General features: G+C 36.4%; 1 protein-coding gene across 1 annotated transcript; it reads right to left on the reverse strand.

The window, feature by feature from the left end:
* Positions 1-15,040: 15,040 nt before the first annotated feature.
* Positions 15,041-17,521, reverse strand: LOC145106642 (protein FAR1-RELATED SEQUENCE 5-like). The gene is made up of 5 exons (XM_079043596.1): positions 17,166-17,521; positions 16,834-17,092; positions 15,977-16,615; positions 15,474-15,662; positions 15,041-15,391 (listed from the first exon to the last, which is right to left on the reverse strand). The coding sequence occupies exons 1-5, from the start codon at positions 17,519-17,521 to the stop codon at positions 15,041-15,043; spliced, it is 1,794 nt and encodes a 597-aa protein (XP_078899722.1).
* Between the last annotated feature and the right edge of the window lie 54,568 nt (positions 17,522-72,089).

Below are 72,089 nucleotides of genomic sequence, written 5' to 3' on the forward strand. Positions count from 1 at the left end.
CGGTTTGGGGGTGTGACAGATTGGTATCAGAGCTCTTGTTTATAATGAACTAAGTATACCGAACCTTACATGGTATACAACTATAAACACTAAGGGGCTGAAGTGCTCTGAACTAAAAGTGTACTTTTAAAATATAAGTATTTTATAAAAAGTATACAAGTATAAATACATAACAGAACCAGAGTCATAGGTAGAACAAAACAAAAGTATTTGGATGTTGGACACTGTGGTTAAACCGGGGCAGTTATGTAATCATGCCTAGGGTCAATATAGCCTGATCAACTATATTTATTCGAGACATGACCAACATGTGCTTGGGAGTGACTCTGGTGTTGCAGCAAACCTAAAACTTACCAAGTATATATACATCAGATACCGGTAGAACAAAACATACAACTTAAAATACTATAGGAGTATTTTAGCCAGAGCCGAATACAGTATAGAGAATTCATTCCAAGTGTTGCTACATATTTCCTCTTAGCGATAGTTACTTTCATTAGTAACCCTTATCTATTTATCGCTTCGTAGAACACTTTATCTATCAGGCTGAGATATATTTTGTATTATATCTCCTGATTCTAAAATTCTAGAGGACTTACCATCCTCTTATTCCTGGTTATTTTAGAACAAGATGCCTCCCCGAAGAAGACCCATCAGAAGGAAAAACGACCCTCCGCCACCATCGCCTCCTCAGTTCGACCCAGCTATGTTTCAGGCAGCAGTTACGGCTGCTGTGGGTACGGCGATGTCGCAGATTAACCAGGGAAGCTCTGGTGGATCTGGAGGTGGGCCCGATACTCAAAGTCATGATGGATGATAGGGACACCAAAAGGAGTGTTCCTATAAAGACTTCATGAATGCCAAACCCAAGTCCTTCGATGGCAATGGTGGAGTCATTTCCTTAACTCGATGGTTCGAGAAGATCGAATCCATCTTCGAAATTTGTTCCTGTTCCGAAGCCACCAAGGTGAAATTCACCGCTTGCACTTTCACCGACAGAGCACTGACCTGGTGGAATGGTCGTGTCAAATCCCTAACCTTGCCAGTTGCAAATGTCATGGGTTGGGAGAGCCTAAAAGAACTCATGCTGGTTGAGTACTGCCCGAGGGGCAAGATACAAAAGTTAGAGCACGAGCTCTGGACCCTGAAGATGAAGGGTTCCGACATTGCTGCCTACACCGCTAGATTCTGTGATCTGGCTCTCCTCTGTCCGTGAATGGTCACCCCGGAAAGCAACAAAATTGAGAGGTACATCTGGTGACTGATGCCCCCAACTCAAGGAAATGTTTTGGCTGCTAAGCCCACTACTTTTGACAGCGCCAAGTGCCTGGCGCAGACTCTGATAGATCACGTGATCGATCTGGATGAGGTGACAGCAGCTCCGGAACCACAAAGGGAGAGTGGTGGGAAGAAGAAGAAATTATGGAACAAACAGGAGCCCTCCAAGAAACAGCAAACAGTGGCAGTCCACGCTGCTACTACTCCTGCTGCTGTTCCAACCACCCAAGCACCTACCAGTGGATATGTTGGTACTCTTCCAAAGTGCAACAAGTGCAACTTTCATCATCACGGGCCCTGCCGTGATTTGCAATGCAACAGCTGTGGAAGGAAGGGGCATACGGCTCGATACTACAAGGCAACAGTCCAACCAACCAACCAGGCTCCTGGGCCGGGCGCTGGTGAAGCCTGTTATGGCTGTGGAGAGGTTGGGCACTTCAAAAGAAATTTCCCCAGGGCAACAACAACTGGCAACACAGGGAGGGTGCTAGCTATGGGCCAGGAGGAAGTAGTCGCTGATCCTACCGTTGTTACGGGTACGTTTCTCCTTGACCACTCTTATGGATGCATTCTTTTCGATTCTGGTGCGGAGAGGAGTTTTGTGAGTCATGCATTCAAACATCTACTCAAATGTAAATCCCAACCCTTAACTGAAACATTCACCGTCGAGATGGCTAACGGAAAGAAAGGGAGTACTAACGACATATTCAAAGGCTGTACCCTTACCCTAGACGGTCATTCCTTCCCTATCGATCTTATGCCAGTGTCCATAAAGAGCTTCGATGTCATAATCGGCATGGATTGGTTGAGCCCCAATCGTGCTGATATCCTTTGTTTCGAGAAAGCTATTCGTTTCAATCTTCCCTCAGGCGAAGCCCTCACAATTTACGGTGATAAACTCAGTTCAAACCTCCGTTTCATTTCATGCATCAAAGCCCAGAAGTATCTGCGGAAGGAGTGCTATGCATTCCTAGCTCATGTTGTTGATGAAAAGCAAAAAGTTAAAGACCTCGAGAGCATCCCCGAAGTCTACAACTTTCCTGATGTCTTCCCCGAAGATCTCCCAGGGATTCCTCCTGAGCGCCAAGTCGAGTTTCGTATCGACTTCATCCCCGGAGCTACTCCTGTAGCTAAATCTCCATATCGTCTAGCGTCGACAGAAATGCAAGAGTTATTTAGCCAGCTCAATGAGCTGATCAGCAAAGGATTCATAAGACCGAGTTCCTCACCCTGGGGAGCCCCGATCTTATTCGTAAAGAAGAAAGATGGATCCTTTCGGATGTGCATTGACTACCGAGAGCTGAACAAGCTTACCATCAAAAACCGTTATCCCTTACCCATAATCGACGACCTCTTCGACCAACTTCAGGGAGTCAGTTATTTCTCGAAGATAGACCTTAGATTAGGGTACCATCAGTTACGAGTTCACGAGAATGACGTTCCGAAAACAGCATTCCGAACTCGTTACGGACACTACGAGTTTGTAGTAATGCCCTTCGGTCTAACCAACGCGCCGACAATATTTATGGACCTGATGAATCGGGTGTGTCGCCCTTTCCTGGACAAGTTCGTGATTGTATTCATTGACGATATACTTGTCTATTCCCGAAGCGAGTAAGATCATAGACAACATTTGAGGCTAGTGTTAGAAACACTAAGGGCGGAGAAACTTTATGCAAAGTTTTCAAAGTGCGAATTTTGGATCAGGAAGGTAACTTTCCTTGGTCACATGGTTAGCAAGGAAGGCATACACGTGGATCCTTCTAAGATAAAAGAGATTGATTCTAATGTTTCATTTTCTTTTAACTGATTTTGCAATAGGAATCGTAATGCTTATAAAAACTGAAATGAATTGATGAAAAATCATCTCATGAACTAATTCTTCTTCTTACATATAGCCATTAAAATAAATCACCTCCAAATAAATAAGACAGGAAGATTGATAATATTAACTAAATTATAATAACAATAAAGTTGTAATGTTTTAACGGTTTAGATGGTCCTTCATACACGCCCATCTTAAAACTAATTTGCTTCCTTTTCATAAAGGTTGAATGGGAGGATAAGGTTTCTGACGTTTAATTCCACTGCTAAAACATTTTTATTGACAACTTGGTTTTTAATTGTTTTAATATTTTATTCACATGGTTATTTTTACGTTTTTTAATTGTCTTAATATTTTATTCACATGTTTAGTTTTAGGTTTTGTAATTGTTTTAATATTTTATTCACATGGTCATTTTTATGTTTTGGAACATATCATAAAGATAAAACACATAAACACACAAGTCTGAATTTTTATTTTCTGTATTTTGAAAACAACAATATAAGACACTACATATTTTTATTATTTTTATGACTTCAAAAACATACTTTTCATCAATATAATCTTAAATTTATAATATTTTTAACACTTGACAAAAATTTACATAAATTCTATAGAAAATTAAAATTAGTATATTAAGTAATTGATAAAAATTGATTTCTTTAAGAAAGGCCATAGAGGAATATGAAAATAGTAGAAATAAGAATGTTTAGATAAGTCTGCGATAAATCTTGTTTGGATATAATTTTGAATTGAACTATAAGAAATTTGTTGAGGGTGGTGAGATAACCAAAAATTTGAGGGAAAGATCGAGGATTGAGGTGATATAGGCATGTCTAAAGAATGCTACAATCACCGATGGTTAGGATGGGTGAATAAGTGATCACTGATGGTAATAGAAGAAGAGGGCATCATAAAAAGAAGTGAGAAAATAATGTTCGCTACACATGGATGAACTTGTTTTTTTTCCTGAGAATATGATCTCAAATAGAAGGGCAATGAGGTTAAGCATTAAGGTTGATGACCTTTTCTTTTATGATCTATTTTGTTCATATATGCTTCCACATTTATATGTTTGTACTCTGTTTTATTGTTTATTTTTAGTTCTTTCACCGATTTACTCCTTATTGTTTTGTTTGCTTCATTTGCAGGTTATGAATCCATACGCTTGTATTGTGTTTTCCATGTTTTTTTTTTTTTTTTTGGTTATTGCTCATTATTACATATTTTTCTCTTGTTTCCCACATTGCAGGGATTGAGTTAACATATCTGGAGGTCATCTATACGTGATAGAATTGTTTTTCCCGCTATGGATGTATTCGACATCTACATCTCCCCTAACCCATTGCAGTGGAATTTTCATGGTCTGCTTTATAATTCCTATAAGAAAAACAAATGTTATAGTTGTAAACCAACTGAACTAACACAAACAAAGTCTTATTCATGCACATTAATTTAAACTTAACCGAAAAAACCAACAAACCTAAATAGGTACGAACGAATTATTTAGACAACTCTTAGATTTGGCATTTTTTTTAGTATTCACTGGATTGACTATCAATTATCTAATTATAAATTTTTTAATATGAATCACATTAACTAATCATATCTTCACGCACACCAATTATAAAATGAATTTTATAGATAATTCTAGTCAAAGTAATGTGAGCCCCATAAACTATGTGTAAAGTCTATACAATGACGATAACAAGCCCTTTACACCAAATACTTAAAGCTACTATAGAATTACCAAATGGACCTACTAGACAAAGTATAAAATCTGCTCTTGGTCTATTCAAACTTCCATTCATCCTCATTCATCACAACAAGCAATAACTCATCTTTCGCCTCAGAAAATGAACACTGCAATTCACATCACATGCAACACCACCATTGAAGGACGATTGTCTAACGTCTCCGAGTGTACATCTTCTTCTTCTTCTTCTTCAGTCTCCGAACAGGAAGACTTCACACAAATAAACAGCACCAGTGGACGCCGGAGCCGGAAATGGAGGAAGTTCATGAAGAAGGTGATTGAAGGAAGCAAGAAAAGCATCTACGGATCTTCCAAACCTTTGATATTTCAGTACGATGCTGTTAGTTACTCGTTAAATTTCGATGAAGGAAATCATTCCGATGAATACTATATGTATGCATCTCGATGCTCTCAAGTTTAATGCTTGAAAGCTTATTAGATCAACGAATAGGATAATCATGTACAGTGGAGTTAACGTGTTGGTAGTTTAAGTGAGTTTTATTTACTTATGTGAATCAATTTAGAGTTTATTGATATGGATCTGTAAACCAATGGACATTAAAGAAACTTACGCTATTGAGAGTTCAACCAAAACCATAGGTGTATAAAAGCATTACAAATTTATCGACATGTGTTTTATAAGTGTATATATGAAATGTAAAGATTATAAGTTCTACTCTGCTATTTATATGTTGTTTGAAATTTGAGATGAAACACCTTAACGTACTGTTTAGCGTTTCTTTCTCTAATGCTCCGTAAATACAAAATTATTAAATGAATTGAAATGATGAAAATAGACTTACGAAAACCTCTCTTTAATCTATAAACGTTTGAAAGATCCTTTTGGACCATGAATTACTTCGATACTAATGTCAATGTAATCCAATAAAAAAAATTCAACCACTTATAGATTCAATAAAAAATGATAAAATTAGATTAATGATCATGAAATATATAAAGATATTTTTGAAGGATGTGGATGAGAAAACATAGTTTCAAAGATAAATGTCGTTGTTTGATAAAATTGAACAATTTGGTGTCAAAGGGTTTAGAGAATGTCCGGTTCTTTAACTATTCATATACTTTTGATATTTTCATACGTGCTCAATAGTGACCGATTCCACTAAGAGTTTATCAAACAGTACTAAATGTATTGATATAAAATTTAATAAAAAATACATAAATGGTCCTTGTGTATTATAAAAATCACATGTCAATACCTAACTTTGTTTCTTGATGACCAAGATGGTCCATGTGGCTTTAACATTGTATGTGCTCGGTCCTTAATTAGAAAACAAAAATAGATAAACCTCACTCCTACCCCACCACAATCCGCAACAAAACCCTACATCCCTTATAACTACAAAACCCTAACTAAGTGGCCTCCGTCCTTTCATCGCATTGTCGTTCATCTTATGGCCACTTTTCTCTGCCATTTTCTTCCTTTTCGACATTGGGACCCCTCCCTTCTCCATCTACATCTCCTATATATGAGATACACAAACATATATATATATATATATATATATATATATATATATATATAGGGAGAGGTTCAATAGAGAACCAATATGAGTGGAGGAACCAAGGAACCTATTAAGATGGTTGGATCAAAAAATTAAAAGTTATTGGATTTGAGATGTAAAAGTATGAAAAACAATAGTGTCCAGCTGATTATAACCAAACAGGTAACTTAAGGGGGCATTTTCGTCAACCTAAAACTTATTAACTCTTACTGTTAATTAACGACGTTAGTTCATCAGTTTCACATATCAGTGAAATCAATTTTACCCTCTCATTGAAAGCGATCTTTTACTTCACCGACGAACATCGATTTCTAACGAATCTCCGACGACGATTCAGTCAATATCCACAGTGAATCTTCCCGAAAAGTTCGTCAAAATGAATCTAAAAGGTATATTTGACTGCTATTCATTTCCGATTATCTCATTTAATGCATTTTCAACATTATATTTTTTCGATTGATAAATTTCAAAACGACAAATCTAAACTATCTGTTACATTATGTATTCGATGAATCTGTGAATACACTATTTTATTAACAAAATCGTTTTAGACTGATTTGAAACCCTTGGATGATGAACTTTTAATAATTTGTATACATAACGAAAACCTAATGATTTAAATTTCTTGAAATCGATACAGAAATCATGAATATCTATATTACAAACTGAAATTTCCTAAAACTTTGTGAATCTAACTCGAATATGAGTTTATTAAGTAAATCGAAACCCTAATTTCATGAATTTTTGAGAATTTGTATAATTACCAAAAACCTAATGATATAAATTTCTTCAAATCGATACAGAAATCATGAATATCTAAATTACAAACTGTAATTTCCTAAAAACTTTGTGAATCTAAGTGGTTTCTGAGTTTATTCATTAAACTGAAAAACTAATTTCACATTTTGAATTCACCGTGTGCTTTGTGATTTACATTTGATTATTTGAAAGGATTCAATGTTTCTGAGTATTACATTATTTGACAATTCACAAAGTGAATCATGATTATATATCAATTTAACATATCATTTATTCAAATTGTGAATTCACAGGGTGATTTATCATTTACATTTGATTTTTTCATCTTGTGAAAATTTATGATGCATCTATGTTTAATTGATATTGTATCTCTTAATGTGTTTCTCATTGTAAATTTATAAAAAGTTGCATTGATAATGTTTTGATTCAAACTGAATTCACAATGTGAATAAATATTATGTTAAATTCATTTGTAATCCTGATTCACATTGTGAAAAATATGAATAAATCATAACTTTCATACCATGAAATTGATGTTTGAACTAATTTGTTAATCAAAAACAGGAAATGAAGAAAAGAACAATGAAAAAAAGGATAATAAGAAAAGAATGAAATTGACAAGAAATCTAAAAGATGTTCTACCTTCAACTACAAGTGAAAAAATTGAAGATATTCAAGATAAAAATAAAGGTTAGAACATTCGCATTCAGATTAAAATAACTAGTTATCTAATCATATACTACACATTTATTAAATTTTTGTTTTTTTTTGCAAGTTGATCAACACTTTTGTTTGTATTCACTATGAACAAAATAGTTGTAAAAAGTCTCAATATGTGTATGTGTACATCACTTGGTGAACCTCAAACTCTTTTGTTGTTAAATGCATAAATTCACAATGTGAATCTTGGATGTATGTCTCACATTCACATAGATTGTGAATCTCTTAATTTTTTTTTTTTGCAAGTTGATCAACACTTTTGTTTGTATTCACTATGAACAAAATAGTTGTAAAAATTCACCATGTGTATGTGTACATCACTTGGTGAACCTCAAACTGTTTTGCTGTTAAATGCATAAATTCACAATGTGAATCTTGGATGTATGTCTCACATTCACATAGATTCACAATGTGAATCTCTTAAAAAAATATATTTTTTTTGCAAGTTGATCAACACTTTTGTTTGTATTCACTATGAACAAAATAGTCGTAAAAACTCACCATGTGTATGTGTACATCACTTTGTGAACCTCAAATTCTTTTGTTGTTAAATGCATAAATTCACAATGTGAATCTTGGATCCATGTCTCACATTCACACAGATTCACAATGTGAATCTCTTTAAATTTCTTTTTTTGCAAGTAGATCAACGCTTTTATTTGTATTCACTATGAACAAAATAGTTGTAAAAATTCTCAATATGTGTATGTGTACATCACTTGGTGAACCTCAAACTCTTTTGCTGTTAAATGCATAAATTCACAATGTGAATCTTGGATGTATGTCTCACATTCACATAGATTCACAATGTGAATCTTTTATTTATTATTTTTTTTTGCAAGTTGATCAACACTTTTGTTTGTATTCACTATGAACAAAATACTTGTAAAAATTCTCAATATGTGTATGTGTACATCACTTGGTGAACCTCAAACTCTTTTGCTGTTAAATGCATAAATTCACAATGTGAAACTTGGATGTATGTCTCACATTCACATAGATTCACAATGTGAATCTCTTAATTTTTTTTTTTTTGCAAGTTGATCAACACTTTTGTTTGTATTCACTATGAACAAAATAGTTGTAAAAATTCTCAATATGTGTATGTGTACATCACTTGGTGAACCTCAAACTCTTTTGTTGTTAAATGCATAAATTCACAATGTGAAACTTGGATGTATGTCTCACATTCAGATAGATTCACAATGTGAATCTCTTAAATTTTTTTTTTTTGCAAGTTGATCAACACTTTTGTTTGTGTTCACCATGAACAAAATAGTTGTAAAAATTCTCAATATGTATGTGTACATCACTTGGTGAACCTCAAACTTGTTTGCAGTTAAATGCATAAATTCACAATATGAATCTTGGATCTATGTCTCACATTCACACAGATTCACAATATGAATCTCTTCATTTTTTTTTTTTTTACAAGTTGATCAACACTTTAGTTTGTATTCACTATGAACAAAATAGTTGTAAAAATTCTCAATATGTGTATGTGTACATCACTTGGTGAACCTCAAACTCTTTTGCTGTTAAATGCATAAATTCACAATGTGAATCTTGGATGTATGTCTCACATTGACACAGATTCACGATGTGAATCTCTTAAAAAAAAAATTTTTTTGCAAGTTGATCAACACTTTTGTTTGTATTCACTATGAACAAAATAGTTGTAAAAATTCACCATGTGTATGTGTACTTCACTTGGTGAACCTCAAACTGTTTTGCTGTTAAATGCATAAATTCACAATGTGAATTTCTAAAAAGTTTTTGCAATTTGATCATCACATGTTCAATTTTATATTGTTTAACATGTATTTCGTAATACTATTTATATTTTTGACATTGATATTAAAAATTTCACATTGTGTAGTTGAAGGTTCAAAAAAATATACCAAAAACACAACAATGAGAACCGTGGTGGAAATAGTTAATAAATTCAGAAAAAATGAAGATGAAAAGACTATTGATGAAAATGTTGAAAAAGAAAAAAGTTTAGAAGGTGATGAGATTCAAAAAAAGCAAACAAAAAAATTGATGAAGCAAGATGAATATGTTTTGAAGACACTTGAAAAGAAAACAACACAAGGTTAGTATTTATAAAATTATAATTTACTTTAATATATAAAATCAGTTATCTTTAATTTTTTTTTAATGAACAAAAATCATACGGAGTCCAAGATTACAAAAAACAAAAAAGAAAAAGTCGATGAAGCAAGACAAATCTGTTTTCAAGACACCTGAAAAGAAAACAACTCAAGGTTAGTATTTATAAAATTATAATTGAATTTGATATTATAAAATTAATTCTTATTAATTTTGTTAAAACATGAATAGAAATCAGACAGAGCCCAAGACTTAAAATGATTGAATACAAAAAATATGTGACTCATATTAAAGTTGATGATAGCCTTGTAAAGAAAGAATCTGATGAAAATGTAACATGTTTGTTTATTACTATTCACATGTTTAATTTACAAAGTTATAAACAAATTCACATGTTTATTTTATGTATTATATTATATTTTGCAAAACAAATTCACATGTGAATTTCTTGTATTATTAGTTATTTTATAGTATATATGTTATATTATGAGAAGCTTATGAAAATTATTGACTAACATGAAAAAGAAAAAGAAAAACAAAGACTTTCGAAGTACTCAAAGAAAAAAAGGAAAAAGTGCCAATAAATCCAAATGACAGAGTATCTTTGAGAACAAGAATGAGCCCAAAGAAGTTTTATGATATTGTTAAATCTTTAAACAAAGAACAGAAAAAAGCTGTTAGAGAAATGGGATTGGAATCTTTGCTGAGAATTGCAACCAATGGAATTTCTGGGAAATTGGCACGTTTTGTTGTGAATTCATTCAATCCATCAGATATGAAAATCCATCTACCTAATGCGAAGATAGACATAACACCAGAACTTGTTCATGATTTGCTTGGAATTCCTCTAGGTGGAAAAGATATATATAACACTGATCAATGTGAAGGAAAAGAATTAATGGATTGGAAGCAACAGTACAATTTCAAGGCTATGAGACCATCAGATGTTGAAGAGAGAATTAAAGAATCATCAGATTCAGGGATTATTTTCAGAACAAACTTTTTATTACTGTTTGTTAATACCATCTGTGAACAGAATAAGCCTGGAACTTGTAAGACAACAGTATTGCCACATTTGTTAGGCAAAACACCTATGAGAGAAATTGACTGGTGTGGTTTTATAACCAATTGCTTGAAAATGTCAAAGATGACGTGGGATGAAACCGATAGAGGAAACTACTATTGTGGGCCACTTCTTGTATTATTGGTAAGGAAAATTCTTATAATTAACACTTTTATTTATATTATTATAAGAAAACTAATTAATCATAATTTTGTTTACATAAACAATTAGCTTATTTGGAGTTTATGAGGAATGATAAGAATGAATAAAGACAAATACATGCACTACATTTTTGGGATTATGAAATGATGGTGAAAAAGGAAAAAGCTAAGTTAAAGAGTGGTAACTTTGGAACTTTGGAATGGAATGATGATGTTATAGAGAATGATGAAGAATCCGACACCGATGAAAATGAAGATATGAAACTCGATGTAAGTTAATAATCTATATATTTAAAAAAAATTGAAGTTATATTACAAATATATGTTATAAAATTGTAGTTAAGATGAAATTCATAAAGTGGTTCACATTGTGAATATAAAAGTGTATTTTATTACTTTCTCTATAATAAATTCACAAAGTGAATATGTAATTTATTAAAATGCATTAAAAATGTGATACCTCATCAATGCATTCATATTCTGGAACTGTAATTTATTATAGAAGAAAGTTAAAAAAATTCATTTTTATTGACATTTTTTATCCCATTTCGCAGGAATTGGTATTCAAAGCGAAAAATAATTACAAAAAACTAGTAAATGATAAACTGAAGTTTGGAAAGTTAATTGAGTTTTCAACAACAAAATTCACAGAAAGCGATGAGTTGAAAGATATGAAGAAAGTCTTTGAACAAGAATTCATTTATAAAACTCAAAATGAATATGAAGAAAAAAGCGATGAGAATTTGAATGAACATGAAATAAAGAATCAACCAATCATGGTAACACCAGGAAATTTATACAATGATCCAATAGTGCATGAGATTGCTGATTCTATTCAATGTATTTTAAATTTTGATGATTATGATGATTTTGAAAATGTAAAAAGTTTTAGAGAACAAAAAAATAAAAAAACAATAATAGATGATAAAAAAATAAAAAAAATAATAGAAAATCATCAATGCCTAGTTTTTCACTTGGACTTGGTCTTGGTCTAACACAAGAGTTTCAGGAAGGAGATGAAAGTAGTGAAGATGAACACATGAAGAAAGAAATAAAAAATGAAAAACTTGATAAAGGAGAAAGTTATGATTCAGAAGAAACAGAATGTGACAATAATATCTTCGGAATTGAAGATGATGAAGACAAAAAAAGAGAAGTAGGAAAAAGATTAAAAAAACCATCATTGAAGCTATCTTCTCCTTATAATAAAAAAGAGGTTTGTGCATCAAAATTTGTAGATCCAGATGAAGTAAAAGTATCAGATAGAATTTTTTCCAGAATTGGTAATAGCAGGTAATAATTCATGTTATCTTTTATTTAAATACAATAGTATATAAATACAAATACAAATTAATTTTCTATTAACTGCTTTTTTGTTTTATTTGATTACAGATTAAGTGAGAAGGTATTTCAGACTAAGAGAGGTTATGTGCTTGGAAGAGGAATGATTGAAACAATGCAGGCAGGATTATGGGTATATGCACATGTCATTGATGCTTGGACTGATATTTTGAACTATGAAGAAAAGCTTAAATCAAATTCTACAGTGAATCAGTATTTCTTTGATACATCAATGGTGGTAAGTTAATGTTGATAATATAATAAATAAAATTTTCAATAGTTCTGAATAAGTAACAAAATAGTTGTAAAAATTCACCATGTGTATGTGTACATCACTTGGTGAACCTCAAACTCTTTTGCTGTTAAATGCATAAATTCACAATGTGAATCTTGGATCCATGTCTCACATTCACACAGATTCACAATGTGAATCTCTTAATTTTTTTTTTTGCAAGTTGATCAACACTTTTGTTTGTATTCACTATGAACAAAATAGTTGTAAAAATTCTCAATATGTGTATGTGTACATCACTTGGTGAACCTCAAACTCTTTTGCTGTTAAATGCATAAATTCACAATATGAATCTTGGATCTATGTCTCACAATCACACAGATTCACAATGTGAATCTCTTAAATTTTTTTTTTTTTGCAAGTTGATCAACACTTTTGTTTGTATTCACTATGAACAAAATAGTTGTAAAAATTCTCAATATGTGTATGTGTACATCACTTGGTGAACCTCAAACTCTTTTGTTGTTAAATGCATAAATTCACAATGTGAATCTTGGATGTATGTCTCACATTCACACAGATTCACAATGTGAATCTCTTAATTTTTTTTATGCAGAAAATAAAATTCACACAGTGAATCCCATTATAATTCACAGTGTGAATAATTTTAAATTTAAAATTTACCTTATTGTGAATTTAACAATTTACTCTTTAAAATTTGATGTATATTTAATTTGTTTTTGCAGAGACAGTTCATATTTGACAAATATATCCCTTTCAATGAAAGATTTGATAAATTTGAGTCAAATATCAAAGATGCAATGAAAAAGGACAAAGAACTTCTGACATTTGAAAAAGTTCACTTGGTAATAAATTGTTCTTTTTGTTGAATATATTACATATTTTAAACAAAGTTTAACATTTTAAATTATTAAACAGGTGTTTTTCCCAGTTCATCAAAAAAATCACTTTTACATAATCTGCATAAACTTAGAGGAACCAGTGGTTGATGTCATTACAATAGGAATTCAGTTGCAAAGTTTCCTAGAGCTTATCGTGATGCACCTAATGAATTGGTAAGAATAATAAATTTACATTATAAATATAAGTATTAATATAGTAATAATCTAAATAAAATAATAATTATAGAAAATGACAATTTCTTTTTTGCAGAAAATACTTTTTAGTAGGTACTTGATGAGGGTCAATCACAAATCAGCTTCAACTTTGGAGGGTGTTGAACCAGAAAGGGTGAACATGAATTGGCGCACGAGGGATAATCATGTTGACTGTGGAGTTTTTTGCATGCGTCATATGGAGATATATATGGGAGATAAAACAGTAAATTGGAGATGTGGTTTGCCAAAAGAATCAAAACAACAACAAAGTGTGTTAAACGAGTTACGCATTAAGTATTTGACAAAGATACTAATGAGTGACACAAACACATACAGGTCAAAAATCATTGCACAAACAGCTAAGTTTGCAAAAAAGACTAATCAAGAAATAAAAGATTTGCTTGACAAGGGATGGGAGAAAAGGGGAGAAAGGATATAGTACTTCATGGATTGGAAAAAGAAGTGTAAAACTTAAAACTTAGTTTTCTATTCATAATTAGTATAAGTTTAGATGCACTTTAATTTCTTTAAGAACATATACATGCTTGTTATGTTACAAATTGATGTTAGTTTCTATATCAAATATAATGAACTTTACTAAATACTCAAAAGATGTTTATATTTTCATGTGAATGTCTACATGTATGTTATACAATTACATGTTTTATTAAAAATATGAAATTTTACATTGTTTATATGTTAACCTTGTGAAAATTTAATATGTCAGATTCACAATGTGAATTACAGTACATATTATAACATGTATATTTTATATGTGAGGTTAACAATTTTAATTATGGTACATATAGATCATTAGAACAATTAATAATTGAGATTCACAATGTGAATTAAATTACATTAAGACAATCTTTAACATGAAAATTTTATATATGAGATTAACAATAATATACATAAATTAAATCATTAGCATGAAATTTTTATTAGAAAATATTCAAAAAACTAACAATAAAAAATATCTTTAACCAAAAACACTAAATTTGAAAAAAATATATTCTATTATTAGAAATAAAGTCTAAAACAATGAATATCAAAATTAACAACAATATTTCAACATTTCTAACCATTGAATGATCATTACAAAAATCAAATCTTATTTTAGTAGTCTTAAAAAGAAAAAATTAGAAACAATCAGCCTTCTGTAACCTCAGATTCTAAATCAGACTTCTTTAACCTCAAAATGCAACTCCTAGCATTGTGATTTGGTTTATGACATAAACTGCACAACCTAGAACCCTTTTTAGATTTCTCAATCACTTTCTCTCTAGTGCTCTTGATTCTTTTACCACTGGCCCATCCCTTGTTTCTGATCCCCTCTGGATTATGAAAGTTGATAACATCAGGTACTGCAGCTCCAATAATTTTTTCAATGTGAACTGATCTATTCGAAGATGCCCTTGATGAGGTACATAAAGGAATACCACTATCAACCTCCTGAGGTTGCTTTATATATTTAGCCAACTCATCCTCATTATTTGCTATCTTGTTAATGGACAAACGAAGAATAGCATACGCATCTTGAATCAAACATTCATTTTTACTGCCTTTATGAGGATATGAGTACTTTTTTTCTCAACAATCCATCAGCTATGATATCTTTTCCCCATCTCCTCAAAATGAATTTTGATGGAATTTCATCATACTCTTTCATATTTAATATGAAAAACATATGACGACATAACAATCCTTCCTGGACAAAAAGCATGCAGCTACAACTGATGCTAATGCTATCACCCCTTCTACTAAATACAACCTACAAAAATTATCATTAATAAACAAATTAATATGTGAATAAGAAATTCTATCTCATACCATTCGATAAAAATTATACAAATTAACATCGATTCACATTATTAATCAACAGGTCATTAGAAATCATAATACTATAATATAAATATGTACTTCAAATCAAATTCACAAAAAAAAATACATATTTCATACTATTCTAAACATTTATAACTCTATAAAAATTCACACTTTGAATTAGCAAAACATCCTACATTCACAGCGTGAATTTTTAAACTACATTTTATATTTAATAAACTGTATTAGGACAAATAGACATACCTTGTAATGAGTATTAGGACAATGAGAAGGAAGACTATTTCGATAAAAATGATCAGAATCTTCATCCTCATTCACATTTTTATCAATCAACTTTTTTTTCTTCTTATCTCTCAAAACATAAACTTCGCTTTCATCTTCAATAACTACAGATTCTTGAACACAATAAAACACAGATTTGTATAACTCTTTCTGAATGTCCAAGAAAATATTATGTGTATAAATTTTCGATGCATGCTTTTCAATAGCCAAAGGAGTCCTTAGCTTGGGGGTAGTAGTTGTGGACTGATAATCTAATAAAGATTGATGATGCCTTTGCTTCTCCATTGCACTATCAAACGACATCATGAACTTCACCAAATTTGATTTATGATGCAAAAAATGTGAGAAAGCATAATTCAGAATCTCTGATCTTGAAGTAGTTCGCATCAAACCAGAAAGTTCAAGATCTCTCATAAAAGCCGGAATCCATAAATCCCTTATTTTAAAAATAGACCTTAACCAATCATTTTCTTTTAGATGAAACTTATCTAACATTGTTGACCACGAACTTTCAAAATCTTGTGGAGAACATTGAAGATTCCATATAATATCAAAAAAAGTCTTCTGGAAGTCCGGATGGTTATAAACATCAATAGGAATCTAAAAAAAAGAAACACATAATAATCATTACATATGTTGAATATTTGATGTAATTCATAGTAACATAACATTTTTTTTAACATTATGAATTCACAGTGTGATTTATGATTTAGATTTGTTCCTTTCATTATATGCAAATTTACATTGTGAATTCACAATGTGCTTTATGATCTATATGGTTATAAACATATATCGGAATCAAGAAACAAAGAATATACATTTTCCTCAAGTTTTTGAGTGATGTGCCACATGCATAGTCTATGGTTCGATTCAGGAAAAACAAAATTAACAGCTTTCTTCATTGATGAATCCTGATCTGTTACAATCATCATGGATGGCTTGACAAATGCTTTACGAAACACTTCAAGCAACCACACATATGCATATGCTGTCTCACGAGCTAGTAAACCAGCAGCAAAAGTAACACAACGCTTGTGGTAGTCAACTCCAGTAAAAAGAACAAATACCATAGAATACCTGAATTTTTTTTGATAAGTATTATTAAAAAGAACAAATACCATAAAAAGAACAAATAAGGATTAGGAATTACTTGTTTGTCTGATAAGTAGCATCAAAAGATACTACATCTCCAAATTCCTTATAGTTACCTTTCGAAGTATCATCAGCCCAAAAAAGTCCAGTAAGATGATCATCAACATCTTTTTGGACCTCAAATGAAAAATTAGAGAAACACAATTTTCTGTTTGTCAATATATCCACAACCATTTGGGAATCTTTGACACCAATTTTAGAATTCAAATATCTATGAAAATTTTTAAAGTCAACTGCAGTACCTCCACTAGAATCAAAGCCACCCTTCATAATACTCACCAAGTTACAAGCTTTTGAAGCACCAATGTTACAAGTACTAACCTTATGTATAAAGGATTCATCAAGAAAATCCATTGTCCTATTAATCCTTAATAAGTGCAACTGATCTTGAGCAACAAGTTCATGGTTGTGATCTTCAACAAACACATAAATGTAGAACATTAAAGAACATCAGAGATTCTTGAACTTTGAAACAGCAGGGCATCCGTTCTTCTTAGAAGAAGTTCTCCTTCCCTTAACATCTGAAAATTTCACATTAATATTTTCATTCTTAAATGACTCCATGAAACCAGATCTACTACATGTCGAATATCTAATACGGATTGTGCCATCATTGTATCTTTTTTGACTTGACATATTCACATCAAAACCAGATTCTTTACCATAAGTCTTGTAAAAGTCAAGACCAATGTCCAACGAATCAAACAACAATCCTTTGAAAGGCTTCTTATGTATCAACTTATCATAAGGAACAAGCTTAAAAGTTTCAGTATTGTAGAGCTCAAAATCAAAACTATAACAAGAATTACTGCTATTTGAATGATCAATATTCATACTTGAAGATGATGGATCATGAACTACAAACCAAACAAAACATCTATTTTATTACATTATATATAAAAAGTGAAATTTATATTAAGAAAAAAAAACTTATGTGATTGTTCATTAATAGTTGAATGCAAATCTGAACAAGAATTCACAGAACTCATAATGAATCGTCGATGACCTGGAGTTTATATACAGATTAGAAATTTAGAATTGATAATTATACAAAAAAAGGAAACAAATAAACAAGATAATCACAAAAATTTTAAATATATGCACAAGATAAGATAAGATTCTCAAAATCACTAACAGTTTGGAAAAAACTTAAATGTCAGAAGATGCATAAGATATAATCGATTATCTAAATGTCGAATATGCATTACAGACGAATGATTACAAAAACGATCGAATGAAAAACAGTATACTCAACATATGACATAAAATTAGCAAATTAACAATAAAAACATAACAATTTGAAAATTAAACGGTAAAGTCAAGAGAATTTTACAATCAGACGATTACAATAACAATGCATCGGAAGAAAAACGGTAAAATCAAAGTCCATAATTGACCTAATAATCATAAACGAAAGATAATACCTGATTATTAGCTGAAATCTGAAGAAAGTATTAGTAAATTGGATGAAAAAGGTTGAGATTTCGAACAACAAGCGAGATTTTGGATCGATCAGTGTAGTGTTAGAAGATGAAGAACAGTAACAGAAGACGCTGAAATCAGAAGACGTAAACGGAGACAAACAGGATGTTAAATGAGACGTTGAACTTACCAAAATCCCCTCCGTGTTTTTTTTGGTTAATTATGGATTAATAGCCAAGATTAAAACAAAATAGATGGTTAAGATGGGTTCCTTGGTTCTTTGATTCATATTGGTTCTCTATTGAACTTTTCTCTCTCTCTCTCTCTCTCTATATATATATATATATATATATATATATATATATATATATATATGTATATATATATATATGTATATATATATATATATATATATATATATATATATATATATATGTATATATATATATATATATATATATATATATATATATATATATATATATATATATTCTTAATAAAAGACTCCATAAACCGCCACATGTCACCCTTGTAATCTACCATCTTGCAACGTGTCACTACCACAACTATGTCATGCCAGCTTTTTCGGCCCATTCCTTGCAGTCAAAACTCGACATCAACTACTACTAATCAGCAAATCAGTTTTAATGCTCCAATATTACCTTGAAAGTCCCAAACCCTTTGCAGATTCTTAGATCAGATACAAAGAAGAAAGAACAATAGAAGAACAAAAGATTATCACAATGATGGTTTTCACTAAGAAAGGTTCTCACAAAGAGAACAGGTGCACAAAGAAAATGGCACAAAGCCTTCACAAAGACCTAATTAGGGTTATACCCTAATACAAGATTATATACTAAACTATTCTAGAGTATCCCTTCAATCAAGGGATTGATTCTAATCTATTCTGATATGTAAACAAATTTGGTATATAAGGAATGGATCAAATTATATCTTCAGAATACTTCTTCACCAAATAGATCTGATCTGCTCCATATTCGGATATCAGCACCAACACTTTAGACGCTAATCATAGCATCAACATCAACGTCAGAGAGATCAGCTTCAGCTTCAGCGTCAGTTGCAGCTTCAGTTGAGTATAACCATCAGTGTGTGTTATCATTGTTTCACCTGATCAGTGTGTCATCTGTGTAAGACCTTCAACGTATGGACATACTAATAAGGTTTTCACTAATAAAGGTTCTCAGAAAGAGAACATGCGCACAAAGCAAATGGCACAAAGCCGTCACAAAGACCTAATTAGGGTTTTACCCTAATACAAGATTATATACTAAACTATTCTAGAGAATCCTTTCAATCAAGGGATTGATTCTAATCTATTATGATATGTAAACTAATTTGATATATAAGGAATGGAACATATTATATATTTATAATACTTCTTCACCAACTAGATATGATCTGCTCCATATTCGGATATCAGCACCAGCACTTCAGACACTGATCATATCATCAACATCAGCGTCGGGAGATCACTTCAGCTTCAGCTTCAGTTGAGTATAACCATCAGTGTGTGCATCAGTGTTTCACCTGATCAGTGTGTGATCAGTGTAATACCTCCAACATATGGACACACTGATAAGGTCTTCATTGAATGCTCTTCGTGTTGATAATACTTCCAGTGCCTCTTGCTCATCAGAGTATGATCTTTAGTCTTCGACGTATGAACTACCCTCAACATATCTTCATATTAAATAACTAAACAAACTCTGAAAAAATAGCTTATCTAAGTGTATTATTTACACTTGCTTAGACAAGAATGACTGTCTACAATGAGAGAATACCAATTTTTCACGGCCAGAAAAGACCGATTTTTTTATGCTTTGTTTAAAAATCAGAGTAACATTTTAAATAAAAGTGTTGCGGAATTTGTTCCCAAAATAAAATATGATAAAGATTTATCAAACTATTTCCGTAGAAATGTATTTCATTAAAAACCTCGGGATGTCATGTTCGATACAGATCAAAAGCATAAACAATACAATATAAGCCTTACTACATTTATTCATATCTACAGGCCTATATCCGTAATCCCTCATCAAAAACATCACATCTATGCTCGAGCGCCACTACCTGTAATACATGAAACTGAGTGGGTCAGGCTTGGGAGCCTGGTGAGCACATAGGGTTTTCAACCCACATTAAATAAGTTATTTAATTTCATCAACCAACAATAACCCGATTACCCGTTCCCGTTATCCTCACTTTACGTCCCTAAACACCTATCATAAGGGACCTAGTCTAAGGATCATCATCGGGATGGACACTACTGCTAAGGGGATTCCTCAGCAATAAATGTCCTTAAGACAACCATGAGGGGGATGGAGTACACCGGTGAACACATCGTTCACAAACACCTACAAGTTGCGAGCCTGCTAGCGTTCCACTGGACTGTCTAGAAGAGTCTGTGGTCGTCATCCATACTCCGCTAGATGACAGAATCAACAAAAACAACATCGAGGCCTCTCATCATTTTATCACACATCTTCTATTATATCTACCCATGTTTTACCCCAACATTTTTGTAGATATAAAATACATATACAGTTTAAATCATTTAAAACATGTATAAAAATCTTTCATCAGCATAGACAACAAGTATTCAGACAATATGCACACATAGCATGTAGTTTATATTAAATACTTCATATCTATGTAAGATGAAAGTGACTATGCACTCACATGAAAGGTGGTGATTCCGAACTCAGACAGCGCTTCGCTTCTTAAAAATAATTTCCTTCGACGAAACCTACTATTATTACCACTAGATTTTCGTCTAATATCTACCGTAACTAATTATTAGTCTTATTATTATTATTATTATATAAACGTTTAAACAATATTTTTCAACCACTATGTACAAACAGGGGCCATCCATAAAACATCGGAGGGCAGGACCATTTTGGCATATAGCACTTCTGAAATCCAACAACCCTATGCGGCCCTTTAAACAAGATTCCCCGTACCGCGAGTAGTTAAAAAGATATTATAACGACACTTATATAACTCATAATAATAGCGCAAATAATTATTATAAGGTCCTAATAACGCTACTATAATTAATTAAAAGCTATATTAAAAATAGCGTAGACGTAGCTCACTTGCAGCGGGTTTTCTCGAAAACCGGGCTTCGCTTGGAGCAGCGTTCCCGAGCTGAAAATCTCTTCTTCTCAGAGCCGTCGAGCACTCCGGGGCTTTCTTCTAGCGCTAGGGGAGTTCCCTAGGGCTTAGGGGGTTTTGGGAGGTTTAGAGAGAGAGTAGAGAGAATAAAGAATGGGAAAGGTGTGAAGAAAATGAGGGTGAGAGAGGTTCTATTTATAGGGTGAAATATGGATGAACTTGGTGCCACATGTCACCATCTTGTGGCAAGACTTGGGGAGAAAGTAATGGCCAAGATTGTGCCACGTCACCCATTTTCGCACAGCACACTTCCGACTTCTAAAATCCGTAACTTTCACATACGAGCTCCGTTTTTGACATTCTTTATATCCACGCGTAGGTAAAAATAAGATCTACAACTTTGATTTTGACTTCATCGGCTAATTCTCAACCGATCTTAAATTTAACAGTACGAGGAGATTATATTGTTAAATGTGCGCGTAAAATTCATAACTTCTACATACAGACTCCGTTTTCGTCTGTCTTTTTACCGTTGAGTTCCTATTAATGAGATCTTCAATTCTCATTTAGGTCGCGTAGGCCAAAAACCGCGCGATCTAAAATTCGAGTTTCGGGCTGTGCACTGTTGAGCCAAATCTTAGAAAATTCATAACTTCCTCATACGAAGTCAGATTTGGGCGTTCTTTTTATGCACGCTCTCGGTTTAACGTATACTACAACTTTTGTTTAGATTACTAAGGCCAAAACCTCCTCTATCATAAATTCACTATTTACGTCATACAGCGTCGTGCTGGTTTTGTCGTGAAACTTCGACAGGTCATAACTTCTTCGTTATAACTCGGATTTCGGCGTTCTTTATATGTCTGAAATCCTTGTCACGACCAATACAACTTTCTTCATCGATATTGGGTTTATCTAACACTTTATTTTTGACGCTTATTTTTATCCTTTATTTATTATATCATTATAAACAAGTAATAAGCACATAAATTCACATAATTCACGTATTACTCAAATAATTCATCTTTATTACTTCAAAATATGTTACAATGGTTGATCTGAATATTACATCACTATACTAATGCTTAGCCCAGAAACACGGGCGTTACAATTCTCTCCCCCTTAGGATGATTCCGTCCCGGAATCATGCATCAGCAAACAGATGCGGAAAGCGACTCATCATGTCACTCTCTGTTTCCCAGGTGAGATTCGGCCCATTCGAATGTTTCCAACGGACTAGCACTAAATCGACCATCTTGCGTCGTAACTTCTTAGTCTTACGGTCAACAATTGCCTCGGGCTCTTCGATTGGCCTCTTATTCTCATCCATCCTTAACTCTAAGATTCGAATTATGTCGGGAACTTCTCCCGTGAACTTTCTCAGATAACACACATGGAAGGTGTTATGAATACCATCTAGTTCTTCGGGTAATTCGAGCTTGTAAGCTTGGTTCCCAATTCTCTAAAGAACTTTGAACGGTCCAATAAACCTTGGACTCAACTTTCCTCGTTTCCCAAATCTTATAAGTCCCTTCCACGGTGAGACTTTAAGCAAAACTGAATCCCCAACTTCGAATGTCATCGGTCGTCTCTTCTTATCATCATAGCTCTTCTGACGATCCTAAGCTGCTAACATCCTCTCCCTGATTACTTTCAACTTTTCAGCAGTCTCATGGACTATCTCGGGGCCCATAAACTGCTTTTCTCCAACCTCAAGTCAACAAGATGGTGTACGAGACTTCTGTCCATACAAAGCTTGATAAGGTGCCATCTTGATGCTCGAGTGGAAACTATTGTTGTAGTAAAATTCTACCAGAGGTAAGTGCTCATCCCAGTTCCCTTGGAACTCCAAGATACATGCTCTCACAATATCTTCTAGTGTTTGAATCGTTCTTTTGCTCTGACCATCAGTCTACGGATGGTAAGCTGTACTCAAACACAACTTCGTACCCAATTCCTCTTGTAGACTTCTCCAAACCTTGACGTGAAATGACTATCACGATCCGATACAATCGTTAGAGGAACATCGTGAAGTCTTACCACTTCCTTCACGTAAACATTTGCGAGCTTATCCATAGACCACCTCTCGTTGGCTGCTATGAAGTGTGTACTCTTGGTGAAACGATCCACGACTACCCAAATCATGTCGTGACCGTTCTTCATCATGGGTAGTTTAGTCATAAAATCCATGGTGATGTCTTCCCATTTACCCATGGGTACCGGTAAAGGCTCTAAACTCCCATATGGTTTCTGATGTTGTGCCTTAACTCTTGCACAAGTTACGTACTCGGCCACATAATTTGCAACATCGAGCTTCATCGTCGGCCACCAGTAGTAGGGTTTTAGATCCCTATACATTTTAGTGCTACCGGGATGAATTGAGTACATGGTCTTGTGCGCTTCTTCCATGAGAAGTTCTCTTATTCCTCCCTTCTTAGGTACCCAAATCCGATCTTGGAATACCTTCAGTCCTTGACTGTTTGTATCGAACACTAACGTTTTGCCCAAACGTTCTTCCTTCCGGTCATTCTTCTCTGAAGCTTCTTCTTGAGCTTTCCTAATACTTTCCACAATCGTCGAGACAACTTCTATTCTCAATGCTCTTGGCCTTCTTCTCTCAAGGTTGACTTTCCGACTGAGAGCATCAGCAACAACATTTGCTTTACGGGGGTGGTAAAGTATCTCACAGTCGTAGTCCTTGAGTAACTCTAGCCAATGTCGTTGTCTCATGTTTAATTCCTTTTGATTAAAGAGATACTGGAGACTCTTATGATCAGTGAAAAGTTTGCACTTCGTGCCATAGAGGTAATGCCTCCATATCTTTAGAGCAAATACTACCGCTGCCAACTCCAGATCATGAGTGGGGTAGTTATTTTCATGCTCCTTCAATTGTCGAGATGCATATGCTATCACCTTCTCTCTTTGGGTCAGGACACAACCCAACCCGACTCCAGATGCGTCACTATAGACCGCGAAGTCTTAAACTCCATCGGGTAGAGAAAGAATCGGTGCTTCACACAATTTCTTCTTTAGCTTCTCGAATGCTTCTTCGTGCTTCTCACTGCATGTATAAGTAGCTCCTTTGTGGGTCAAAGCTGTCAATGGAGCAGCTATCGAAGAAAAGCCTTGGATAAACCTTCGGTAATATCCAGCTAATCCCAGAAAGCTTCGAATCTCCGTAGGACTTTTCGGCCGTTCCCACTTTATCACAACTTCGATCTTTGTTGGGTCAACCATTATCCCTTCTTGGTTAACCACATGACCCAAGAATTGGACTTCTCGGATCCAAAAATCACATTTGGAGAACTTTGCATACAACTTCTCCTTCTTCAATACTTCTAACACTTCCCGCAAGTGTCTGCTATGCTCCTCTTGACTTTTCGAGTAAATTAGAATGTCATCTATGAACACTATCACAGATTTATCGAGGAATGGTTTACAAACACTGTTCATCAAATCCATGAATGTTGCCGGAGCATTGGTCATTCCAAACGACATAACCAAGAACTCGTAGTGTCCATATCTCGTTCTGAATGCAGTCTCCTCGATATCCTGCTCTCTCACCTTCAGCTGATGATATCCGGACCTAAGATCGATCTTTGAGAAATAGCTCGAACCTTGCAGCTGGTCGAATATGTCATCAATCCTCGGCAATGGGTATTTCTTCTTCATCGTTGCCTTGTTCAGCTCTTTATAAGCTATACACATTCTCATGCTTCCGTCTTTCTTCTTCACGAATAACACCGGAGCTCCCCAGGGTGATGAACTAGGTCGAATGAAACCATTGTGCAACAACTCCTGAAGTTGCGTCATAAGCTCCTTCATCTCCGTCGATGCTCATCGGTACGGTGCTTTTGCTATCGGTGTTGTTCCTGGTAACAAGTCTATTCAGAACTCCACTTGTCTATCAGGCGGTAATCCGGGAAGATCTTCGGGAAAGACCTCCAGATAATCACACACCATTGGTATGCTTTGCACCTCCTTCTTCTCCTTCTTAGCATCGATCAGAAATGCCAAGTATGATGTGCATCCTTTGGACAAACACTTTCTGGCTTTCATTAGGGAAATGATTCCAGAGTTCACTCTACGTTTGTCCCAGTACACCATAAATGAGGCCTTCCCAGGTGGGTTTACTCTTACTGTCTTCTTTCTGCATAGTATCTCGGCATCGTTGGCGCTAAGCCAATCCATTCCCAGAACGATGTCAAAACCGTTCAACTCTATGGGTAACAGCTCTTCATCGAATTCGTTTCCATTTAAGTCGATGTCGATGCTCTTAATACGATCACTAACAGGTACGAATTTGCCACTGGCAACTTCCACAATTAGGGCATTTTCAAGTTTTTCTACAGGCAATGCTAGTTCTAATATCGTAGTCGTACGCTTAGAATCCTAAACACATAAGGTTTCCAGATCCGGTCGGCAACAGACCATAGATCCGAACAAATAACAGCATATTATGCATAAAGCATTTAGCACATAAAAGCATATTAGGCATTTTTCCTAAAATAACCTAGTGCTCACATCTCACAATCATCGGTTAGCATTCTAAGTTTATGTCTAGAAATCCTACGAATTCCTAGTTCTCTTAAACTAATGCTCTGATACCAACTGTGACATCCCCATTTTCACGACCAGAAAAGACCGATTTTGTTTATGCTTTGTTTAAAAATCAGAGTAACATTTTAAATAAAAGTGTTGCGGAATTTGTTCCCAAAATAAAATATGATAAAGATTTATCAAAGCATTTCCGTAGAAAGGTATTTCATTAAAAACCTCGGGATGTCATGTTCGATACAGATCAAAAGCATAAACAATACAATATAAGCCTTACTACATTTATTCATATCTACAGGCCTATATCCGTAATCCCTCATCCAAAACATCACATCTATGCTCGAGCGCCACTACCTGTAATACATGAAACTGAGTGGGTCAGGCTTGGGAGCCTCGTGAGCACATAGGGTTTTCAACCCACATTAAATAAGTTATTTAATTTCATCAACCAACAATAACCCGATTACCCGTTCCCGTTATCCTCACTTTACGTCCCTAAACACCTATCATAAGGGACCTAGCCTAAGGATCATCATCGGGATGGACACTACTGCTAAGGGGATTCATTAGCAATAAATGTCCTTAAGGCAACCAAGAGGGGGATGGAGTACACCGGTGAACACATCGTTCACAAACACCTACAAGTTGCGAGCCTGCTAGCGTTCCACTAGACTGTCTAGAAGAGTCTGTGGTCGTCATCCATACTCCGCTAGATGACAGAATCAACAAAAACAACATCGAGGCTTCTCATCATTTTATCACACATCTTCTATTATATCTACCCATGTTTTACCCCAATATTTTTGTAGATATAAAATACATATACAGTTTAAATCATTTAAACATGTATAAAAATCTTTCATCAGCATAGACAACAAGTATTCAGACAATATGCACACATAGCACGTAGTTTATATTAAATACTTCATATCTATGTAAGATGAAAGTGACTACGTACTCACATGAAAGGTGGTGATTCCGAACATAGACAGTGCTTCGCTTCTTAAAAATAATTTCCTTCGACGAAACCTACTATTATTACCACTAGATTTTAATCTAATATCTACCGTGGCTAATTATTAGTCTTATTATTATTATTATATAAGCGTTTAAACAATATTTTCCAACCACTATGTACAAACAGGGGCCAGACATAAAACACTGGAGGGCAAGACCATTTGATCATATAGCACTTCTGAAATCCAACAACCCTATGCGACCCTTTAAACAAGATTCCCCGTACCGCGAGTAGTTAAAAAGATATTATAACAACACTTATATAACTCATAATAACAGCCCAAATAATTATTATAAGGTCCTAATAACGTTACTATAATTAATTAAAAGCTATATTAAAAATAGCGTAGCCGTAGCTCACTTACAGCGGGTTTTCTCGAAAACCGGGCTTCGCTTGGAGCAGCGTTCCCGAGCCGAAAATCTCTTCTTCTCGAAGCCGTCGAGCACTCCGGGGCTTTCTTCTAGCGCTAGGGTAGTTCCCTAGGGCTTAGGGGGGTTTTGGGAGGTTTAGAGAGAGGGTAGAGAGAAGAAAGAATGGGAAAGGTGTGAAGAAAATGAGGGTGGGAGAGGTTCTATTTATAGGGTGAAATATGGATGAACTTGGTGCCACATGTCACCATCTTGTGGCAAGACTTGGGGAGAAATCAATGGCCAAGATTATGCCATCATTGTATCTTTTTTGACTTGACATATTCACATCAAAACCAGATTCTTTACCATAAGTCATGTAAAAGTCAAGACCAATGTCCAACGAATCAAACAACAATCCTTTGAAAGGCTTCTTATGTATCAACTTATCATAAGGAACAAGCTTAAAAGTTTCAGTATTGTAGAGCTCAAAATCAAAACTATAACAAGAATTACTGCTATTTGAATGATCAATATTCATACTTGAAGATGATTGATCATGAACTGCAAAACCAAACAAAACATCTATTTTATTACATTATATATAAAAAAAGAAATTTATATTAAGAAAAAAAAACTTATGTGATTGCTCATTAATAGTGGAATGCAAATCTGAACAAGAATTCACAGAACTCATAATGAATCGTCGATGACTTGGAGTTTATATACAGATTAGAAATTTAGAATTGATAATTATACAAAAAAGGAAACAAATAAACAAGATAATCACAAAAATTTTAAATATATGCACAAGATAAGATAAGATTCTCAAAATCACTAAAAGTTTGGAAAAAACTTAAATGTCAGAAGATGCATAAGATATAATCGATTATCTAAATGTCAAATATGCATTACAGACGAATGATTACAAAAACGATCGAATGAAAAACAGTATACTCAACATACGACATAAAATTAGCAAATTAACAATAAAAACATAACAATTTGAAAATTAAATGGTAAAATCAACAGAATTTTACAATCAGACGATTACAATAACAATGCATCGGAAGAAAACGGTAAAATCAAAGTCCATAATTGACCTAATAATCATAAACGAAAGATAATACCTGATTATTAGCTGAAATCTGAAGAAAGTATTAGTAAATTGGATGAAAAAGGTTGAGATTTCGAACAACAAGCGAGATTTTGGATCGATCAGTGTAGTGTTAGAAGATGAAGAATAGTAACAGAAGTCGCTGAAATCAGAAGACGCTAACGGAGACAAACAGGATGTTAAATGAGACGCTGAACTTATGAAAATCCCCTCCGTGTTTTTTTGGTTAATTATGGATTAATGGCCAAGATTAAAACAAAATAGATGGTTAAGATGGGTTCCTTGGTTCTTTGATTCATATTGGTTCTCTATTGAACTTTTCTCTCTCTCTCTCTCTCTGTATATATATATATATATATATATATATATATATATATATATATATATATATATATATATATATATATATATATATATATATTCTTAATAAAAGACTCCATAAACCGCCACATGTCACCCTTGTAATCCACCATCTTGCAACGTGTCACTACCACAACTATGTCATGCCAGCTTTTTCTGCCCATTCCTTGCAGTCAAAACTCGACATCAACTACTACTAATCAGCAAATCAGTTTTTATGCTCCAATATTACCTTGAAAGTCCCAAACCCTTTGTAGATTCGTAGATCAGATACAAAGAAGAAAGAACAATAGAAGAACAAAAGATTATCACAATGATGGTTTTCACTAAGAAAGGTTCTCATAAAGAGAACAGGTGCAAAAAGAAAATGGCACAAAGCCGTCACAAAGACCTAATTAGGGTTATACCCTAATACAAGATTATATACTAAACTATTCTAGAGTATCCCTTCAATCAAGGGATTGATTCTAATCTATTCTGATATGTAAACAAATTTGGTATATAAGGAATGGATCAGATTATATCTTCAGAATACTTCTTCATCAAATAGATCTGATCTGCTCCATATTCGGATATCAGCACCAGCACTTTAGACGCTAATCATAGCATCAACATCAACTTCAGAGAGATCAACTTCAGCTTCAACGTCAGTTGCAGCTTCAGTTGAGTATAACCATCAGCGTGTGTTATCATTGGTTCACCTGATCAGTGTGTCATCTGTGTAAGAGCTTCAACGTATGGACATACTAATAAGGTTTTCACTAATAAAGGTTCTTAGAAAGAGAACAGGCGCACAAAGCAAATTGCAAAAAGCCGTCACAAAGACCTAATTAGGGTTTTACCCTAATACAAGATTATATACTAAACTATTCTAGAGAATCCTTTCAATCAAGGGATTGATTCTAATCTATTATGATATGTAAACTAATTTGATATATAAGGAATGGAACATATTATATATTTAGAATACTTCTTCACCAACTAGATATGATCTGCTCCATATTCGGATATCAACACCAGCACTTCAGACGCTGATCATATCATCAACATTAGCGTCGGGAGATCACTTCAGCTTCAGCATTAGCTTCAGCTTCAGTTGAGTATAACCATCAGTGTGTGCATCAGCGTTTCACCTGATCAGTGTGTCATCAGTGTAATACCTTCAACATATGGACACACTGATAAGGTCTTCATTGAATGCTCTTCGTGTTGATAATACTTCCAGTGCCTCTTGCTCATCAGAGTATGATCTTTAGTGTTTGACGCATGAACTTCCCTCAACATATCTTCATATTAAATTACTAAACAAACTCTGAAAAAATAGCTTATCTAAGTGTATTATTTACACTTGCTTAGACAAGAATGACTGTCTACAATGAGAGAAGACCGATTTTTCACGGCCAGAAAAGACCGATTTTTTTTTGCTTTGTTTAAAAATCAGAGTAACATTTTAAATAAAAGTGTTGCGGAATTTGTTCCCAAAATAAAATATGATAAAGATTTATCAAAGCATTTCCGTAGAAATGTATTTCATTAAAAACCTCGGGATGTCATGTTCGATACAGATCAAAAGCATAAACAGTACAATATAAGCCTTACTACATTTATTCATATCTACATGCCTATATCCGTAATCCCTCATCCAAAACATCACATCTATGCTCGAGCGCCACTACCTGTAATACATGAAACTGAGTGGGTCAGGCTTGGGAGCCTCGTGAGCACATAGGGTTTTCAACCCACATTAAATAAGTTATTTAATTTCATCAACCAACAATAACCTGATTACCCGTTCCCGTTATCCTCACTTTACGTCCCTAAACACCTATCATAAGGGACCTAGCCTAAGGATTATCATCGGGATGGACACTACTGCTAAGGGTATTCCTCAGCAATAAATGACCTTAAGGCAACCATGAGGGGGATGGAGTACACCGGTGAACACATCACTCACAAACACCTACAAGTTGCGAGGCTGCTAGCGTTCCACTGGACTGTCTAGAAGAGTCCGTGGTCGTCATCCATACTCCGCTAGATGACAGAATCAACAAAAACAACATCGAGGCCTTTCATCATTTTATCACACATCTTCTATTATTTCTACCAATGTTTTACCCCAACATTTTTGTAGATATAAAATACATATACAGTTTAAATCATTTAAAACATGTATAAAAATCTTTCATCAGCATAGACAACAAGTATTCAGACAATATGCACACATAGCATGTAGTTTATATTAAATACTTCATATCTATGTAAGATGAAAGTGACTATGCACTCACATGAAAGGTGGTGATTCCGAACTCAGACAGCGCTTCGCTTCTTAAAAATAATTTCTTCGACGAAACCTACTATTATTACCACTAGATTTTAGTCTAATATCTACCGTGACTAATTATTAGTCTTATTATTATTATTATATAAGCGTTTAAACAATATTTTCCAACCACTATGTACAAACAGGGGCCAGACATAAAACACCGGAGGGCAGGAATATTTTGGCATATAACGCTTCTGAAATCCAACAACCCTATGCGGCCCTTTAAACAAGATTCCCCGTACCGTGAGTAGTTAAAAAGATATTATAACGACACTTATATAACTCATAATAATAGCCCAAATAATTATTATAAGGTCCTAATAACGTTACTATAATTAATTAAAAGCTATATTAAAAATAGCGTAGACGTAGCTCACTTACAGCGGGTATTCTCGAAAATCGGGCTTCGATTGGAGCAGCGTTCCCGAGCCGAAAATCTCTTCTTCTCAGAGCCGTCGAGCACTCCGGGGCTTTCTTCTAGCGCTAGGGGAGTTCCCTAGGGCTTAGGGGGGTTTTGGGAGGTTTAGAGAGAGAGAGAGAGTAGAGAGAAGAAAGAATGGGAAAGGTGTGAAGAAAATGAGGGTGGGAGAGGTTCTATTTATAGGGTGAAATATGGATGAACTTGGTGCCACATGTCATCATCTTGTGGCAAAACTTGGGGAGAAAGCAATGGCCAAGATTGTGCCACATCACCCATTTTCGCACAACACACTTCCGACTTCTAAAATCCGTAACTTTCACATACGAGCTCCGTTTTTGACGTTCTTTATATCCACGCGTAGGTAAAAATAAGATCTACAACTTTCATTTTGACTTCGTTTGCTAATTCTCAACCGATCTTAAATTTAACAGTACGAGGAGATTATACTGTTAAATGTCCGCGTAAAATTCATAACTTCTACATACGGACTCCGTTTTCATCTGTCTTTTTACCGTTGAGTTCCTATTAATGAGATATTAAATTCTCATTTAGGTCGCGTAGGCCAAAAACCTCTCGATCTAAAATACGAGTTTCAGGCTGTGCACTGTTAAGCCAAATCTTAGAAAATTCATAACTTTCTCATACGAAGTCAGATTTGGGCGTTCTTTTTATGCACGCTCTCGGTATAACGTACACTACAAATTTGGTTTAGATTACTAAGGCCAAAAATTCCTCTATCGTAAATTCACTATTTACGTCACACAGCGTCGTGCCGGTTTTGTCGTGAAACTTCGACAGGTCATAACCTCTTCGTTATAACTCAGATTTCGGCGTTCTTTATATGTCCAGAATCCTTGTCACGACCAATACAACTTTCTTCATCGATATTGGGTTTATCTAAAACTTTATTTTTTACGCTTATTTTTATCCTTTATTTATTATATCATTATAGACAAGTAATAAGCACATAAGTTCACATAATTCACGTATTACTAAAATAATTCATCTTTATTACTTCAAAATAGGTTACAATGGTTGACCTAAATATTACATCACTATACTAATACTTAGCCCAGAAACACGGGCGTTACAATAACTATAACGTATATATTTTGCATCATTAATTCTACACAAATGTGTGACCAAAAACCTCCCCCTATTTGATGATGTGAAAACCAACTAATAAATATGGAAGAATAAATGAACTAACTACATCTGAAGTAGAATGCTGTAGTGATATGTTGATTTCTGCTCCCCCTTAGATTTAGCTCCCCCTCAGATAAACAACATCCGCGGTTTGCTCCCCCTTAAATTTATAACCTTCTTCTACCAAGAGTGTTTGTTATTAAAAGAATGATCAAGTAAAAATACAACAGAATTAGACATTTCTCCCCCTTTTGAACAACATCAATAATCGTTGCCTTCTTTTTTATTTTTTGATATGTCTATATATATATATATATATATATATATATATATATATATATATATATATATATATATATATATATATATATATATATATATATATATATATATATATATAGGGATTGATAAAATGAGAACACCTAAAAGGTTGAGAACGCGAGAACAGTTCTGGATCAATCAAGATACAAGGGCATATTAGTAAATATGTATTTTAATTAAATTATAATAAAATAAAATAAAATTTTATTTTCAAAAATCTAGGGATTCTGTTACCAAAAAACGAATTATATATATATATATATATATATATATATATATATATATATATATATATATATATATATATATATATATATATAGAGAGAGAGAGAGAGAGAGAGAGAGAGAGAGAGACAGCGAGAGGAATGATCATTTGAGAACTCATAGTTTCCCGAGAACCCGAGAACTAAAGGTGGAGCATTAGATCAAAATCTTGAATTGCTTGGATTGATCATGGCATAATTGTAATTATCACTTGTTTTAATGGCATCAAAGACATTTTATATAGAATTATAGGGGCATATTGGGAATTAAAAATATCATTTCCTAACAATAATAATTAATTTAGTTTATATGCCAAACACACACAAACATACACTATGTCTCTCTCTATTCCTCATAAGATATCTCTTTCCCTCTCTCTAACTCTCACGTCCTTCTGCATCTCCATCATCAGTTCGTTGGAGTTCATCTCCATCGTCGACCTCACCTCGGCGTCCTCTGTCGACTGAAGATCTGAACGGAGTTTCTCCGTTCGAACATCGCATTTTCACTCTCCAGGTCTACTACCTTCGCCTTTACTCCTCCCACCATTGGAAACAATCTCACACCACTTTCCTCCTCCTTCTATCCACCACTTCTACCTCTTCCGACGATGAACAACGACTTACTGATCCATTGTCCTTATCAGCCATTTCTTCGATTGCAACAGTAATCGTCAAATCACATTTGTAGATAACTTCGATCTGGCGAGGGTCTCTATCTGCCTAACCTCCGAGAACAGAGTTTTATGAGCTTGAATCTCACTCTAAATTTGGTATCTACTGATGAAAATTTAGGTATCATCTATTTCTATTGTTCATTCTTTACCTTTGTTTGACCTTTATGAATTGTTTTTGCCTAATCATTAATTTGAACCTGTTTAGTCAATATGTTTTTAAAAAGAGTTAAATCCATGTGTTGATTGTAGGTATAAAAATAGACACCTGTGTTATTGAAAAATATAGATATTTGTTTGCACTCAACATGTTCGATGAAATGCCTCAATGAGAAATATCGCATGTTAACTTCACTTTGACTTCATAAATGATGAACCAATTCCAATTTAGGGTTCTGTCCAAGTCAGACCAGCACCAGGGGTCCAAACTTTTCATTTTGTTGAGAGTTTGGTCCAATTTGCTATGAACTTTTTCATAATGACGATTTTGCCATTACTTTTTTTCTTTTTCAGTTTTTTTATTATTTAAAGATTTTTCTGATTAAAAGAAAAATAAAAAAGAAAATTTTCCTTTAATACTTTATTTTTATAATTCGTTATTACAAAAAAAAAATAAAAAAAAAATGCAAAAACTCTCTCTCTCTCTCTCTCTCTCTCTCTCTCTCTCTCTCTTCTACAACAACCTACCATCACCGCCAGAAAATATAAACAACACCACCGTCGGTGACACCCTTCGTTTTTCCGGCAACGACATCACCAGTGCCAGCCATTTCGATGCCTCCTTTGCAGATCTGTTAAGAATCTCCTAGGTTTAGGGGTTTCACTACCGAAGAAGCGACTGGAGACGACGTTCTAGATATTCGACGAAGATCTGTCGAAGAAAGGATTTACAGATCTGGGAGAGAGGGATAGAGGCGTCTTCGGAGAACTCTACCCCTAACGTTATCATTTGTGTATCTCGAAGATCGTAGTCATTGTCAGAAAAAGCGACATTAGCGTTTTTGTATACGAAGGCGGCAGCGACGCTAGAAACTCGACCCACAAACTTCACCCTTTCAATGTTTCCTCGGTTCCACCCCTAACGTCATCGTCGTTCTTGTTTCACTAGGGTTTCGACCAGATCTGGCAGTGTGTTTGAAAGAAGAACACAATCATCTTCCAACGGCGTCATCATCTTTGTCTTCACTAGAGTTTCGCCGGAGACGACAACAATTCCTTTCATCCATCCCGATCTCGGACACTCTGACAACGATGAAACTCGTCCCAACCATCACTCACTTCTTTCTCCTGTGAAACACCGTGCCATTACTAGGGTTTTCCGATCTGGAACCAGGGTTCTTCGGTGGTATGAATGTCGTCTTCGGTAAGAAGGGAGAGGTCTGACGAGTTGTGTTCTCGATGACGTATGAACGTCGCCTAGCTGTGGTGGCATTTATATTTTCCAGCGGTGATGCTAGGTTGTTGGAGAGAGAGAGAGAGAGAGAGTTTGCATTTTCATTTTTTATTTTCTTTTGTTATAAAAAATTAAAAAAATAAAATATAAAAGGAAAATTTTCTTTTTTATTTTTCTTTTAGTCAGAAAAAATCTTTAAATAATAAAAAAAACTAAAAAAGAAAAAAGTAAGGGCAAAAACGTCATTATGAAAAAGTTCATAGCTAATTGGACCAAACTCGCAACAAAATGAAAAGTTTGGACCTCTGGTGCTAGTCCAAACATTTTTGGACCAAAGTGGCAATTTTCGACAAACCACAGGGACCATTTGTGCAGTTTAGTCTATATAAAAAACGAACTTTTTTTTTCGAAAAAATCTCACTTCATTTTCTTTGTTGAAAAGTTAAGGTCTATTTTTTTATAGAAAAAAATTAATAAATATATCAAAATTCATGTTTTTTTGTACTTTTTAAACATAGATTCATATTCATGTAAAAAAACGATATTTCAGTTCAGATTCACATTGTGAACCTCTTCAAATTCATATTGTGAACCTGTTCAGATTCATATTGTGAACCTTCTCAGATTCACAGTGTGTATAATAGTAAGTCAGATTCACAGTGTGAATCTGAACTGATCGAGCTTTTTCACATCGTGAATGTTAAAAATTGAAATATTTACAGTTTAGAGTCACAGTGTGAATCTACACTGATCGATGTTTTTTTTTTGAATCTTCTCAGATTCACAATGTGCATAATAGTAAGTTAGATTGACAATGTGAATCTGAACTGATCGAGCTTTTTCACATTGTGAATGTTGAAAATTGAAATATTTACAGTTTACATTCATAGTGTGAATGTACACTATTCGAGTTTTTTTAGTCGTTGTTGATGTTTATTAATAGAGTACAAAAAATTAATATTTTTGGTATAATTAGTTTTTTTTTTATAAAAATAATCTTAAATATTGAAAAACCTAACAAAATGAAGTGGGTTTTTTTGAAAAAAAATTCGTTTTTTATATATCAACATAGATCTCTATGGAAAGAGGGCGAAAAATCGAGAACAACTGTATATTCGGTTTTTTTTTTTATAAAAAATGTGGCCTAAAAAATTTTTTTAACGAAAAAAATATGTGGGTTTTTTGGTAACGAGGTGAATTTTTTGGTATAATCTGGTGTGTGTGTGCGTCTAATATAAAAGTGTATATATCTATTTCCTTGACTGTTGATCATTATAATTTCCGATGCTCACAATTGGTTCTTTGGTTCATTGTTAGTTATGGTTCTCAATTGAACCTCACCCTATATATATATATATATATATATATATATATATATATATATATATATATATATATATATATATATATATATTCTTTTTTTAAATTTCTTCACATAAAAATTATTTTATTAAATTTTTTCCTTTCAAAATAAAAGCAACCCTTTCCTTCTATCATTTGATTTATGTGTGATTTCATTCACAGATGAATATACAATACAATATGATTTCATAATTATATTAATTTTTTTAACAAAGATAAAAATTCAACATATGTTTTCATATACGAATAAATTTATATTCGGAAGTTCTATCATATATAAATATATCGATTCATAAATGAATATACATGACATAATTATTACATTTATATTCAATGAATATAATACAATTGAATTCATGAACTTATATTAATTTAGGTATACCCATAAATAAATATATCAATGACAAAATTCATACGTTTATACTACAAATTTATATATTTATACTACGACTGAATCCAATACAACTGTAATCAGAAATGAATATACTAAGAGTATATTCATAAATGAATATACTAAGACTATAATCATAAATGAATATACTAAGACTAAATCTAATACAATTATAATCATAATTTAATAAAACTTAATTGTGTCGCTCGGTTTCTTTTTTCCATAGCCTTTTGCCATATTTTTTTCGGATCACGCTACGATATGTATCTTCATAAAACCCAATATTTATATATGAATAAAACGTGAATGAGAAAAAAATGTAATATATTAAGCCAAACTGTGATATCTACTATTCAAATAAATAAGGTGTTAGTAGAACCATAACTTATTATGTAATATTTATGATTACCGAATATATAATCATTTACAAAAACATCAACGATTAATATAAAACTAAGTGATGAATCATTTACGAATAAAAGTAATCTAATTTATTTGAACCATATAATTTTAATTTAACGCATACCAGGTTTTTGTCATAATGTACAAAAGAAAATTTCCAATACTCAATAAAATGAGCATAGTTCTTGCATACACGTGTAAAAAAAACATTACATAATAAATGATTTTGGCTTAATTGTGTTACTTCTTATTCACATTTTCAAAAAGTTTAATAATTTAATAGAACATAATCGGCCCCTTTTTCAATGTTTTTTTTTTTTTTTTTTTTTTATGTTTACAACTAAAAATATTTAGAAGACATCCTCTGAATCATAACCAAATCTTTTTCATTAAGGCAACACAAAAAAAATAAAATACAGGAGCTCTTACCTCATTCTTGAAATCGAATAATTGAATATTTTTCTTAAACCAACGAACAAGATCGAGTTGCAGGTCAAGATTTTTCTGCTTGAAATCAAGTTGTAGGTCTTAAAATAGCGACCCATTCTATTTATAGAAGTTCAAGAGCAAACTTGAAGATCATAATGAGGATCGAACCAGGCGGCGGAGAAAGCGGGGCATGGGTGTGCCGGAGGTCAACATCACCATCTTGGTGTTGGGTTTTAGTTCAAAAATAGTTTTATAAACTACAAAACTATGGCAACAGAAGACTTTAATTTTTGAAATAACATAAACATTTTATACCCACCAAGGATCTCCTTGCAAGTTATAGGAAGATTAAACACCAACCATAGAAAGGATGAAGAAATAACAACCTTTGTTGTTCTTTGGGTCCTCTTGGGAGGCTTGGAAGTTGATGAAGAATGTGGAACCTTTGAGACACCAACAATGACTCAACTTGATGTAGATGCTAGTCCATAAACTCTTAATCCCTTAAGCTTTAAGTTCATAACCAATATGAACTTACAGAGGGCATATAAAAGCAAGTAATCTTCAAATCTCTTAACTTATTAAGAGGGAATGAGAGGAAGAACACAATTTTCGGCCATTTGCATCAAGAAGGGAGAGTGAGTGCAAGCCTCGTCTTTTATATGCATAAAGTGATTTTAAGGACCATAAGTCCTTAACACTTTAAGACAATAGTGTCTCCTAAAGCCTACTTGTTTCCCATTCCTTTAAAGCACATTTTCTTTCTCTTTAAATAATAAAAAACCCATCACTAGCATGCAAGCCTGCATGCTCACGGTTTTAAGAAGAATACAGAAGTCAAACTTGGTACATTTTATAAACTCTTTCTAAAATATAAACCTTAACCTTTTGGTACAAGACAAAAAATCATTTTGGTCCAAAATGTTGTACATGACTTAATAATTCATACCTTATGATATATTATGTTATTTGCTAATGAAAATTATTATTTCCATGAAATAAATAATTTCCAATTTAATTATAAGAGTTTATTGAATATTTATTTAAATCAATTTCTAATAAATAATCAATTATATCAAGTTGTTGTTAGTGTGACCCATTAGTATCATATGTTAATTAGAAATATCACTTCAATATGACTCTTGAGCATACTAGACTGTAACATCTATAAAAATCATGCCAAATTTAAACTTTTTAAAACATTTCAAAACCCATTATTATTACAAAACTTGGTTTCAAAATAGTAAATTGTCAGAGTATCCCAGAATCAAAACATAAAATCATAAAGTGTGAGGAGCGGTACGATCATGCCTTCGCCTTCCCGCGATCATCAGAAGTACCTGAAACAATAATCAATAAACGTAAGCTCGAAGGCTTAGTGAGTTACCCCCAAAATACCAACGCCATAAACATATCAATAACATATAAACAAACAGCATGCGTAATGAGCCATCAGTCTGACTGGACCGAATCCCGGTCCTCCGTCTATCTGGATCGCTCTTCGAGCCCTCGGCACGTCTGCACAACCCTCCTCGGGGCCTTCAGCCTACTCGGACCGCTCGCTGGGCCATCGACCTGACTAGATTTTCTCGGCCCGGGCCTGCAGTCCACACGGTCCGCCCATGGTGTCTTGGCCTATTGCACACAGCAGGACTTGCCTCAACCCTTTCCCCAAACTAATAAACATGTGCACATAAATATCATACGCTAGCATGCTGTAACAGATAGTCATACAGATCTAAACGATCTCTAACATAGCAACCATCCTACACAACCAGGACATCAATCTAACAGATTACTAGCATAGCAACTATCCTAAACCAGGATGTAAATTATAAAGGGTCGGCCTTAGTGACGTAGACCCTGTTGATATAGTGAGGAGAACTCACCTCACAAATGTCTCACTAAAGTGATAAGCTCAAACTCTCGAATCACCAACACGAACTCCGCCACCTATAGTTACCATAAAACCGTTTCCATAAATTTCCAAATTTCCAAAATACCCCCAGAGGTCAAACTGGTCAACCCTGGGTCCAAGTCAAAGTCAACGCTCCATGTTGACCCAACTCGTCGAGTGCAACTAGCAACTCGCCGAGTTCCTTGAGAGTTCAGAAGGTCATAAAACCCTCACTGACACGCCCAGTTTCCGAACAACTCGCCGAGTCTATGCGTGTCCAAAAGTCGGGAAAACCCTAGTTGACTCGCCGAGTCACCCCACTGAATCGCCGAGTCCATGTAGAAGTCCTTGGACGACAATCTTCATCGGACTCGCCGAGTTGGGAATGCAACTCGCCGAGTCCCTTCAGTCCATTATCCATTCAGATGCTTTTTAAGCCATTTTAAGGTTCCATATTGCAGATCTAGCTTCCCAAGGCATGTTTTTCACGTAAAGTTGCAAACTTTACGTGCATGCAAGGCTCTAAAGTCTTATAATGCCAAAACCAAGCTTGAAATGGAGCTTTAAACCTAAGGAGAGGTTCATACTTGCTAAAGCTGAAAGCTTTATGGACTTAGAAACCAAAGAGAGTTCAGATCTGAAGTTACAACTTCAGATCTTAACTCATACCCAAGAATGGCTTCATATTATGCTAGAAAAGCCCTAATCTTTAGCCAAATGAGATCTAGAAGGAAATGAGGTCAAGGTAACGATTTGATACCTTCAGAAGATGCTAACTGAGGTAGATTTCAGGTCCCCACACGTTCCTTGCTTCTAGCCACTTGTTTTCCAAGCTCTTCTTACAAAGATCCACCTTCCAAAGCTTAAAACACACAAGAAAGAAGCACACACACAGATTAGGGTTTGCTGGACTCTCAAGAGGCTGTAAGGGGGCTGAAGGAGGCTTATGATCCTTTAAATAGGATGCAAAACCCCGAAAATTAGGGTTTCATCCTCCAACTCCTACTCGTGGAGTCCTATCTTGGACTCGGCGAGTAGGTCACTTAAACACGTGGCCCAAACCGCTTCTGCTCGACGAGTCAGGGTCTCCAACTCGTCGAGTAGACCTTGCAATATGAAAATTAAAGCAATATAAAATTATCACCTGAGGGTCGGGGCGTTGCAATTCTCCCCCACTTGAACTAGACTTCGTCCTCGAAGTCTGCCTAGGTGAACAACTCCGAATAGTGCTCCGGCATCTCTGCCTCCGGCTCCCACTTCTACTCGGACCCTCTTCGGTGCTCCCACTATACCTTTACCAAAAGTATCTCCTTGTTCCGTAGAACCTTTACTTTCCTTTCCAGGATGGGCACGGGCCTCTCAACATAATTCAGGCGCTCATCGACCTGAATGTCATCCAATGATACCACCGCCTCCTGATCCATAATGCACTTCCGCAATTGCGAAACATGGAAGGTACTGTGGATCTGACTAAGCTCCTCTGGTAACTCGAGTCTATATGCCACATTGCCTACCCTGGAAATGATCCTGAACGGCCCAATATATATGGGACCCAGTTTCCCCCTCTTCCTGAAGCGGATCACACCTTCCAGGGTGAGACCTTCAGGAGCACCATGTCACCGACCTGAAACTCCAACTCAGATCGGTGTCGGTCGGCGTAGCTCTTCTGCCGACTCTGTGCGGTCTGCGGCCGCTGTCTAATCTGCTGAATCATATCGGTAGTCTGCAGGACTACCTCGGTCTGACCCATCACCCCATGACCCATCTCACCCCAACAGACTGGGGTGCGACACCTCCGCCCATATAATAGCTCATACGATGGAGCACCATTGCTGGAGTGAAAGCTGTTGTTGTAGGAGAAATCTTCAAGTGGTAGGTAGGAGTCCCAGCTCCCACCGAAGTGAATAACGCAGGCTCTCAACATATCCTCAAGAGTCTGTATCGTCCGCTCACTCTGGCCGTCCGTCAGCGGATGATAGGTTGTACTGAAATGCAGCCGTGTGCCTAGTTCCTCGTGGAACTTCTGCCAGAATCGGGAGGTAAACTGAACATCACGGTCTGAGATGATAGAGACCGGAACCCCATGGCGAGCGACAATCTCGCGTATATACACATCGGCTAGCTTCTCGGCCGATGAGCTCTCCCGAATGGGCAGAAAATGAGCAATCTTGGTCAATCGATCCACGATGACCCAGATAGCGTCGAACCCCTTTGCCGTCCTCGGCAGCTTGGTGATGAAGTGCATAGTGATCTGCTCCCATTTCCACATGGGAATCTCCAGAGGCTGTAGCTTGCCATGCGGCCTCTGGTGCTCGACATTGACCAACCTGCAGGTCAAGCACCTCTCGACGTACCAAGCGATTTCTCGCTTCATGCACGGCCACTAGTAACTCAATCGCAAGTACCTGTACATCTTGGTGGCCCCCGGGTGAATAGAGAAGTGAGACTTATGAGCCTCCTCCAATATAGTCTGTCTGACCCCACCAGACATCGGAACCCATACCCGACCGCAACGGGTCAATAATCTATGGCTATCCTGCACAAACCGGGTGTTCTCACCCCTGATCCTCTCGAGTTTCCAATTCTCCTGACGCATACCCTCAGCCTGGGCTTCCCTGATCAAGCCCACAAGCGGAGAATCCACCGCTATCCTCATACACATTGTTAGGGTGGAAGACCGAGCTGACTTGCGGCTCAGAGCGTCTGCCACCACATTCGCTTTACCGGGGTGGTAAAGGATCTCGCATTCGTAGTCCTTGACTACATCCAGCCACCTGTGCTACCTCATGTTCAGGTTCGGCTGATCCATGATGTGTCTCAGTCTCTTGTGATCCGTGTATATGTACAGCGGACCCGAAAGAGATAATGTCTCCAAATATTGAGAGCGAAAACCACCGCTCCCAACTCTAGATCATGAGTAGGATATTTCGTCTCATGCGGCTTCAACTGCCGCGATGCATAAGCTATCACCCGTCCCCTCTGCATTCGGACCGCTCCTAGTCCCGTGATGGACACATCACAGAACACCACAAAATCCTTGACTCCCTCCGGAAGAGTCAAGACTGGAGCCTCGCATAGTCGCTGTCTGAGGGTCTCAAACGCCCTCTGTTGCTCGGGGACCCACCGGAAATCCATCCCTTTCCTCGTCAGACGAGTGAGAGGTACTGCAATCTTGGAGAAATCCTATATGAATCTCCGGTAGTACCCTGCTAATCCTAGAAAACTCCTGATGTTTGAGGGAGATTTCGGAACCTCCGACTTCATAACTGTCTCAATTTTGGCCGGATCGACCAAAATCCCCTCCTGCTTAATGAGGTGTCCCAGGAACTGGACCTCTCGTAACCAAAACTCGCATTTCGAGAACTTGGCATAAAGTCGTTCTCGCCTCAGAACTCCCAATAACTCCCGCAAATGCTCCTTATGATGCTCTCGGATCTTGGAATACACCAAGATATCGTCGATAAACACTATGACCGAGTGATCGAGCATCGGTCTGCAGACCCGATTCATCAGGTCCATGAACACTGCTAGCGCGTTGGTGAGCCCAAACGGCATCACCAAGAACTCGTAATGTCTATAACGAGTTCGGAACGCGGTTACCCAGAACTTAAGTCTTTCTTGGAAAACCAAGACGCACCCTACAATTGATCAAAAAGATCATCTATCCTCGGGAGTGGATAACGGTTTTTCACCGTTAACTTGTTTAACTCCCGGTAATCAATACACATCCTATGCGAACCATCATTCTTCCTGACAAAGAGTATCGGTGCTCCCCATGGGGAACTGCTCCGACGAATGAACTGCTTTCCCAGCAGCTCCTGCAGCTGTGACGACAGCTCCTAAATCTCAGGTGGTGCCAACTGGTACGGCGCCTTGGCGATAGGGGCCGTACCTGGCACTAGGTCAATCCTAAACTCGACCTGCTTCTCCGGAAGTACTCCGGGTAACTCCTTCGGGAACACATCAACAAACTCCCTGACCACCGGAACCTCTGAAACTGAAACCTGATCTCTGGCCCGCGTATCTACCACGTACGCTAGATAACCTGCACACCCGTGTTGAAGGTACTGCCGAGCCCTGGCAGCTGAACAAAACCCTGATCCCAACCTGGTGCCCTCGCCATAAAAAATCAGTTCTCCCCCACTTGGGGTTCAAACTACAACTCGCTGACCCTCGCAGTCGATCATGGCACCGAATCGACTAAGCCAGTCCATACCCACGATCACACATACATCCCCCATGGGAATCAGAATCAGGTCTATCGGAAAAGATACTTCAAAAATCTCCAATATGCAACCCCGATAGACTGAAGAAGCAGAAATCTCGTGTTCGTTGGCGACTGCGACTCGCAACAGACACTCTAACTCTCCCACTGGCAACCCGAACTCCCTACTAAAAGTCTGAGAAACAAACGACCGACTCGCTCCCGAGTCAAATAATACCTGAGCAGGTAAGGAGTTCACTAAAAATGTACCTAATCACAAGTACAACATATAAGCATAAAACAAATATAATCAATAAGATAAGGGATAGAAACATACCGACAACCACATCCGGTGCTGCTCTGGTCTCCTCTGCTGTAAGCTGGAAGGCGCGCCCCTCGGCCGTCTGGGGCACTGCTCGACCCTGACTCCCGTCAGTAATCCTCAGTGTAGCCGTTGCTGGAGCCTGCGCCGGCCTGGCTGCGAGCTGTGGACAGTTGGTCTTCACGTGACAAACCTCATGACAGTGGTAGCAGATCCTCATATCCTGAACCGGGGCCGTCTATCGACAATCCCTTGCAAAATGCCCCTCCTGGCCGCATTTGCGGCATCTGCTACCAGACCTACAAACCTTAGAGTGCCCCTTCCTGCACTTGCCACAAGCACGACCCTGATGTCCCCCTGACCTGGAATCAGCGGTCTTAGACCGCTTTGGCACCAGCTGTGTCTGTGTCGGGGCCCGACCCTGCTCTCTCAGCTGTAACTCAATCTCAAGCTCCCGCCGCCTAGCGGCCTCCTGTAAATCCAGAAGCGTATCACAATGCTGGGTCGCCACAAACTGTCAAATATCCGTCTTGAGCATGCTCAGATAACAAGTCATCTGAGCTTGCTCAGAAGCAAACTCCGGGGCAGAACATCGCCCTCTCGGTGAACATACGGGTGATCTCCGTCACCGTCTCCCGATCCTGTCTCAACTCCAGAAACTCCTGAGCTAACCATTCCCTCTCGACTCGAGGAATGTAGTGAGTGCGGAACATATCCCTGAACTGCTCCCAAGTAACAGCAGCTCTCTGCTCGTCCGCATACGACCCAGTCATCAGTCTCCACCAGTCCTTTGCCCCGGACCTCAGCAAGTTCAGGGCACATCTGACCTTTTGGACAGTTGGACATAAGCACGTGAAGAAACATCCCTCCAAGTCAGACGGCTACCTCATGGCTTTGATGGGGTCCTGAGTTTCATCAAAAGTAGGGGGCTTTGTTTTGTCGAAGTCCCGATACTGAAAAGCCCGACCGGCTCCCAACCCTGTAGCCGATACAACCGCTGTAGCTGCTGCGGCAGCCGCCTCCGTGAGGACTGTATAGCGATCATCGAAATACTCCCCCATAGCGGTCTTGATAGACCTGAACATCTCCGACAATTGAGCCCGGAACATAGCAGCAACCTCATCATGCAGGATCTCCCGGATCCTGTCATCCATCTCATCTGGCCTCATCTAGCCGATAGTCTCGGGCGCTGTCGGCGCCTCCTGTCCGCCCTCTCCCTCTCCCTCTCCTGACCCGGATCCAGTCACGAATCATCGTGTAACCACCATGCTATAAACATACCAAAAATATATCAGATATTCCACATAACAATCCAGGAACCAGCTCCCAATCAAAACCCTAGGGGTTGTGACTTCCTTGCTACGCGTATGGGTCCTGTGCTTTCAGTAGTACGGGCCCGTACTACCTTCCACACCTACCCATATTTGTCTCAAGTATCATCACAACGCCCTAAAACTATACATAAGCATGGCATGCGCTCAGTCCTCACTCTTAGAGGAAGGCTAAATATCTCATAATCGGCGGACTTATCCCAAACAACCTACCCATCCATGAAACTTCCACCAACCCTGCAGCACTCGTGTATGCTAACCATACATAACGCGGGACCCTATAGACTTTCGAATACCTGATCATAACCTAAGCCCTTCATCAGACAAAAACAGGAAATAAGGCCAAGCCAAACATTCTCAGGCTATAAGATCTTAATTATGTACGACCGTGATGCATACACTAAGCAACTACAGTAATGATGTCAATTTCATATAAGGAAACCCTAGGCTACCAGGCATCATATAATCAGGAAATTCTATCATGCAATTCCTGAAGATTCCTAGCCTAGTACTAGCATTTTGTTCTAACATATCACATAGTCAAATAATTCGTAAGCTATTTTGGGGTCTATCCACAAGCTCCGGCTGATCGTACACTTTCATCCTCCTTTATTATTTTGAAAACATTTTACGAAAATTGTCTTAAAATCTTGTCCTCAGTTTGAGACTGGAGACACGCGAGTGTTTCCTCTAATTCACTCAAACCAAGGCTCTGATACCAACTTGTAACATCCATAAAAATCATGCCAAATTTTAAACTATTTAAAACATTTCAAAACCCATTATTATTACAAAAATTGTTTTAAAAATAGTATATTGTCAGAGTATCCCATAATCAAAACACAAAATCATAAAGTGTGAGGAGCCGTACGATCACGCCTTCGCCTTCTCGCAATCATCAGAAGTACCTGAAAGAATAATCGATAAACGTAAGCTCGAAAGCTTATTGAGTTACCCCCAAAATATCAATGCCATAAACATATCAATAACATATAAACAAACAACATGCATAATGAGCCATCAGTCTGACTGGACCGAATCTCGGTCCTTAGTCTATCTGGACCGTTCTCCGAGCCCTCGGCACGTCTGGACCACCCTCCTCGGGGCCTTCAGCCTATCCGGACTGCTCGCTGGGCTTTCGGTCTGACTAGATTTTCCCGGCCCGGACCTGAAGTCTACCCGGTCCGCCCAGGGTGTCTTGGCCTACTGCACACAGCAAGACCTGCCTCAACCCTTTCCCCAAACCAATATACGTGTGCACATAAATATCATACGATAGCATGCTGTAATAGATAGTCATATAGATCTAACCGATCTCTAACATAGCAACCATCCTACAACCAAGACATCAATCTAACAGATTACTAGCATAGCAACCATCCTAAACCAGGATGTAAATCATAAAGGGCCGGCCTTGGTGCCGTAGACCCTGTTGATATAGTGAGGAGAACTCACCTCACAAATGTCGCACTAAAGTGATAAGCTCAAACTCTCGAATCACCAACACAAACTCCACCACCTATAGTTACCATAAAACCGTTTCCATAAATTTTGAAATTACCAAAATACCCCAGAGGTCAAACTGGTCAACCCTTGGTCCAAGTCAAAGCCAACGGTCCATGTTGACCCAACTCGTCAAGTGCAGCTAGCAACTCGTCGAGTTCCTTAAGAGTTCAGAAGGTAATAAAACCCTCACCGACTCGCTGACTTTCCGACCAACTCACCGAGTCTATGCGTGTCCAAAAGTCGGGAAAACCCTAGTTGACTCGCCGAGTCACCCCACTGACTCGCCGAGTCCATGCAAAAGTCCTTGCACGACAATCTTCATCGGACTCGCCGAGTTGTCAATGCAACTCGCCGAGTCCCTTCAGTCCATTATCCATTCAGATGCTTTTTAAGCCATTTTAAGGTTCCATATTGCAGATCCAGCTTCCCAAGGCATGTTTTTCACGTAAAGTTGCAAACTTTACGTGCATGCAAGGCTCTAAAGTTTTATAATGCCAAAACCAAGCTTGAAATGGAGCTTTACACTTAAGGAGAGGTTCATACTTGCTAAAGCTGAAAGCTTTATGGACTTAGAGACTAAAAAGAGTTCAGATTTGAAGTTACAACTTCAGATCTTAGCTCATTCCCAAGAATGGTTTCATATTATGCTAGAAAAGCCCTAATCTTTACCCAAATGAGATCTAGAAGGAAATGAGATCAAGGTAACGACTTGATACATTCAGTAGATGCTAACTGAGGTAGATTTTAGGTCCCCACACGTTCCTTGCTTCTAGCCACTTGTTCTTCAAGCTCTTCTTACAAAGATCCACCTTCTAAAGCTTAAAACACACAAGAAAGAAGCACACACATGGATTAGGGTTTGTTGGACTCTCAAGAGGCTGTAAGGGGGCTGAAGGAGGCTTATGATCCTTTAAATAGGATGCAAAACCCCGAAAATTTGGGGTTCATCCTCCAGCTCCTACTCGTCGAGTCCTATCTTGGACTCGCCGAGTAGGTCACTTAAACACGTGGCCCAAACCGCTTCTACTCGACGAGTCATGGAATCCAACTCGTCGAGTAGACCTTGCAATATGAAAATTAAAGCTATATAAAATTATCACCTGAGAGTCGGGGCGTTACATTGACCTTTCAATCTCCCACTTGTGCAAGACTCATATTAGACTGATATAGACAGTGGTGAACGTCTAGCAACATTTCACTACCCCCTACAACATACGACTTTGTGCCATTCTATCAATTCCCAATTCCCAAAAAGCTCAAAGCTACAATTGGTATATAAGGTAAGTTTATCAGTTATCCCTTTGCTACAGACATCATGTTGAGCATGAGATACAGATCGCGTTCAATCTCATTAGTTGTTCAACTTTTGGTAAGGCGCCTTAGATGTCTAACTCTCAACACATAAGAGGGACAAATCCCATGTTTACTACATAAGGCTCTTGCATAGTTCACACCATACTGGAAAATGGCTTTTATAACTGCCCGGTTAAGGAACAACATTTAACCATATCAAAGCATAGTACTCCCTACGCTTAAGTCTCACTATGTGTCTTAGGTGTTAAGGATACAAACATAGTACCTTTTAATCAAGTATCATTCATGATAGCGATCATGAGATGATCTTAATGTGGGTTAGTTCAATACTAGTTCTCTGACAAGTATCTATGAAACTTGGTTATAGCCACTTGCCTACTTTCATCTGGTGAGAGTCAACCACTCCAATTCATATTAGTCTTACTTCATAATTGCTCCCACAATTATAACCGACTATGAACTTTTAGAATAATAACATTATTCATGGACTAAAAATGTTAATATAGAACATAATAAGTATTAATGTGATGACGATATCCCATTATATCATAACATTATCTAATATTTGTTGTTGTAGTGTTCCAATATCTAGATACCAAATCCAAATCAAAATCCCATTTCTACAATAATAAAGTCTTACATGTTAAGTGTGACCATTCATACATAGCTCAAAAGAATGACTTTATCAATGGGTCTGACAAAATTTGATTGTGTGAATTCTGTGAATAGTATCATCTCCATACTTAACTTTACTCTAAGTATAGTTAAATTTCTTGTAGAATATGATTGGTGTTCTTTTGTGACATATAGTCTATTAGCTTGATTAAGTATACTCTCGAAGTCACAAAGATTTCTATGTGATCCTTGAATGACAGAAATCAACATAGTTTTTCAATGATCCCATTCATCCAATCATATTTGAATTCAACTTCTAAAGTAGTGTATTCTTATTTTGTAGTAGATTGTGACATTGTGTTTTGCTTGGACCACATTCCAACAAGACTTACCCTTCATTCCATAATGAAGTCAAAATCCAATTATAATTCATAATTATTTATATATGTTTAGAAATTAACATCTTGTGTAGCTCTTTCCATAAAGATTTTTTCCAAACTGATTGTATCGTATACATGCTCTTAGTTCTTCTAAAGTACTCTTAGAACGCTCTCTTAGTCATCCAGTGACTTAACCATGTATTCAATTAGTATCCTATAACATGCTTACAACATGATCAAATACTTTGTCCTATGCATAATATGGCGTAAATGATGAATTCATTTGCCAATAAAATAGAATATAAATCATTTTATCTAGTTCAAACCTATGAGTTATGTAGTTTTGAGGCTAGCTCAAAATGGTGGCATATGAAAATGCCAAGAATTCTCCAAAAGAATCTTATGTCTTGATCCCTTTCAAGATATTGTCAATATATGTATAAGGACATGAAACTTTTAACATTCATTTTATCTATCCCTTATATATTTTACATTCCGAGAATGTATCTTCTCTTTCCTAAATCTTTCATTTTAGAAACACTTTCCGAGTCAAGGTGAAAACGACCTTGCTTAGTCAGAATGTGATTTCAAATGATTAAGTATGTCTCATTGATACAAGATTAGGAATGTCACTATACTCCCACTAGTTCTTAGCAAACACACATGCTCTATTCATTTTCATATAAAAACATACCTTGTGGTTTTGCATTAAAATGATGATTGCAACATTGAGATTTTTGCTTTATATCCACAAGTGGATCTCAAGCTCTGCACAATTTGTTAGGATAACAAGGATTAAGAAAACCTCCAGGCTAATATATATATCTTCTAGTAGATGTCTATTAAAAAAAGTGGTCTTTCTTGAAATCTATTTACTATATCTCATATTAAGAATATGAATTTATAGTAAAGAATATCCTTATCGATCTATTCATAGCTACTTGTGAAAAAGGTTTGATCACAGTCAATGTCATGAGTATGATGAAGACCATAGTCAATGACATGAGTATGAGAAAATACTTTTATAACAATTCTCGCTTTAAATGTGTATGGCTATCCGTGCAATTTATTCTTTCTAGAAGAATTACTTACTCCTTCTAGCCTTGCTATAGGGATAAATTTTAATCAAGCCCATACTTGATTCTCATACATGGATTACATCTCATGTTCATGACTCAAAGTCATTTATCAGATTCGAGATCTGACATAGCATCTTGGTATTTGATGGATTTTCCAGAAACCATCAATAAAATCTCATCAATTAGAGATTCCACATTTCTCTATTCATAGATGATTTCTACCACTATGCGAACAATTTTTGTTTGTGAATAGCTATTATACAATTTTAACAATCCTTGTTAAAACTAGTGCCAACTATTACTACATAAAGTTATGGTTCTTGAGTTGCTTCAAGTTCCATGTACCTCCCACTCGCTTTGTCATTAGAAGCTTGCTTTCTACTAACTTAGCCTTCACAATAATAAGAGAACCTATTTTTGGTGAGTTTGCATATAATAATATATGCCACATTTAGATTATTATACAAATATGTATTTAGTAGATTTTGGGTATAAAAGCTTTAGTCTAACATCGGCTTCAAATCCACAAAACATTAAGTAAGGTGAGAAAGGAGCCCTTCCATACTAAAGCTTATACAGTGTTTAATCTACTTATTAGTTGGCATTTGTATTCAAGATACAATTAATAGTGATTGAAGTATTATCCCAAAAAGATTAAAAGAGGATATTTCTACCGATTAGAAAGTAAATCATACCAAGCAAGATTTAATTCATCCTTTATTATCATTAAGGCCTTAGATGGTTCTTACTGGTTTGTATCTCAACTTTTGAAATCTTCAAAAAATATTTCACAATTATGCTTTACCACGTAAAATATAATTAAAACTACTATAGTTGTTAATAAAGTTGATTTGGTATCTTGTGCTTAATCTCAAACATTCATTAGAAAGGAAGTCATACACCAAAGTGTATAGTTCCTTAATTATTTTCTCTACACCTTAGTGAAAATATCATTAGGAATCATTTACATATAAATAAGGTTCATATATGTCAAAATAAACTAAATTATTTTCCTTCAAATATCCCTTTCTTGAAGTTGGAATATGTGAATGCCATTTATATGATAAAGATAACAATGACAAGGATGAGTTTAATTTAAAACAAGTTTAAGTCAAAAGTGCTTGCATATAGAACTTAATTTTATTTATAAAAATATTGATATTTACTTTACAATTCTATTAAGAGATCTAGTCTCATAAATAGAAGTTAATCATTTCAGAATATGAATATTATCGTTATGTAAAATGATTAAGTAAATGATCAAACATTTGAATAAAATAATTGAGACATAAATTCATACATGATAAAGTGAAACATACATTGTTCCAAAACAAGTATTGTTTTACATTACAAGTAAATTATGTTCTAAGCATAAATAATACCTACTTGATTGTGCTCAGCTGGTTACTCTTCAATAAATATCTGCATGCCATTTACAAATATTAGATTAACATTTAAGTACCAGGTACCTAAGTGTTATATGTAAAGTATGATTTCTATCTAGTAGATACTAGAAGTACTAGTCTCTCCAGACTTTCTTTCCAAATAAGAGGAGTAAATCATCTTCCAGTGTCCACTTTCTTCACAAAAGAAATAGGATCCATCTATGTGGGCTTTACTAGATTTCTTGGGCTTAAAGGTGTTCAGTCCATAAAACATTGGCCTCCTAGATCACACAAGGTGATTCTTTTAGCCTTACATTATTCCAATGTTTAAACTAGCTTTAAATAAAATATCACTGTATTTATTGGAATATTTCTTGACCTGTTATATCATCAGATATATGTTTAAATTATCCAAGACTTCCTAGAAGTCATGACTAACTATTCCTAGCTTGATGTTAGAAGCATCTTTAGCATCACAGTGATGCCTTTACTAGATATCATGTTCATGTTTAATTGCTCAAAGCAAATATTTTAGGACTAGGACCTTTAAGTGTATACAATTTCATATCTCTCACGAGATTGTCTCTTAAGACATGAACCCATTCATTGAATTTGTATCTAGTGAATGTTATTGTTTCACTGAGTCATTAAAGAAAATGACAATTCATGATAATGAGAATGGATTATTTAACTACAAAATTTCAACAAAATTCATTTAGTATTTTCAATATTTAATCTTTAATAATTAATACCCTTTTAGTTTCCAAAACATTAATTATCAAAGTCTAGGATCCAAGTTGTAAAACAAATAAATGGTTAGGTATCATTTATCCCATCCATTTGAATTCAACCCGGTAGATAACGATTATCAATTATATATTCTTATAAAATTCCTAGATTTGTGGGATCTCGAATGACAAATTTAATTAGACATGTTTGATCGCATCTATGCCTTGGAACTCTCTTGCTTAGGTATCCTTTATCACAAAAGATTTCCGATCAAATCATCCAACTTGAAAAACTTGTGTAATCGGGCTATAACTTGGTTATAGAAATCGCGAAGACATCCCGGCCATCAAAAGACAACACTAAGCGGTTAGGTATCCTTTATCCCACTAGTGCATACAAGAGATGTGCGGGTGTTTTTCAAAAGGATTGCATAGATTTGAGGTTTGTAAAATAAGGGTCTTTATATGTTTTATAATTTTAGTTTAAAAACATATCATATCATGGTTATTACATGCTTATATTAAACCATGGTATCAATTTTGAAAAGGAAATCACTTTTAAAGGTTCTATATAAAAAACTAGTTTTTATATAATTCGATGCAATTTAATTTTAATAACCTGTATTAATTTTGAATGCATTTGAACATTTTATATCTTTAATAAAACTTCATTTTATTAGTTATATATATGGAGTTTGTATAAGTTACAAAAATCACCATTTTAAACTTATAATAGAGTATTTCAAAATTTGCCGTTATTAACAATTTTATAAAACCATGTTTTATTTTTAAAATAATAACTTGTTACATCTTATGACCAATTTTGAAAACTCAAACTTCATGTGATGTTTATTTTGTCCAAAATTATTCTAGCATGTCGAAAACTAATTTATCAAACACACATAATAATTTCATAAAATAAACAACACTAACATGCATAAAAAGATATATGCATAACCATAGCCAACTAATGACATTTTTTGTGAGCCAACACAAAAAATGCCAAGTCCATTCCTAAAGGGTTATTTAAGGGGATCAAAAATCTTCTTGTAATGTTGTTGAAGAAGCTCCTACTTGAGTAAACACCAATTGCTTGCAAAGGATTGGAAAAACTTCTTGAAGGCTAAAATTCAGCAGCTGTCGCTAAAAGTCCAACATCCATTTGTAAACAGCAATAGTGACACTTTTCTGAAAATGTCACTGAAAATCCTGCACACTTTTTAGACTCGAAAATTGCTCTTTTTTCTTCAAAAAATGGTTCCAACTTCATTTCTTGTTACTGTAACATCCCAAGTTCAGAAGCAACAAGTTGAGGGGTGTTATGTGAAAATTTAGGAAGCGACTCGACAAGTAGGTCTCTTGACTCGTCGAGTCGAAGCGAGTGCCGGGCACGTGATTAAGTGGCCTGACTCGCCGAGTCGGCGGCTGGACTCGACGAGTCAGTGCTGGAAGAGGAAAACGCTAATCTTTGGGTTTGCACCCTATTTAATGGACTTAATGTCCTCCCCTCAGCCCCTTAGCACCCTTTGAGATCCAGAAACCCTAAATTCGTGTGTGAGAGTCCTTGGGAAGCAAATTGGAGCTTGTATAAGTAATTTGTGAAGAGATCTTGAAGATCAAGGAGCTTGGATCAAGGAGATTTGTGGAGATTCGGTTTATTCTTCAGTGGAAGGCCGTTTTGGAGGTAATGAATCGTTATCCTTGACCTTCTCCTTTCTAGATCCCTCTTTCATGGGCCAGGGTTTCAGGCATTGAGTCGCGTAGTGACTCGGCGAGTCGCATGTGTGATTTGATGAGTCATATGATGATGAGCTTGGACTCGACGAGTTGGAAGAACAACTCGGCGAGTCTGATGAAGGTTGCCGTGGACTCGGCGAGTCTGTTCTTGGACTCGGCGAGTCACGACGCAGAACCCCCCCCCCCCCAACCTCTTCTGGTTAGACTCAGAGCAGTGAGTTGAGTGGTGACTCAGTGACTTGGTCAGGATAAGACTCGGAGATTGTTGAACTTGACGAGTCATGGGGTGACTCGGCGAGTTGAGTCGTGTTATGAGAGTTTCCTGAGTTTAGGAACTCGGCGAGTCAATGGGTTGACTCGGCGAGTAGGGTCAATCAGGAAGGTGGACTTTGACCAGTTTGACCTTCAGGGGTATTATGGTAATTTTTGGATATTTATGTCCTTGGATCATTGATGATGATAGGTGTTGAAGTTGGAGCCAGTGCTTCGGGTTTGTGCTTTCGTGATTCGGTTCGGCAGTTGCAAGGTGAGTTATCCTCACTATATCAACAGGGTCTAAGGCACCAAGGCCGACCCTTTATCGGATGGGAATCCGGGTATTTGTTTCATATATATTGATTTGCTATGTCTGCATCCGGGTAATTAGGATGGTATTATGTTAGTGACCTGGTTAAGGTCGGTATTGTTGGATTAATGTCTAAGTCCATAACTATATTTGGTATGTACTTGACCCGACCCGGCATGGTCCATTTGGGTTGCACTTCACCGGCACAATTTATATGGATAGTCTTTTGAGAATAGTATATTTATGATTTATATTAATATATTATAAGTTCTAATATATTAATATGGAATCATATTATTTAATTAGTATTGATCAAGAATTAATTTAGAATTAATTAAGTGATCAAAAAGAACTAATTAAATATGGACTCTTATATATATGGAATGAGCCAAGTTCATTTAGGTTGGGCTAAGCTTTCATGGATGGTCCATGGAGCTTTTAACCCATGGATCCTATGTAAATGAAAGGTCATGGGTATTAGGGTTTAGATGGATGTAACCCTAATCCTCCATAATATATAAAGGGGTCCTTGGCTCACAAAATTGGCACAAGCGTGTGAAAATAAGAGTGGGCCGATTTTAGTGTGCATACATATTCTCTCAAGTTCTTCCAAGGTGTTTTGGTGATTTGTGATTCCATTTGAGGCTTCCACACTATTGGGGCTAAGCTCTTAAAGCTTGAAGACATCAAGCTACATCAAAAGGTATGTCATCTAACTAGAACTTTGTAGTATAGGTGCTTCATAATATGCTAGTTAGGATGAAACGTTGGAATAGTTAATCTTTGCATGTATAATAGAGAAAACATAGATCCAAGGTTTATAGGGTTGCATGTACACCATAGGAGTGTTAGAATGCTCAAAACTCAACAGTGGTATCAGAGCCAGGTTGTTTTCTGTTATATTGATGCAAATGTTTTATTTTCAAAGTTGGTAAAAAAAAAGAAAAAAAAAACATGACGTTTGTCAAATTTTAAGATAATTACTTGTTTTTGTGAAAAACTAATTTTTTGTAAAATTTGAATCATTTGCTATATGAGTTGAATTAGTAAAAGATAAAATGATATGATTATTTTATTAGTTTTAAAAGTTTGATCTAAAGAGTTTTTTGAAACATCCATAAGTTATGGATATAAAAAGGTTTTTAAAAAAAATTGATTCAAAGTTTTTTATGGAGTTACAAAACTTGGTCTTAATGTTTTAAAGAATTCCATAACTTGTTCTTAAGTTATGGAACATGAAAAGTTTCATCATAAAACAAGTATTTAACTCCATAAGTTATGGAATCCAAAAGTTTTCAAGAGTTACAAAACTTGCCCTCAAGTTTTGGAATTTGGAAAAAGTATTTTTATGATAAAAAAAAAAAGAATTGAATTCTAAAACTCTTGGGTTCATAACTTAAACAATTAATTAAATGGTTTTAATTTTGAATTTAATAATTGGAATTATGATGTTTTATTGAATAATTCAATTAACTCTTATGGACTTTATTAATAGATAATTAAAGTGTTTAATTAAAAGAGAATTAATAATTCCATAATGACATGGTTTAAATTTAATTAAATTAAGAGTATAGTTTAATTAATAGATTAAACCACCAAGTATTTTAAATGTCTAAAATACACCCTTATACTATTATAATATTAAAAGTTTAATATATTATATGTATAAGAGCAAGTCGTCTTACCATTAGTAGGCCTCATTCACGAAGCTGGTCTATAAGGGGGTATAAAGTTACTGCCTATAAAATGGCAGTTTAATGGGTGTCCACTCTCACCCACCGCTTCCTTGACTAGTGGAGGGTCGTTAGCCGAACAGGTAGGACAAGGACTATAATTCTCCCTTCATTATAAGTATAATGATAAATACTAAGTAACTAAACACTTATAAATTCCTAATCTTAGTTACTTAGGAAAATGTGAATAAGGTGCTAATCCATGAAATTACACTTTGCACTTTGTTTAAGTTGTTAGTGGAGCGTGTGTGGTTAACCGGCACACTAACCTGGACTTAACAAGGTAGGCAAAGGGTAACTTAATGTTTATCATAGTATCGTTGGAGCGTGTGTGGTTAACTGGCACATCGATTGAGGGGTAAATATTAAGGGTACCAAGTATATTTGCATGGTTACTTCACACCTTGTTTTGTGATCCTCGGCATCCCAGTCACAAAACCTGAAGGGCACACTCGAGATTGAAACATGCCATTGAAAAGTTCAATGAATCTCAAAAGAATCTAGGAGTTTCAAAACCAATTAAAACCTAATAATACATTTCGTTTATCTTGGTGGAAATTGGTGAATCGTCATTCACCTACCTTCAAATATTTTATAGCTTGGATTACGGCATCCCTCTTCCAAGTTATAAAATAGTTTGTTGGGTCCTAGCCTTAATATATCATATTGGGTGTTATATTAAGAACTTAAATCAACTTTACGTGAATTTCTCCCATTGTTGATGTCTGGTTTAGACAACAATGATCTTCCCAAACCAAGCTTTCCTAATGAATATGACTTCCCGAGTTTGGCTCATGGAAGTCATACTTCTCTTCCTCCATCTCCTCCAATTATTCTCCCTAACCCACAAATTCAAGGTCACTCACGCCCTAATGGCAAGCAAGGTCTATGTATGATCATATCTTAGAGATGAAGTCACATATTGACAAGCCGGGAGAGTTGGGTGTCAAAGTCTTGAGAAAGTTGGATGTTCAATCACTTTCTAAGTCACATAGTGAGTTCCTTTGGGACTACTATGAAACAGACTATGACATGAACCTTAATGATCATATCTATTTGCTTGGTGCTGCTGAATCAGCAATGATTTGGAACGATAGTAAAGCAAATTTGATTAGAAGATCAACTTCCCAAAAACTTTATGGACAGTGACAATGGTGACACTGGAAATCCAGAAAAAGCATTCTCTTCCCAATGGAAAGGGATTGGCCATAGTCAACCCGGTTGACCAAATGGTAAAGAGAAAGGCTAAGTCTGAGATAGTCCCATTACCAAATGGTCCATATGTTTATTTTGCCAAAGGAAGGGGCGTTGATTGCAAAGCTGCCAAATTTACCTAAGGATGTTAAAGTCAATAAGTTTGACTCTACATCAGGTAGAGCCCATTATCTAACTCTGTTAAGTTCTATTCTGAGATCCTCATTACATGATGTGACTGGGTCACATGTTGATGTTTTAAGAATCAAAGAATAGAGAGAAATCTTAAAGGAAGTATATGCTGATTCTGATCGCGAAGGTGGATTTCGACCGCATCAGAATTTTGAGCAGTTGCTTAAGAAGTTATGATATATTGCTAAGGAATAGATAACAACAATTTTCCATGTGGATTGTAAGGATAAGTTTTTCCATAAAGTTTTAAAATAAAAGAAAATTGTTTAACTTTATTTATTTGAAGTATCCTTACAATGACATTTGTGGAAAATTGTTGCTTATATGATTCCACTGACAGCAATATTGGAAAATGGATTTGATTCTTTCATTTGTGGTAGTGTCTAAATTTACCAAATCAGGAAAGTTCCTCATCGCCCAAGTTTCAATTGGACTGAAACTTGGAATCATGCAAGTTGAATAGTATGATGAATGAGAACTTTCAAGCATTGGAAAATCAAGACTAATTACTTGTTCACATGGATGTGTGAGTCAAGTGAAGGACTAAAGGGATCGAGTACACATTCTTGTGCACTGGTCATGTCCACCACAAAGCTCGTTAAGACTATTTGATTTACTAAAGTTTAGTAAATATGGTTATACTTACAAGTTTAAGTATAATTCTGAAACATTGGAAAAGTCTCAATGTATGGCAGAACGAATGGGAAAAATCAAATTAGGCAGAAAGATAAAAGTTTCTCAAATCTGAAAAGATGGGAGAGTACTTTAGTATCATGTTTGTGATCATCTTAATGATTTAGAAATCATATCACAATTAGTCCTCTAAAGGTCATCTTAGTGCATTCTTATGACTAAGAATAGGAGTCATGAATTGTTGAAATGGTTAGATCAGGAAGATGAGTCATACTTCGTTCCAAAACAATTCTTAGAGTCATACTCCAAGATTGTAACTTGAGTGACATATCTTAAAGAAAGGTTTAAAACACTTGTCAAATGTAAGAGTAAAAGTGTCCTACTCTTGTACATTTGAAATTGGTAAGTTGTGATGTTTTGGATAAAACAAAGACCAACTAAGGCCAATTGTGTGAAGTGTTTGTCTTGATAAAGAATCCGCACTATCTCTTGAATATTTGGCAAGATAGTCTTATATGTCAAGAGGATAGTGGGAGTCTTAAAGATCCTAAAAAGAATTTCAAGAACTAATCAAGAATAAAACCTGAGGTTCTTCACTAGCACACGACTTGAGGTTTATAACCTATTGTGTTGACATATTCTGTGCCCATTCCAGTTAAAGTTGGCTTTGCATAGGAGTTCTGAAAGTTCTTAATTGGTTGCATAACAACTTGGAAGCAATGGCAGGCCCTGTACTGCCAGGTGGCAAGAAGTTAAGATTGCATAAGTTCAGTCCATATGAGTTTGGATTTGTCATTATCCTTGTCTTGTGACTATGGTTTTGACGATTCACATGGATAAGAACAGATACACCATAAAATCTAAGGGTCATAAGGTTTCTCTCCGATTCATGAAAATGATGGTGAGGAAACACTTCCACCAAGTAGATTTGAAGCAGATGGCAAAAGGTCTAAACAATTGAGACTATGATTACGACATCCCTTTTCATAGTTCTGAGTACATGTCAAAGCTAGTGGGAACATAAGTGTTATGCTAATAATCATCATGTTAGTGGGAGCATGATAATTATTGTTAGTGTTGCAAGTTAGCAATGTTAATTATAGAAAACAAAAGTTTCAATTTGTGAGGCTGCAGGGATTGAAAAAGTTGTTTTGCTATAATTAAGGGAGAGGATATACTTCATTTCAGTTCTAAAGGCTTAGATTGAGACCTTAATCATCTTTAGTCAAGAATATATATATGAATTTCATGTTGGATTGGTTCAACTTAAGGAAATTCTATATATTGCGTTCTCAAAATTCGATTATGATTACGACATCCCTCTTCATAGTCAAATTTTGAAAACATGGCAAATAAAAATATTGTAGCAAAAGACTGGTCTAGAATCATGTCTTTATGTGAGACATCATGAATCATGTACCATTTGCTTTGGGTAAAGGATCGATTGCATGTGCTATAATGTTTGTCATTTCTCAATTTTTCCAAATGCCCAGAGGCATTAAGAAGGGAAAAGGTCTAGATTTGGATATGACTAAAATGATTAAGCAATTGTCGAGGACAATCTGAGGTTTACCAAAGATTGGTTGCTCAGGGATAGTTGGAAGTATAGTGCTAATTTTGGAAGGACCATATTGACATATTCTGAAAAGAGGCATCTCTTATTCAGAAGTGATAGTCAAAATGAGAATATGAAGTTGTCTCCATAGGTGGAAGTTATCTATGTAAGATTAGAAAACTTAATGCAAGAAGCATGTCCAAAGCAATGTACTTTGAATATGAGACTTAGTTTCCATGGAGTTGATCTCCATTGGAATACCTTATAATGACTGTTGACAAGTCTTTGTGACTTTGTACATATTCATTACAGGAGGGTCAGTGCATATAAGTTTAAAATCTAAACAGATTTCGATAAATGATAGGAATTTGAAATTCTCACATTTTTCGATAAGGATTTGGGAGTGTGAAATTAGAATCATTGAAATTATGTTCAATTGGTTTATTTCACAAAGTAAGGATCATAGACAAACATAGAGTGCATACTTGGTGTATGGCAAAGCTGTTGTTTAAGAAAAACATAGTGTACATGCTTGGACCATGGGACAACTAGTGTTTTTAATTCAAGTATAAAGTTGATAAAACCGAAACAATGAATAATGAGTAATCAGTATGGTGATAAATAAAAGTGTTTACTTATATTCATAGGGTTTGATACCATATTTGATTAATTTATTCTTGTGTTTAACTTTGCATGTTTTGACTTCCAGAATAACTAAGTCGCTCTTCCTGAATGATTAAGTTATTCAAACCATCCACAGTCGGTCATATGTTGGAAGTAGATATGAATCAAGACTGTCATGGGTTGGTTTGTAGAGGTCCAAGTTGGTGGACAAAGTGGTGCTACAACACTCATGAGTGCTCATAAGTTCTGAGTATTGGATTCAACCCGCGCTCATTTGAATCACTTCATGAATTTTATCACGAGTGATCATGAGACGATAGTCTCTTATATTCTTCAAACCTAGAGATATGAGTTGTTACTATGAGTTGGTTATACATTGATTGCACGAAAATGCATTTGGTAACTCGATGTTATAAAACGTGCCTTTGTGTATGATTCAACAAGTAGTAGAACAAGCCATATGAGTCGAAGTTTATCCATTCCTTTTACCTTTGGGATAAAAGCGATATCTGTGGGCCCCTCTATGATTTAGTGATGACACATGTGAGTGCTTGGCCAAGCGAGGACTGATTTGATTTGTTCAATCAGTCAGTCATCATAAATCGAAAATCGGGAAACAACAAATGGACAGAGAGAATGATTATAATCCGTGTCTCAGTCCATATGATATCTAGAATGGAGGAATATATGATCCCTTATCTAATGGACAAGTCATTGACAAGGTTAGAGTTCGACAGCGGCTTTAAAAGCTACGATTGCCAGTTAGGTTTTGAAGTCATAATCAATAATAGTTTTAGACTTATCCAAGTGGGAGACTGTTGGATTACTGTCTAAGTCCATAACTATATTTGGTATGTACTTAACCCGACCCGGCATGGTCCATTTGGGTTGCACTTCACCGGCACAATTTATATGGATAGTCTTTTGAGAATAGTATATTTATGATTTATATTAATATATTATAAGTTCTAATATATTAATATGGAATCATATTATTTAATTAGTATTGATCAAGAATTAATTTAGAATTAATTAAGTGATCAAAAAGAACTAATTAAATATGGACTCTTATATATATGGAATGAGCCAAGTTCATTTAGGTTGGGCTAAGCTTTCATGGATGGTCCATGGAGCTTTTAACCCATGGATCCTATGTAAATGAAAGGTCATGGGTATTAGGGTTTAGATGGATGTAACCCTAATCCTCCATAATATATAAAGGGGTCCTTGGCTCACAAAATTGGCACAAGTGTGTGAAAATAAGAGTGGGCCGATTTTAGTGTGCATACATATTCTCTCAAGTTCTTCCAAGGTGTTTTGGTGATTTGTGATTCCATTTGAGGCTTCCACACTATTGGGGCTAAGCTCTTAAAGCTTGAAGACATCAAGCTACATCAAAAGGTATGTCATCTAACTAGAACTTTGTAGTATAGGTGCTTCATAATATGCTAGTTAGGATGAAACCTTGGAATAGTTAATATTTGCATGTATAATAGAGAAAACATAGATCCAAGGTTTATAGGGTTGCATGTACACCATAGGAGTGTTAGAATGCTCAAAACTCAACAGGTATCCTGGTATATAGGGTAATGTTATGTTAGTGACCGGTTAGGTCGATATCCTGGTTAAGTTGATGTTATGCTGTTTGATCTGATAGATCGGTTTTTCTGGAGATTATTATGTGATTGACTGTTTTATGTGCACATGGTGGTTTGACTGAGGTTGGGTTGAGGCGGGTCCTGCTTTGTGCTGTTGGCCAACGTACCCAGGGCGGACCGGATAGACCGTAGGCCCAGCAAGCGGTCCGGATAGACTGAAATCCCCAGGAGGGCGGTCCAGACGTGTCGTGGCTCGGGGAGTGGACCAGACCGACTGAAGGCCCGATGCGGGCGGACCAGTCATACTGTAGACTCAGAGAGTGGACCAGGTGGACTAAAGACCCGGTGCGGGCGGACCTGTCACATTGTAGACTCGATATGCATGGCTGTTCTGTATTATGATATGATTTGATATGTGTATGGTTATGTGGTTGGTATTTTGGGGGTAACTCACTAAGCTTTCGGGCTTACAGTTCAGTGTATTGTTTCAGGTACTTCAGGAGATCGTGACAAGGCGAAGGCGTGATCGTACCGCTCCTCATGTTTTATGATTTATGTGATATGGTTTTGGGGGTACTCTGATGTTTAAACTATTTTGAAAAGAAGATGTATGAACTTAATGATTTTGAAATGAAATAAAATGTTTTAAATTGGCTCGAGTTTTATGGTCGTTACAAGTTGGTATCAGAGCCTTGGTTTGAGTGAATTGGAGGAACATTCGTGTGAATCCAGTCTCAAATCAAGGAGGGATTTTCAAAATGATTTTCAAAAGGTTTTCGAAATAAGTAAAGGAGGATGCAGAGGGTACGATCAGCCAGAGCCAGTAAGTAGACCCCAAAATACCATACAAGTTATTTTAATTATGTGATATGTTAGAACAGCATGCTAGTACTAGGCTAGGGATCTTCAGGAATTGCATGATAGAATTGCCTGATTATGTGATGCCTACTAGCCTAGGGTTTTCCTTATATGAGATATTCAGCTTTTCCTCTAGGAGTGAGGATTTACCGCTCGCCGTGTGTGTGTATATGGTTAGAATGTTGTGGTGATACTTGAGACAAATATGGGTAGGTGTGAAAGGTAGTATGGGCCCGTACTACTGAAAGCACAGGACCCATACGCGTATCAAGGAAGTCACAACTCTCTAGGGTGTCGGTTATGAGATAGTTCCCCGGGCGGGTATGTGATGTGTCTAAGGGTCTTGTTGGTGTATTGCATTATGGCGATTACGAGATGTTTCGGGGTAGGATCCGGTTCGCGATCGGGATCAGGAGAGGGTGGTCAGGATGGACCAGTACCACCCGAGGTCATTGGTCAGATGAGTACGGATGAGTTGGATGCCAGGATTCGCGGGATCCTGCATGATGAAGTTGCTGTCATGTTCAGGGTTGAGTTGCCAGAGATGTTTGGGTCGATAAGGACCGCCATGGTTGAGTACTTTGATGAGCGCTATGCAGCTCTTGCGGAGACAGCTGCCGCGGCAGCTGTAGCGGCTGTAGCAGCGGCAGGAGGAGGAGCCGGTCGAGTTTTTCAGTATCGGGACTTCGATAATACGAAGCCCCCTACCTTTGATGGAGTTCCGGATCCTATCATTGCTATGAGATGGTTGTCAGACGTGGAGGGTTGTTTCTTCACGTGTTCATGCCCTGCAGATCAGAGGGTGAGGTGTGCTCTGAACCTTTTGAGGCTCGGAGCGAAGGATTGGTGGAGGTTGACTACGGGATCTTATTCTGATGCGCAGCGGGCTGCGGTTACGTGGGATCAGTTCCGGGAAATGTTCAGTACTCGTTATGTTCCACGGGTTCAGAGAGAGGGGTTGGCTCAGGAGTTCTTGGAGCTAAAGCAGGATTCAGATTCGGTGACGAGATCACCAGGATGTTCACTAAGAGGGCGATGTTTTGCCCGGAGTTTGCTTCGGAGCAGGCTCAGATGTCCCGATATCTGAGTATGCTCAAGAGGGATATCCGGCAGTTTGTGTCCACGCAAAGATGTGATACCTTGTTAGAGTTGCAGGAGGCTGCCAGGCGGCATGAGTTGGAGATTGAGTTGCAGTTGCGAGAGCAGAGGCAGGCCCCGGTGCAGTCGCAGCCGGCGCTGAAACGGTCCAAAAACGTTGACTCTAGGATTGGGGGTCAGAGCAGCCACACTTGCGAGAAGTGTGGGAAGGGTCATACCGGAATTTGCAGATCCGGTGGTGCGTGTCGCAAGTGCGGGAGAGAGGGGCATTATGCGAGGGATTGCCGTCAGTCGGCCCCGGTTCAGGATATGAGGCTTTGTTATCATTGCCATCAGGTTGGACACTTGAGGGCCAACTGTCCACAGCTTGATGCAAGACCGGTGCAGGCTCCGGCACCGGCCAATTTGAGGATTGCGGGCGGGGGACAGGGTGGAGCGGAGCCTCCGAGGGCTCAGGGACGCGTTTTCCAGCTTATAGCAGAGGAGGCCAGGGCGGAGACAGATGCAGTTGCGGGTATGTTTCCATCTTGTTATCTTATTATTTGTGTGGTATTGCAAACATGTCTGCCTTTTTCCGCATGATTCATAATATGATTGAGGATCTTAGTAGTTAGGAGTTGTAGTGGTTAGCGTCCAAGAGGATTCATGGTCGGAAGATAAGATATATGATCTCGCTGCTGGGAATAGCAACTGCGATGTGAAAGGTGTTCAATTGAGATCCGAACTTCCTTAGAGTTCGGGATGTGCGATGACGGGAGAGTGATTCTGTGGAGGTTGCTCACTCCAGAGGGAATAAGTTCATGGAGAAGGGATTGATACCAAGTGGGGTCGATCGAGTCATGCCGATTTTGCCATTGGTAGTTAGTAGTTGGTGCACTAAGTGGGGAGAATTGGCAAATTCTCAGGTGAATCAGCAAGCATCCAAGGTGGGTTAGCTGTTTGGATTCAACAGTGTCATTAGTAGAGAGTGTGGTATGGTTAGAGCAGGTGATAGTCATATGGGGCAGGGAACAGACCATGGTTTCTGGTAAGGTAGTTGATCGACGGGGAGGCTTGGGATTAGGCCGGGGTGAAAATTCATGGAACGGATTTAGAGTTCGGAACCCCTAGAGGGCTAGCACAGACTGCATGGGAGAGATTCCCGGGAAGAATGGTTCAGGGTGATGAACAATAGTTTTTGAGCGGTCCGGATAGACTGAAGGCCGGTGGGCGTACCAGTCAGGCTGAAGGCTCGAAGAACGGTCCAGACAGGCTGAAGGCCCAGAAGGGCGGTCCAGACGTGCTGAAGGTTCTAAGAGTGGTCCAGGTAGGCTGAAGGGCTGGTGAGGCGATCCAGTCATGCTGAAGACTCTATATGTGTTAGTAGACCTGTAAGCGGAGAATGAGTGAGTGTGTCGCCGTGAAATAGCAATCGATAAGGTCTGGCCCCAAGTATTGATCATGATGATGGAGTTAGCTAAAGACCGTGTATGGGCTTCATTAGCTGTGTGTTCAGATTCGGAGTATATGGGAGTTAGGGAGTAGCAGTTGCTCTGCATGGGTGGTGTGAAGCAGAGTTTTAGCACCATGACACTTGTTGATGTGGTAAAGGTCGTTGAGTAGACTTCCTTGAGGAATGGAAGGGAAAGGTATGTGGCTCCGGGAAGGAGTGTGGGTCATCTGAAGGGGAAAGCAGTAGTGTAAATGGATGATCGGAAGTATTTTGGTTATTGATAGTGAGCACTGAGATTGTACCAGTTGTATGGAAGCACGTCCGGGTTGGATGTTCGTTGAGGTGGTGGAACTGTTAGCGCTGATGTCGAATCAGAGGAGTTCGGAAGTGATGCAAGGGTAGATCCTTGGGATCCAAGTATCGATGTAGTCATGAGTTATGTATGCAGTGGCGTTCCATCTAAGGGATGGCTGGACCCGTCATAGATGTACCTGGAATTCCAGCACGAGGCTGTTTGGGCCAGGTATGGGTGTTTATGCGTTATAGATGGGCATTCATAAGAGTTGCTCGGAAGCTGTGGAATGTATTATCATGTTAGCGCGGTATTGGACTCGACTCAGGGAGGAAACGGGATGAGTTTCCATCAGTGCATTTCGATAGGAGTAGCGCCAGTTGGGAAAGGGTTAGCAGGTTAACACTGGGTCAGGACCCGGTGGTTTATAATGGTATCCAGTTTTCGCAGGCGGCGAATGAATGCGTAAGACGGAAGTATGATAATGTCATCAGGTGGCACTTAGTTGATGAGTGTTGTCATCAGAGAAAAGAAGCCGGTGGCCGGCTTGAGGCAGTTGTCAGGACCTTGTAGGGAAAGAGATGGATTTTATAGGGATTCGATAGTAGTGTTTGAAGGAATCTGGGCCGGTGTGAGATCAGTAGATGCATTGTGGGAGTATCATCTGGAATGGTGTACTGCAGCAGGCTTCGAGGACGAAGCCTAATCTAAGTGGGGGAGAATTGTAACATCCCAAGTTTAGAAGCAAGAAGTTGAAGGGTGTTATGTGAAAATTTAGGAAGGGACTTGATGAGTAGGTCTCTTGACTCGTCGAGTCGAAGCGAGTGCCGGACACGTGATTAAGTGGCCGGACTCGACGAGTCGGCGGTGGAAGAGGAAAACCCTAATCTTAGGGTTTGCACCCTATTTAAAGGACTTAATGTCCTCCCCTCAGCCCCCTTAGCACCCTTTGAGATCCAGAAACCCTAAATTCATGTGTGAGAGTCCTTGGGAAGCAAATTGGAGCTTGGATAAGTAATTTGTGAAGAGATCTTGAAGATCAAGGAGCTTGGATCAAGGAGATTTGTGGAGATTCGGTTTATTCTTCAGTGGAAGGTCGTTTTGGAGGTAATGAATCGTTATCCTTGGCCTTCTCCTTTCTAGATCCCTCTTTCATGGAGTTTAGGGTTTGTTTGGAGATAATATGATGAGATTTTGGTGCATGAGTTAGATTTGGAGTTGAAACTCTAGATCTGAGATCTATTTGGATCAAACATGCAGAAAGCCCTTTTAGTTGCTATGCAAAAGCCATTCCCCATGAGTTAAGTTCCTTTCTAGCATGGTTTTTGGAATTATGGGTCATGAAGCACGTAAAGGTAGCAACTTTATGTTGCTAATGCACTCTAGGGACCCAGATCTATTGTTTGGAGCAAAGGAGTAGCTCTGTATCTCTCGAATATGGGAATGTACGTATGAACTCCGCGAGTCTGGGAGATGACTCGGCGAGTTGGGCCAGGGTTTCAGGCATTGAGTCTCGTAGTGACTCGGCGAGTCGCATGGGTGACTTGACGAGTCATATGATGATGAGCTTGGACTCGACGAGTTGGAAGAACAACTCGGAGAGTCTGATGAAGGTTGTCGTGGGCTCGGCGAGTCTGTTCTTGGACTCGGCGAGTCACGACGCACAACCCCCCAACCTCTTCTGGTTAGACTCAGAGCAGTGAGTTGAGTGGTAACTCAGTGAGTTGGTCAGGATAAGACTCGGAGATTGTTGAACTCGACGAGTCATGGGGTGACTCGGCGAGTTGAGTCGTGTTATGAGAGTTTCCTGAGTTTAGGAACTCGGCGAGTCAATGGGTTGACTCGGCGAGTAGGGTCAATCAGGAAGGTGGACTTTGACCAGTTTGACCTTCAGGGGTATTATGGTAATTTTTGGATATTTATGTCCTCGGATCATTGATGATGATAGGTGTTGAAGTTGGAGCCAGTGCTTTAGGTTTGTGCTTTCATGATTCGGTTCGGCAGTTGCAAAGTGAGTTATCCTCACTATATCAACAGGGTCTAAGGCACCAAGGCCGGCCCTTTATCGGATGGGAATCCAGGTATTTGTTTCATATGTATTGATTTGCTATGTCTGCATCCTGGTAATTAGGATGGTATTATGTTAGTGACCTGGTTAAGGTCGGTATCCTAGTATATAGGGTAATGTTATGTTAGTGACCGGTTAGGTCGGTATCCTGGTTAAGTTGATGTTATGCTGTTTGATCTGAGAGATCGGTTTGTCTGGGGATTATTATGTGATTGACTGTTTTATGTGCACATGGTGGTTTGACTGAGGTTGGGTTGAGGCGGGTCCTGCTTTGTGCTGTAGGCCAACATACCCAGGGCGGACCGGATAGACCGTAGGCCCAGCGAGCGGTCCGGATAGGCTGAAGGCCCCAGGAGGGCGGTCCAGACGTGCCGAGGCTCGGGGAGTGGACCAGACCGACTGAAGGCCCGGTGCGGGCGGACCAGTCATACTGTAGACTCAGAGAGTGGACCAGGTGGACTGAAGGCCCGGTGCGGGCAGACCAGTCACACTGTAGACTCGATATGCATGGCTATTCTGTATTATGATATGATTTGATATGTGTATGGTTATGTGGTTGGTATTTTGGGGGTAACTTACTAAGCTTTCGGGCTTACAGTTCAGTGTATTGTTTCAGGTACTTTAGGAGATCGTGACAAAGCGAAGGCGTGATCGTACCGCTCCTCATGTTTTATGATTTATGTGATATGGTTCTGGGGGTACTCTGATGTTTAAACTATTTTGAAAACAAGATGTATGAACTTAATGATTTTGAAATGAAATAAAATGTTTTAAATTGGCTCGAGTTTTATGGTCGTTACAGTTACATTTTTGTACAAATAATTTATTTCTAAAAACTAATCTATTACTTTACAAAAATAAACAAGAAAACTAATCTATTTAATTTATTACATACCATATGAATAAATAAATTATTACAATCATTTTTATAAAATAATCAACAGAACAACACAACAAACACAATGATCATTGGCTAGTTTATGCACATCATATACATCAACTTACACATAAAACAAGTGTTGTTTTTCTAAGACAACTTTAAATGACAAAAGATGCATGAAACTTTTGTCACATAAAATAACAAATATAAAGTTATCATAGAAAATATGTATGAACTTATTTTTATACAAAAACAAGATATCCATATTCTCCAAAAACTAAGATTTCCAAAAAAACAAAAATCTAACTAAACTTGCAAGGTGGCTTTGATACCAATTGTTGGGTTTTAGTTCAAAAATAGTTTCATAAACAAGAAAATTATGGCAACGAAAGACTTTAATTTTTGAAATAACATAAACATTTTATACCTACCAAGGATCTCCTAGCAAGTTATAGAAAGATTAAACACCAACCATAGAAAGGATGATAACAACCTTTGTTTTTCTTTAGGTCCTCTTGGGAGGCTTGGAAGTTGATGAAGAATGTGGAACCTTTAAGACACCAACAATGACTCAACTTGATGTAGATGCTAGTCCATTAACTCTTAATCCCTTAAGCTTTAAGTTCATAACCAATATGAACGTAAAAAGGGCATGTAAAATCAAGTAATCTTCAAAGCTCTTAACTTATTAAGAGAGAATGAGAGGAAAAAGACAATTTTTGCCCATTTGCATCAAGAAGCAAGAGTGAGTGCAGGCCTCATCTTTTATATGCATAAAGTGATTTTATGGACCATAAGTTCTTAACACTTTAAGACAATAATGTCTCCTAAAGCCTACTTGTCTCCCACGCCTTTAAAGCATGGTTTCTTTCTCTTTAAATAATAAAAAACCCATAAGTAGCATTCAAGCATGCATGCTCACGGTTTTAAGAAGAATAAAGAAGTCAAACTTGGTAAATTTTATAAACTCTTTATAAAATACAAAGCTTAACCTTTTGGTAAAAGAGAAAAAGTCATTTTGGTCGAAAATGTTGTAGATGACTTAATAAATCATACCATATGATATATTATGTTACTTGCTAATGAAAATTATTATTTCCATGAAATAAATAATTTCCAATTTAATTATAAGATTTTATTGAATATTTATTAAAATGAATTTTTAATAAATAATCAATTATATCAAGTTATTGTTAGTGTGAACCATTAGTATTATATGTTAATTAGCAATATCACTTTAATATGACTCTTGACCATACTAGACCTTTCACTTAGTAGTGGTGGGTGATGATGGCGGTAATTGTTTTCCTTTTTTTTTTTTCAAAACTCGGTCTCCTCCTGTCTACGATGAAGGCTATGGGGAAAATGATAAAGGCGGGCGGTAATGCGATGGAGATGGAGATGGAGATGAGGGCATAACGTGAAAAGGGTAGAGGTGTGTGGCTGGCGTTCACAAAACAGTTAGATTAGGGTTGCACATGTAGTTAAGCAGAAAGAGAGAGAAATAAGGATTCCGTTTATTATAGAAATTTCCATTTATTTAAATTATATGGATTTCCTATTATACCCTTATCACCATTTCAAAGTTACATATTTGACACATCATTTTTATAATTTACACAAATGGCCCGATTAATAATAGCCCTAGATCTAATTATTTAGAATTTTGTAATCTGTTCTCACGTTCTCAACCTTTTACGTGTTTCATCTGATCATATATATATATATATATATATATATATATATATATATATATATATATATATATATATATATATATAGACACTAGTAGAATACCCGCGCGATGCGGAGGCGGCGATTTATTTCATTACCGCTATTAGTTTCCGATTTTGTATCCTTGTAATTGCATCCAATTTTAAGAATACGATGAAGTTGAGTTCCTATAATTCAAATACAATATAATGTCGTCTTAGTTTCTAACAGATTTCAGACCTTCATGATATACTCTAGGATGTGTACTGTTTTTGTATATAATTTCATTATAACATTTTATTATATAAAATAAAAAATTATTATTAAAATGAATTTTTGGAAGAAATGTAACAACTATGCTGATAATGATAAAATTTCTTATGTTGTCAATTTGCAACTTTATGGACGATAGATTCTGAAAAATTATTAGTCTTAATCTTTCTACTAATTTTAATAACCCTCTGTATGTATTCTTTTTAATATAAAACTAACAAATATAAAAAACTACATTTTAAAACTGAAATATAATATCACATTAATTTTAATTTAAAATAATAATAAGTTGTTAAACTTATTTCCAAATTATTACTTATAACATTTATATTATGATATAACTTAAAAGAAGTAAAATAAAACAACTATAAGTTTATTTGTGTAATTATTTTTAGTTTATCTATTAAAATACAGACTCTTTTAATACACATATTTGAAGAACTGAAATAGATATATGACAATAGTAAGATTATATTTCATTGAATTAACCAAGTTTTAATAAATTTTAATATGTCATTAAAATCAACATGAAAAATCAACGATGCCGATTTTAATTGGTTTATGCTTAAGTTGTTTATCTTTTAATAAAATACATAAAAAAATTATATTCTTATTAGTTATTTTATCTT

This window comes from Lactuca virosa, chromosome 4 (assembly GCF_052849685.1).
Source record: "Lactuca virosa cultivar CGN04683 chromosome 4, Lactuca_virosa_CGN04683_v6, whole genome shotgun sequence".
Lineage (NCBI taxonomy): Eukaryota > Viridiplantae > Streptophyta > Magnoliopsida > Asterales > Asteraceae > Lactuca > Lactuca virosa.

What these genes read in the sequence shown, in the direction of transcription:
- LOC145106642 (XM_079043596.1), bottom strand. Translation starts at nt 17,521, where the DNA reads ATGGATTTTCTTGATGAATCCTTTATACATAAGGTTAGTACTTGTAAC. An exon ending in CTCAAAAACTTGAGGAAAAT is followed by an intron (nt 16,616 to 16,833) that starts GTATATTCTTTG and finishes TCTTTTTTTTAG; the next exon opens with ATTCCTATTGATGTTTATAA. An exon ending in ATGGATTGTTGAGAAAAAAA is followed by an intron (nt 15,392 to 15,473) that starts GTACTCATATCC and finishes TCCATTAACAAG; the next exon opens with ATAGCAAATAATGAGGATGA.